The sequence below is a fragment of the Phyllobates terribilis genome, unplaced genomic scaffold (assembly GCF_046119375.1).
Source record: "Phyllobates terribilis strain yellow unplaced genomic scaffold, ASM4611937v1 Scaffold_280__1_contigs__length_2496652, whole genome shotgun sequence".
In the NCBI taxonomy this organism is placed as follows: domain Eukaryota; kingdom Metazoa; phylum Chordata; class Amphibia; order Anura; family Dendrobatidae; genus Phyllobates; species Phyllobates terribilis.
The window spans coordinates 1559739-1612722 of record NW_027363040.1 but is presented as its reverse complement, the minus strand read 5'-3'; the positions used below and the strand labels follow the sequence as shown (position 1 = coordinate 1612722).

General features: G+C 43.7%; 1 protein-coding gene across 1 annotated transcript; it reads left to right on the top strand.

Annotated features, from left to right (window-relative positions):
* Positions 1-8852: 8852 nt before the first annotated feature.
* Positions 8853-51561, top strand: LOC141220310 (uncharacterized). Its single transcript, XM_073666263.1, has 5 exons — positions 8853-9000; positions 11574-11646; positions 16914-16965; positions 18895-18985; positions 47139-51561. The coding sequence occupies exons 1-5, from the start codon at positions 8853-8855 to the stop codon at positions 47945-47947; spliced, it is 1173 nt and encodes a 390-aa protein (XP_073522364.1). The 3' UTR covers positions 47948-51561.
* The last annotated feature ends 1423 nt before the right edge of the window (positions 51562-52984 follow it).

Genomic DNA, 52984 nt, shown 5'->3' with positions numbered 1-52984 from the left:
CTGAAAATGACTCTGAAAGTTCCTGTGCCCTGCAGCCTCAGTCAGAACTCGCTACTCTCCATCAGGACACAGATCAGCACATAACTGAGCCTATGATAAAGGATGTATTTATGGCTGTAACACAGTATCGATCTGCGCTATCTTTTTTTGGGGGGGGTCCCCCATTTCAATAGCTAGTAAAGGCTAGGTATTCAGCTGGGGGCTGATATTAGTAGTCTGGGAAGCTCCGTGGGTATTACCCCCTTCCCAGGCTTCAAACATCTGCCCCAGCCGTCTGCTTAACCTCCGCTAGAGACTAAAATTATGGGGGATCCCACGCCAATTTTTTTTTAAATAAATCCTTTATTTTAACACTAAATGACATTTGAGGAGTTAATAAAGATGCAGTCCCTAAATTATTATTTATTTTTTAATTAATTTTTCCCAAAAATTTTGACGTGGGCTTTGCCATATTTTTGTATGCCAGCCAGGTACAGCATCCAGCTTCTATGAACCTGGCTGGACACAAAAATAGGGCGAAGCTCCACGTATTTTTTTTTAATTATTTCATGAAATTCATGAAATAATTAAGAAAAAAAGGGCTTCCCTATATTGTTGTGTCCGGCCAGGTACAACTAGGCAGCTGGGGGCTGGAATCTGCAGCGCAGGGAGACCCAAGCTTTCTGGGCCCCACCCGCTGCAAATTGCAGTCCGCAGCCGCCCCGGAAAATGGCGCGTTCATAGAAGCGCCATCTTCTGGCGCTGTACCCAACTCATCCAGGGCCCTGGTGCGGTGGCTCACTGGGTAATAAAGGGGTTAAGGCCAGCTTGGCATTATCAGCTGGCCCTAAGCCCGAAATTCATGAGGTCACGCCAATATTAGACATGACCACCATGAATTTCTAGTAAAGTATTTAAAAAAAACACAACACCCAGAATAAAGTCCTTTAATTGAAATAAACACACAATTCTTTATTGTTCTAAATTAAACTATACTTACCATCACGCCCATTCCAGCTGAAACCAACGATGCATTGGTTTCCGCTATCGGAATCGGCGATATCCGATACTTTTTGAGTATCGGTCCGATCCAATCCGATACGATATTTCCTGATATCGGAAGGTATCGCTCAACGCTAGTCATATCCTTTACTATCTAACCCACCACCCAGTGGACACACTTATCCTGTACTACATCCTACTACTGCAAGCCCCCAAAAATGTTTACCTTTCTTATTTTAGGTTGTTTGCTTGCCTCGTACACGGCTACAAGATGGACTGGTGCCTTCCTCCCTCCAGCTTACATGGATGCATTAATGTTTATTTGTTGAGTGTGTTTTTAGGGTTTCTGTTCCTATAATAAGCCACTCGGTTCTGCAACTAACAGTAGTCATATTGATTAAGTGGAAATATTACAAAGCTGATTTGAAAAGGGAAGCTGTGGGCGTGATACTCTACAAATCATTGGTATTTTACATAGTTACATAGTTTATAAGGCCGAAAAAAGACAAGTGTCCATCCAGTTCAGCCTATTTCTTGTGCACTGCAGCTATTCCGCAATGTTGATCCAGGGGAAGGCAACAAAAAAACCATGAGGTATAGGCCAATTTACATCACTGAGGAAAAATTCACTTCCCGACACCAATCTGGCAGTAAGATTAAATCCCTGGATTAATTAACTAAGCATAAAATGTAATTTTATTGTTCTCAAGAAAGGCGTCCAGGCCTCTCTTGAACTCTTTAAGTGAGTTGGACATCACCACTTCCTCTCCCAGAGAGTTCCAGAGTCTCACGGCTCTGACCGTAAAGAATCCCCTTCTATGCTGGTGCAGGAACCTCCTTTCCTCCAGACGCATAGTGTGCCCCCTCGTCTTTGTCACCATCCTTGGTATAAACAGGTCATGGGAGAGATCTCTGTACTGCCCCCTGATGTATTTATACATGTTTATGAGGTCTCCCCTAAGCCTTCTCTTTTCCAATGTAAATAGGCCTAATTTTGACAACCTCTCTGGGTATTCTAGTCCCTCCATTCCCTTTATTACCTTAGTCGCCCTCCTTTGTACCCTCTCTAGCTCCAATATGTCTTTCCAAAGCACCGGAGCCCAGAACTGTGCACAATATTCTAAGTGCGGCCTTACCAGCGCTTTATACAGAGGAAGAACAATGTTCTCATCATATGCCCCTATTCCTCTTCTGATGCATGCCATGACTCTATTTGCCTTCGCAGCTGCTGCCTGACACTGGGCACTCCAATTTAATTTGCTATTAACCAAGACGCCCAGGTCCTTCTCCATGTCAGATTTCCCCAACGGTTTCCCATTTAATAAGTATAAGCAGCATACACAGGTACCGGCAATTCAGCAGCGGTACCCGACAATTTAGAACAGACAGAATAGAGCTTCACACATAGATTAGATAGATAGAAACATGTCAGTCACATATATATGAAGTACAGTGACAGTGTTGGTTACTGTACTTGTCATTTAGTGTAAAGGATTTATTTAAAAAAATAATAGTGTTTTCGTGCACCGTCTCTTTAAGAAAGCCGGCCGGCAATTCAGCATCTGTACCCGACAATTTAGAATAGAAGGAATAGAGAATCATACATAGATTAGATAGATAGAAACATGTCAGTCACATATATATGAAGTACAGTGACAGTGTTGATTACTGTACTTGTCATTTAGTGTTAAAATAAAGGATTTATTTAAAAAAAAATTGGCGTGGGGTTCCCCTTAATTTTAGTCTCTAGCGGAGGTTAAGCAGACAGCTGGGGCAGATGTTTGAAGCCTGGGAAGGGGGTAATACCCACGGAGCTTCCCAGGCTACTAATATCAGCCCCCAGCTGAATACATAGCCTTTACTAGCTATTAAAATGGGGGACCCCCCCAAAAAAATGGCTAGCAAAGGCTAGGCAGACAGCTGGGGGCTGATATTAATAGCCCAGGAAGGGTGCCATGAATATTGGCCCCCTCCCAGGCTAGAAACAGCAGCCGTCAGCCGTCAGATTGAGGGTGTTCAATCTGTATATCCATTGGCACTCCTTCTGTAAGAGTAGCCTATCCCAATTTCCCCCTCGTGGGTTCTTTCTTATTACTTCTATTACACAGAAAGATAGAGATTTGGGGTCATTTTGATGGCACTCTCTTATATGGCGCGCTATGGGGGTATCTCTCTTGTGTTTTATGTCCCCCAGGTGTTCCCCAATACGTCTTCGCAGTTCTCTCTTTGTTTTACCAATGTAGCTGCGGGGGCATGAGCAAGTAGCCATATATATCACCCCCTCCGATTTACAGTTGGCAAAATCTCTCATATAAAAAATCTTTTTACTCATGGATCCCACGAATTGTTTACTGGGTACGACCCATGGGCAAAACTTGCAACTTCCACGTCTATAGGTCCCACAGACTTTTCGATCTAGCCATGTTCCCTGATGTGCTGGTTGTTTATACAAGGAGTGGACCAATCTGTCTCTAATCGATCGTCCCTTCCTATATGTAATCTTTGGATATGGGGGCACACATCCCTTAAGGTCTGGATCAGCCATTAGGATCCCCCAATGCCTTTTAAGGATATTATACACCTCATTGGATCTAGTGTCAAAAGTGCCTATGACTCTCATCGGTCCCCTCTCATCCTCCCCACCCCTAGGGTTTAGTAAAGTGTGTCTATTCTGGTTTTTTGCAAATGTAAAGGCACTATCCAGTACCCTTTCTGGGTAACCCCTTTCCATAAAGCGGGATTTTAACTCCTGCGATTGCATCAGGAAGTCTCTGTCGTCTGAGCAATTGCGTGTAATGCGCAAAAATTGCCCTTTGGGGATGCCCCTTCTTAGGGGGGGTGGGTGATAGCTTTCCCATTTGAGGAGGCTATTGGCCGCAGTGGGTTTCCTGTGGGTCCGAGTTGTGATGGATCCTTCCTTATTTTTACTGATGACTATATCCAGAAAAGTAATCTCGTGTCTTCTAATTTCTGATGTGAATTTCATCCCTATTTCATTCACATTTAGGCAATTCATAAAGTCACCAAATTCTTTTATAGACCCAGACCAAAAAATCAAAACGTCGTCAATAAAACGTGTCCACATCACTATATGTGGAAACCACCAGTTGTCCTCCTGCAGTACAATAGTCTCCTCCCACCAGCCCAGGAAGAGGTTTGCATACGAAGGGGCACAGGGATTCCCCATCGCTGTCCCCCTGAGCTGGTGGTAGGTCCTCCCATTGAACCCAAAATAGTTGTGACTAAGGATGAAAGACAAAAGATCCAGAACAAACTCGTTGTGTGGTTTCATCTGGGTGGATCTTGTACTTAAGAAGTGTTGTACACCTTTTATTCCAGCCCAATGGGGGATGTTGCTGTAAAGCGATTCAACATCTATAGACGCCAAGAGAGTGCCATCATCAATGTTAATACCCTCAAGTTTTTTCAGAAGGTCGGAGGTGTCCTTTATATGTGAGGGGAGAGAGGTTACGAAGGGATTCAGGATTTTATCGACATAAATCCCTAAGTTTTGTCCTATAGACCCCACCCCTGATACTATTGGTCGCCCCTTTAAGGGGGTCAGACCCTTATGTACCTTGGGTAGGGCATAGAAGGTGGATACTACAGGGTAATTCAGCAGTAAAAATTCAAATTCATTATTAGAAATCATCCTTTTTTCAAGATTAACTATCAGAAGGGATTTCAGTGTTTCCAAATATTGCGTAGTTGGGTCAAATTTCAATATCTCATATGTTTCAGTATCTTTCAAAATTGATTCACACATAGCCAGATAAAGGAGGTTGTCAAGAATGACCAAATTCCCCCCCTTATCTGATGGTTTTATAATCAGATGTTTATTCATTTCCAAATTATTAAGGGCTTCTAGTTCAAATTCTGTTAGGTTTGCTTTATAATTCATGGGATAGGGATTTTTCAAGTTGGATAATTCCTCCTCTATAACTTTGAAGAAAATATCCACACTATCCAGTTCCCCTTTTGGGGGTGTTCTGGTGCTCTTGTTTTTGAGCTCAGTAAATGGCCCTAGGCCCGGTGTTTGCTCATTTTCTTCCAACAAACCTGACAGTGTTTCTACTGCCCCTAATTCATTCTCTGAGATCCCCAATCTATAACACTGTTCTCTTTTTTCCTTTACAAAATGTTTGTGCCATTTTAATTTACGTCCAAAGAGTTGCATGTCTTTTACCCATGTGAAGGGATTAAAGGGGGTTGTGGGGACAAAGGTGAGGCCCTTCTGTAAAACATTAATTTCCTCATTAGACAGATTATAAGTGGTCAGATTAATAATCTGGCCCTTATTCAGTTGGTCCGGTTTCTCAATTGATAACCTCCCGGGGCTCTTTGTTCCAAAAAAGACCCCGATGAGGAAGAGGATGATGGTACCGGATCTGGATTTGCTGTGACATCCAATGTTGGAATAGCCTGCCTTAATGTTGCCAATGGTGTCACACTCATCTGTCTCCCCATATCTCTGTATTGACCCTGTCGCATATTTCCTCCCCCTCGTCCTCGCCATTTATTTTTTGAGGATCTACCTCTCTCTCCACCTCTAAACCTCCACCTATTCCTGAGGCCCGAACCTTCTTGATCTGAACTTTCTGCTTCAGATGATGATATATCAGTATTATTTATTGGTGAAATGGACACAAAATTATATGCCCTATTATCTTTAAATTCATTATAGTCTCTAAGGAACTGATTATGCTTCCTTTCCTTTATTATGGTCTGGAACCGCTCTACCGATGACTGGAGTAGTGCTTCCCTTTTACCAAAATCAGGATCTCCTTTCAATTTCAAAGTTCTCTCTATAAGTCCATTCAAGTGGGCTTTCGTACGCTCAAAGTTCTTTCTCTCCTCTTGGAGAAGGATGTGCATAAACCTCAACGAGGAAGCTATAGATTCTTTTTGCCAGGCCTCAAGTACGTGGGTATTCGCGAGGCGATTAGAGACAGATTGGTCCACTCCTTGTATAAACAACCAGCACATCAGGGAACATGGCTAGATCGAAAAGTCTGTGGGACCTATAGATGTGGAAGTTGCAAGTTTTGCCCATGGGTCGTACCCAGTAAACAATTCGTGGGATCCATGAGTAAAAAGATTTTTTATATGAAAGATTTTGCCAACTGTAAATCGGAGGGGGTGATATATATGGCTACTTACTCATGCCCCCGCAGCTACATTGGTAAAACAAAGAGAGAACTGCGAAGACGTATTGGGGAACACCTGGGGGACATAAAACACAAGAGAGATACCCCCATAGCGCGCCATATAAGAGAGTGCCATCAAAATGACCCCAAATCTCTATCTTTCTGTGTAATAGAAGTAATAAGAAAGAACCCACGAGGGGGAAATTGGGATAGGCTACTCTTACAGAAGGAGTGCCAATGGATATACAGATTGAACACCCTCACTCCGGTGGGACTCAATGAACAGCAGAATTTCTGCTGTTTTATTTGATTCTAAAACCCATGGTTTATCAACCTGCTTAATGGCCTGATTATTAAATTATATTTATCTAATATCAAAAATTAAATTATCTAATATATATATGACAGATATGATATTTCCCCTAGGAAAAATAACTGAGGGTATAACCTAATCCCCGGTAAGGGGTATAGGATAACCTATGTATTGAAGGACAACTTGCCACGTAGATTATTCATTAGGGGAAGCATTTTCATTGTTAAATGACCCTATAGACAACCACAATGTATATGGATCACATAAGCAAAATGAAACATAACATGCTTTATATGTGAAGCTTCAGGAGCGATTTGACACACACATCCTTAATGCCTGGACTCTGAAAGAGCTGCATTACGTGTCATGTATGGGTTAAATCATGGCAGCATGAACAACGCAGTGGCAGAAATACTTCCTGACAGGGAGATGACGTCAGCATCAGATTAGATGGGAGGTGACGACTTCAGGGCGACTTCAGGGCTCGGGAAGGGAGGTCATGCGCAGTAGGAACAGAGACCTCTAGTGTCTGAATCGCGACTAACACATGCACAGTGGAGATAGATTAAGGATACAAATTGGCCACAAACGGGACTTTCAGGCATGCGCAGTAGACATTGGGAACCTCTAGTGTCTGAATCACCATTAGAGCATGTGTAGTAGAGAGAGGAGACAGAGGAGTATAATGATTGTGAATGGGGCTCTGTCTCTGGATTGTGGAAGTGGATTCAATCAGATTTCACGTGGTGAACACATATAAGGAAGGGGATAGAGTGGCACAATGTAGCTGTCTGCAGGATGATCTTCTCCTGATGAACCACTAAACAACGGGGAAACGCGTCGAGGAGTTTGGAGGAATGATGGGGGCAACCCAAATACATATTTCAGATAAGTCCTATTTTTGATCATGTTATTGTCTTGAAAAAGTATTTTGGAATGGAGTATCAGCTTATCATATAAACTCAAACTGTGAGGGGGATTAGCACTGTTAACCTTGTGAATATCATACTGTAATATGTGTAAAGCATCTGATTAAGGACTCTATATATAGGGTTGAGCCCTTGACATGTATGTGGTATATTGATACAGTTTGGGAAATAATAGATATGTATTCATAAGTCCCACCTATAATAACCTTCTCCTGCTGTTTTTAAGATTAGTGACCTATTATGTATAGGCTGTTTTTGTTCAAGTTCACACCTATATATTATATATCAAGTAGTGAAAGATTATCGTCTTCAGTAAGAAGGTGTGAAAATAGGAAAAATTAATCATGATGAATGTATATTTCTGCCTGCACTAGGTCACTTTTTATAGGCACTTTACGGGCACTTTATGTATGTTATATTTGTCAAATATGACTATTAAAGATTATCTTTCATAATAAATAGATAAAAGGGCTTTTTGTGTTAGTTGGTAAAAGATATTCCCTTTATATATGGAATCAAGAATTTGTGATCTTATGAAGCTGAGATGACACATAATAAACCCATGGATTGGGGACTTCAAGCCCTCCCATTGTTTTGTTTCTTTGCAGTATTTCCAGTTTAATTCTCGGAGTCTGTTTGTCCCATATTCATTTTCTAAACTCCTGACTGACTTTAAAGAAATATCTCTGATTTATCCATATTGGGGAGTTGTGTAGAACATACAGCAACATTAGGAGCAGCTGAATAATTTTGATCAGATTAGCACAGCCCACAACCGACAACAGTAACTTGGACCAAGCCCCTAATTTACTTCTAAACTTTGTTAATATTGGGTCAAGGTTCAGCTTCTCATAATCATCTATTTTAGCCGTTATGTTAAAGCCTAAGTACTTAAACTCCGATACTATCTGTAGGCCCGAGTTAGTGTAGTGGGAATCATTCTCATTTGTATTATCTAACGGAAGTATAACTGATTTGCTCCAATTTATCCCTAGGCTCGAATTTTTTCCAAATGTTTCAATCGTTTTCATTGCTATAGGAAGGGACTCTGAAGCTTTAGCCAAGAACAGCAAAGTGTCATCGGCATGGAGAGAAACCTTCTAATTTCTATTCCCCCTATGGAACCCAATTATACCTGGATGCTCCCTAATAATCGCTGCCAGGGGCTCAATGGCCAATGCAATGAGCAGGGGAGATGGGGAGCATCCGTGCCATGTGCCCCTACTTTACCCAAAGGTCGAGGTGAGATGTCCAGTCACTCGTATTCTGGCCACAGGCCTACCATATAGTAATTTAACCCATGATATGATGCCAGTCCCTATACCAAATGTTTCCATTCCTGCCGAAAGATATTCCCATTCAATAGAGTCAAACACCTCAGCGGCATCTAGTGAGCATACAGCCCTATCCCTATCACCGTCCACCGGCAATTCAAGGTTAAGAAATAGTTTTCGAATATTGAAAGCTGTGGATCTAGCAGGCATGAAGCCTGACTGGTCAGTATGGATTACTGTAGATATTACTGTATTTAATCTAGAGGCCAGAACCTTCGCTATGATCTTAGTATCTGTTGACAGCAAAGATATTGGCTTGTATGAATCGGGAAGTAAAGGATCTTTACCTGGCTTAGGTATGACTATAATCACCGCCTCCTGCATTGAATGAGGCAGAGCTGCTTCCTTAATTGCATCCTGAAAGGTAGTCAGTATGTGAGGAAGTAGGATGTTTCCAAATTTCTTATATACACTGCTCAAAAAAATAAAGGGAACACTCAAATAACACATCCTAGATCTGAATAAATGAAATATTCTCATTGAATACTTTGTTCTGTACAAAGTTGAATGTGTTGACAACAAAATCACACTAAAATCATCAATGGAAATCAAATTTATTAACCAATGGAGGCCTGGATTTTGAGGCACCCCCAAAATTAAAGTGGAAAAACACACTACAGACTGATCCAACTTTGATGTAATGTCTTTAAAATAAGTCAAAATGAGGCTCAGTATTGTGTGTGTCCTCCACGTGCCTGTATGACCTACCTACAACGCCTGGGCATGCTCCTGATGAGGTTGCGGATGGTCTCCTGTGCGATCTCCTCCCAGACCTGGACTAAAGCATCCGCCAACTCCTGGACAGTCTGTGGTGCAACGTGACGTTGGTGGATGGAGCGAGACATGATGTGCCAGATGTGCTCAATTGGATTCAGGTCTGGGGAACGGGAGGGCCAGTCCATAGCTTCAATGCCTTCATCTTGCAGGAACTGCTGACACACTCCAGCCACATGAGGTCTGGCATTGTCATGCATTAGGAGGAACCCAGGGCCAACCGTACCAGCATATGGTCTCACATGGGTCTGAGGATCTCATCTCGGTACCTAATGGCAGTCAGGCTACCTCTGGCGAGGATATGGAGAGCTGTGCGGCCCTCCAAAGAAATGCCACCCCACACCATTACTGACCCACTGCCAAACCGGTCATGCTGAAGGATGTTGCAGGCAGCAGATCACTCTCCACGGCGTCTCCAGACTCTGTCACGTCTGTCACGTGCTCAGTGTGAACCTGCTTTCTTCTGTGAAGAGCACAGGGTGCCAGTGGCGACTTTACCAATCCTGGTGTTCTGTGGCAAATGCCAAGTGTCCTGCACGGCGTTGGGCTGTGAGCACAAACCCCATCTGTGGACTTCGGGTCCTCATACCACTCTCATGGAGTTGGTTTCTAACCGTTTGTGCAGACACATGCACATTTGTGGCCTGCTGGAGGTCATTTTGCAGGGCTCTGGTAGTGCTCCTCCTGTTCCTCCTTGCACAAAGGCGGAGGTAGCGGTCCTGCTGCTGGGTTGTTGCCCTCCTACGGCCCCCTCCACTTCTCCTGGTGTACTGGCCTGTCTCCTGGTAGCGTCTCCAGCCTCTGGACACTACGCTGACAGACACAGCAAACCTTCTTGCCACAGCTCGCATTGATGTGCCATCCTGGATGAGCTGCACTACCTGAGCAACTTCTGTGGGTTATAGAGTCCGTCTCATGCTACCACGAGTGTGAAAGCACAACCAACATTTAAAAGTGACCAAAACATCAGCCATAAAGCATTGGAATGAGATGTGGTCTGTGGTCCCTACCTGCAGAACCACTCCTTTATTGAGGGTGTCTTGATAATTGCCAATAATTTCCATCTATCGTCTATTCCATTTGCACAACAGCATGTGAAATTGATTGTCAATCAGTGATTCTTCCTAAGTGGACAGTTTGATTTCACAGAAGTTTGATTTACTTGGAGTTATATTCTGTTGTTTAAGTGTTCCCTTTATTTTTTTGAACAGTGTATTTCGGTAGGGAGCCTATCCATCCCAGGCGACTTATTATTTGCCATAGAAGCTACTGCCATTTGTAATTCCTCCAGCTGTAGAGGACTATTCAGATATTATCGATCCTTAACAGAAAATGTCAGCAGGTTAATCTCCTTCAGATAGGATGAAATTTGTTCTCTATTGAATTGCAATTTAGATTTGTATAGGTCTTTATAGAATTCTAATAAAGTATTTGAAATCTGGTCAGTCTGGTTTACTACCACGCCCTCCTTGGTTTTTTTTAAAAAAAACCTCCCCGTCTGGGCCCTTGTTATCACGGCCATTATGTGCTTCGCTTTTTCCCCCTCCTCAAAGAAGTGTGTCTGGTAGAACATGCTTTTATTTTTAGCTTCTTCCTTGAAATGTCAGGGAAGCGCTTCCTGCGCCTCCCCCCAAATCATCACATCCTCCCTTGTACCAGTTAATACAAATTTCTCTTCTGTAGATCTAACTCTATCCTGTAAAAACTCTCCAAACTGTTTGGTCTTAGTTTTAGATCTATTAATGGCCAGTATTAAGGCTCCTCTTAAACACGCCTTCATAGCGTTCCATAGTGAGCTTTGCGACACCAGTTTAATATCTATAATTTGAAGCCAGAAGGGATTCATTGCCCACAGTCAGAGATGTCTGCGGCCTGGGCAAGAGTCAGATGGTGGTCAGCAAGGGTGGGTGGTCTTATAGCACTCTGGGCAAATATTCCACCGTCTTTAGCAAGGGAGAAATATGTTCTGTACCCAAGATTAAACCAATGCATTACAATGTATTATGCGTGTATGTATCTATCCCAATATGGATGAACAATATTGGTGAAGTCACCCATGCATTAAGTCTGGAACTCCCGATACCTTATTCGTAAGTGAAGCAATGTTTTTCACAATGGCATTGTTATAAAGAGGAGGAACGTAAACTGCCACAAGTAGAATTTCTTTTGTAAATATTTTACAATGAATACCTAAAAATCTCCCTTCTCCATCTATCTTGGAATAAATCAGTTCAAAAGGGATAGTCCTATGTACTAGGATGCTAACCCCTCTAGGGTATGTATAAAAAGTGGAATGGAAGTTGTGGCTAATCCATGAATATTTCATACCTGCAACACTGTTTGTTCCAAAGTGCGTTTCCTGCAGACACACCACTGCAGGCAGGTGGTCCCGGATGTATACCATGACCGCCGCTCTCTTTAAGGAGTCTCCCAGACCTCTAACATTCCATGAAGGGAATTTTACTTTATCAGTCATTATATCTAATCATGTAGGTGATGAAGCTTGGTCTGAAAAAAATTACCCTTACTGAGCACCACATTTTTAATCTTGATTTCTTTTAGTGTTTCTTAAAGCCCTAAAGTTGCCATTTGAAATGACTTTAGTTTTGTGCCATGTCTGTGATCTGCTTTTTTTCATCAACATTAAACAACTGAATAAATATCCTCCGAGCCCGGTGATTCCATAATTTTTGCCAGGGGTTGTATATGGCGAGGAAGTTAACAGGCCAAAAATGGATAACAGATCAGGAACCTATGACATCAGAATTTATGGACAAAGTTAATTGGATAGTAAATATGGAAAAAGGTATATACCTAAAAAGAGACTCTATCTCTAAATTAGATAAGTTATGGATTGATGGCTCCGTTTTTGGGGTCTAGGGAATTGCAGAGATTCCGCATAGGTCTGTTTGACTCCACGTTTTATGTGACACCTTAGACTTCCCTAAGAATAAACAAGTATTTTCATATTATTTTCATAAACTATAAAAAGCTAAAATGTTATTGTGACCCAGCATACTGCTATCTACACCTGGAGAAGAATATCCTTATTTTGCAGAACCAAGAAACATAAACACTACATGTGAAATGTTTGTTACTGTTGAGGGGTAGCAACTGCGTTCCTCTGAAAATGTGATAAAAATCAATAAAAAACATTTGATTTAAAAAAATGATGCTGTTGGCTTCCTAGATCCCTGATATCTTATTGGATGAATCTACCTTCTCTCCCTTCTGTGCTGCTGAATGTGCTCATATGGTCCCTACAAGACCAGGTCCCGTCTTTCTGGCCAAACTTCACTTTTATGATCGACAACATTAAATGTGCAGTGAGGCCAAGTGTGAATTTCTGTACAATAACAAGAGTTTCCCTTTTATCCTGACTTCTTAGTTTCTTTTGAAACCGACTAACTTCAAACAGGATTGTGATAAACTATACAGAAAACATTACTCCTGTGCCATGATATATCTCTAAGCTGTGCGTGGCTGATGGCTGTAATATACATTTATTCACGCCTGCAGGAGATGTGGTGGCTCCAGCCCTGGTTTCATGGATTCACTCCACGTCATAAATTCCATTATGTTTTCCATCCTAAGGAATTCAGATTACTGCACAATCTCTCCTGAAATGGGGGCGCTAATACTTTCTATACTCTTCTGGTCGGGACTGCACTATTGTAAAAAGTTCTCTTTGAATGTCTAATATTTCTGACAGAAAATATTGTCCCTTACGATAGTTTAGATTGCCAAGAGCCACCGAGCCCCAGACTCTAATTACCCCAGAAAGGTTTCACCACTAGTTACTCACTACTTACTGATGGAGACTGCGGAGTTTGATCATTTCAGTAGATGTGTTATTGTCTATACTCACAGTTTTTGACTACAGTAGTTAACGCTCAAAATCCTCTGATTTAACCTCTTCCCGCAGCCAGTTTTGTGTTCCTAATCATTTTTCAAATCTGACATGTGTCACTTTATATGGTGATAACTTTGGAATTCTTCACAAAGGATAATAGGAAACAAATGGACCTTACAGATTATTTTCCAACTTTTCTTGAATCTGACAATACCCTATATACGGTTGTACACTACTGTCTGGGCACTTGGCAGGTTAAGAAGGGAAGGAGCAACATTTAGGTATTTGAATGCAGATCTTGCTGGAATAGTTTACAGACACAATGTATTGGGGGCAGTGTTCATGGTCACTTGGCAGCTGAAAAGATGGATACCACGAACAGGGTTGGCGCTACATACTCCATTTCTCATCAGTGCAAGACATATGAAAGTCCGCATAGAGTTTGCTCAAAAACACATGAAGGACTCCCAGACTATAAGAAATAATATTCTCTGGTGTGATGAGATGTAGATAGAACTTTTGGTGATAAGTCTTGATAAGAGGTATGTGTGGAGAAAACCAGGCACTGCTCATCACCTGCCCAATACAATCCCAACAGTGTAACATGGTGGTGGCAGCATCATGCTATGGGGGTATTTATGCAGGGACAGGATGACTGGTTGCAATTGAAGGAAACATGAATGCGGCCAAGTACGGAGATATCCTGGATGAAAACCTCTTGCAGAGTGCTCTGGACCTCAGACTTGGCCAAAGCTTCATCTTCCAACAAGACAATGACCCTAAGGACACAGCTAAAATAACAAAGGAGTGGCTTCAGAACAACTCTGTGACCATTCTTGACTGGCCCAGCCAGAACCCTGACCTAAACCCATTTGAGCATCTCTGGAGAGACCTGAAAATGGCTGTCCACCAACGTTCACCATCCAACCTGATGGAACTGGAGAGGATCTGCAAGGAAGAATGGCAGAGGATCCCCAAATCCAGGTGTGAAAAACTTGTTGCATCATTCCCAAGAAGACTCATGGCTGTACTAGCTCAAAAGGGGGCTTCTACTCAATACTGAGCAAAGGGTCTGAAGACTTGTGACCATGTGATATTTCAGTTTTTGTTTTTTAATAAATTTGCAAAAATTTCTACATTTCTATTTTTTTTTCAGTCAAGATGGGGTGCAGAGTGGACTTTAATGAGAAAAAAAATGAACTTTTTAGAATTTACCAAATGGCTGCAATGAAACAAAGAGTGAAAAATTTAAAGGGGTCTGAATACTTTCCGTACCCACTGTATATTAAATACACAACAAAATAATTTTCATTTTAATTTTCTCTCATCAAAGCCCAGATGAAATGTGCGTTGGGAGCTGAAATGAAAGTACACCTCATACACACGCGGCTCCGCTCCGTACACCTCGTACACGTGCGGCTCCGCTCCGTACACCTCGTACACACGCGGCTCCGCTCCGTACACCTCGTACACACGTGGCTCCGCTCCGTACACCTCGTACACGTGCGGCTCCGCTCCGTACACCTCGTACACGTTCGGCTCCGATCCGTACACCTCGTACACGCGCGGCTCCGCTCCGTACACCTCGTACATGCGCGGCTCCGCTCTGTACACCGCGTACACGCGCGGCTCCGCTCCGTACACCGCGTACACGCGCGGCTCCGCTCCGTACACCTCGTACACGCGCCGCTCCGCTCCGTACACCTCGTACACGCGCGGCTCCGCTCCGTACACCTCTTACACGCGCGGCTCCGCTCCGTACACCTCTTACACGCACGGCTCCGCTCCGTACACCTCGTACACGCACGGCTCCGCTCCGTACACCTCGTACACATGGGTCTGCTCCGTACACCTCGTACACGCGCGGCTCCGCTCCGTACACCTCGTACACACGGGTCTGCTCCGTACACCTCGTACACACGCGGCTCCGCTCCGTACACCTCGTACACGCGCGGCTCCGCTCCGTACACTTCGTACACGCGCGGCTCCGCTCCGTACACCTCGTACACATGCGGCTCCGCTCCGTACACCTCGTACACATAGGTCTGCTCCGTACACCTCGTACACGCGCGGCTCCGCTCCGTACACCTCGTACACACGGGTCTGCTCCGTACACCTCGTACACATGCGGCTCCGCTCCGTACACCTCGTACATGCGCGGCTCCGCTCCGTACACCTCGTACATGCGCGGCTCCGCTCCGTACACCGCGTACACGCGCGGCTCCGCTCTGTACACCGCGTACACGCGCGGCTCCGCTCCGTACACGCGCGGCTCCGCTCCGTACACCTCGTACACGCGCCGCTCCGCTCCGTACACCTCGTACACGCGCGGCTCCGCTCCGTACACCTCTTACACGCGCGGCTCCGCTCCGTACACCTCTTACACGCGCGGCTCCGCTCCGTACACCTCGTACACGCGCGGCTCCGCTCCGTACACCTCGTACACGCGCGGCTCCTCTCCGTACACCTCGTACACGCGCGGCTTCGCTCCGTACACCTCGTACACGCACGGCTCCGCTCCGTACACCTCGTACACGCACGGCTTCGCTCCGTACACCTCGTACACGCACGGCTCCGCTCCGTACACCTCGTACACGCACGGCTCCGCTCCGTACACCTCGTACACGCACGGCTCCGCTCCGTACACCTCGTACACATGGGTCTGCTCCGTACACCTCGTACACGCGCGGCTCCGCTCCGTACACCTCGTACACACGGGTCTGCTCCGTACACCTCGTACACACGCGGCTCCGCTCCGTACACCTCGTACACGCGCGGCTCCGCTCCGTACACCTCGTACACGCGTGGCTCCGCTCCGTACACCTCGTTCACATGCGGCTCCGCTCCGTACACCTCGTACACACGCGGCTCCGCTCCGTACACCTCGTACACACGCGGCTCTGCTCCGTACACCTCGTACACACGCGGCTCTGCTCCGTACACCTCGTACACGCGCGGCTCCGCTCCGTATCCCTCGTACACGCGCGGCTCCGCTCCGTACACCTCGTACACACGCGGCTCTGCTCCGTATACCTCGTACACACGCGGCTCTGCTCCGTACACCTCGTACACACGCGGCTCTGCTCCGTACACCTCGTACACACGCGGCTCTGCTCCGTACACACACGGCTCCGCTCCGTACACCTCGTACACACGCGGCTCTGCTCCGTACACCTCGTACACACGCGGCTCCGCTCCGTACACCTCGTACACACGCGGCTCTCCTCCGTACACCTCGTACACACGCGGCTCTGCTCCGTACACCTCGTACACACGCGGCTCTGCTCCGTACACCTCGTACACGCGCGGCTCTGCTCCGTACACCTCGTACACACGCGGCTCCGCTCCGTACACCTCGTACACACGCGGCTCTGCTCCGTACACCTCGTACACACACGGCTCTGCTCTGTACACCTCGTACACACACGGCTCTGCTACATCCACACTGTAAACCCCTCCTGACCCCACACATAAACTTCAGCTCATCCAGCACCATGACAACCAGCACAGCAGAGTCCTGCATCCACTGAGGCCCCTGATCATGTGACCCCTGACTCCTCCCCTCCTGTGACCTCATCACAGCTCCTGTGTGCACAGAGCAGCCATATATGTGGTGGCGGCTCTGCAGGTGGAGGTATGTGGAGACCCCCATTACTGGGCGCAGGGGGCATTAACCCCTTCAGCACCGAGACTCTTTTGGGGTCTCTGTGTGGTGTGAACAGTGAGGTAACAGCTGTGGACAGAATGCGGCTTCGCTGGTTCCCGTCCACATTAGATCCATTCAGACGACTGCAGGATGAAGGACAGAAGCCCAGAGAAGTCCTCACACAACGCCATTATTCCTCTCCTAGCTCCAGCACAGTAATGTAGATACTGGTGATTTCTCTCCATTACTGGATCGAGTATCGGGGGAGTTCTAGACCGCGCCCCGTATGTCTTGTGTCTGCTATGCAGCCAGTATACAGGGAGGGCCATTTATATGGATACACCTAAATTAAATGGGAATGGTTGGTGATATCAACTTCCTGTTTGTGGCACATTAGTATATGGGAGGGGGAAAGCTTTTCCAGATGGGTGGTGACCATGGCGGCAATTTTGAAGTCAGCAATTTTGGATCCAACTTTATTTTTTTAAATGGGAAGAGGGTCATGTGACTCATCAAACATTGAGAATTTCATAAGAAAAACAATGGTGTGCTTGGTTTTAACGTAACTTTATTCTTTCATGAGTTATTTACAAGTTTATGACCACTTATAAAATTCCTAATATCCTATCTCAGAAAATACAGGGACTTAGCACTTATCATAGATAGTCCCTCATATCATGTCCCAAATGCAAAAACAGTCTGATATCACAGTATATATTTGTGATATCAGACTGTTTTTGCATTTGGGACATGATATGAGGGACTATCTATGATTCACCAATGATATGTGTTATTTCTTTGATATCTATGAGATGTGACATAATGCATTACCAATGATAAATGCTATTCCTTACTAAATGATATTGAGATTGTTTTAATGCATTTAGAATTGGTCATTTGTTTTGCTTGTATGTGTTACAGTCTCTATCACATTCTGGCTCTGACAATTTAGAACGACATAGAGCAGGATGCACATGTGATACCGGTCTGTGGGCATTACTTCTGGGGATTAGTCTCATATATAACAGAACCTGCTTTATTAGCTTTGGTTATTTAGTATATGCTGGTTTGTGTATGAATGTAATAAACTAGCTATCTTGAGACAAATCTTACCTTCTAAAAATTCCCAGGGCTATTATTATTGTCGCAATATATAGACTTGGGTCTCCTTAAATGCATATCTATGATGAATTGTCGGCTTCTTAATCTGTACGTTCACTTTTCTCTATCTTTTATTCACGATTGTGGTTTTTTAAATATAAAGATAGATATTTACCAGGGATATTAGGGACACCGACGTTGAGCGGGGGCGCCACGGAGCAAAAATTAGGGTGCCAACCTCCGCTGTCAGGAAGGGAGAGAATTTAGGGACAAAATAGGGACAGATAGAGCCCGTAATCCTTCCTGACTGATGTGTGACTTATCCCTGTTCCCTGACATTTTGTCTTGTTTTTGTGTTTGTTGTTGTGGTGACTATTGAGTCCTTTTTAGCATATTCGAATAAAAGTTATATCTTAGGGGTCTAATCTCCTGTTGGTTGTCTACAGGTGATGCAGGTAGACAAGCAGGCGGGCACGGCTGATAGACAAACAGACGGGCACAGCAGATACACAGGCTGGCGGGCACTGGAACCTGAGGGCTGAGGAGAGTGTTAGCACGCAAACAACAACCTTGCACCGGCACCTCCATTTTCGAGGAGGTGCCTAATATAGAAGCAGTCCTCCGGGCCATTGGCTGGGGACTCTTTAGGACGGCAAGAACAGTGTCCGGGGAACTGCGCGTGCTGCGCACACCCCGGGCAGATGCAGCAGGGGAGCCGGAAGACGCCGGGACCGAGGCTGTGAGGGGATCGGCGTCTCTGCCCGGCAGGAGGCAAAGACTCCGACTCTACAGTGACTTTTACAATATTTGTTTCAGGGTGAAGATCTGACCCATATTAATACCACAGAGACATATGTGAGGGGAGATGAGCAGTGTAAAGAGGAGATTCCTACATATGACTACCCAGGTGAGTACTGACCACTAAATGCAGAGAAGTCACAGATTCATCTCAGATAATAGTGTAGAAAACCGCAACACTGGTGGAATAGGTGCGCAAGTAGGGTCCAAAGCCATTCAAAAAGCAAATGAAACTTGGCACTCAAACAGGCATAATTTTAATGTATTTAATTGCAGTCCAACACAGGTACAATTGTTTTGGTCCTCAAGACCTTCATCAGTGTGTGCTGCAGCATAAAGAAATAAAAGTAAAAACTACATATATCAGACAAAAGCATAAAAAGTACTAGAAACAAACTGTCATAAGGTATTTCTGAAATTCATAATTATCTGAAAATCAAAAACATTGCAATAGAGTGCACATAATGGCTGTATAATAAGTGTGACCTACCAGACTGCTAGGAATATAGTTAAAGGTGAAAGCAGGAAGTACACAGTGTCTCAGTGGATAGACAGGATCTAGGGAGACAAACAGCCATAAGAACACCAGCCTCATAGGGATTATCCAATAGGTACCAGCAGATATACAGTGGGTACGGAAAGTATTCAGACCCCTTTAAATTTTTCACTCTTTGTTTCATTGCAGCCATTTGGTAAATTCTAAAAAGTTCATTTTTTCTCATTAAAGTACACTCTGCACCCCATCTTGACTGAAAAAAAACAGAAATGTAAAATTTTTTGCAAATTTATTAAAAAAGAAAAACTGAAATATCACATGGTCATAAGTATTCAGACCCTTTGCTCAGTATTGAGTAGAAGCACCCTTTTGGGCTAGTACAGCCATAAGTCTTCTTGGGAATGATGCAACAAGTTTTTCACACCTGGATTTGGGTATCTTCTGCCATTCTTCCTTACAGATCCTCTCCAGTTCCGTCAGGTTGGAGGGTGAACGTTGGTGGACAGCCATTTTCAGGTCTCTCCAGAGATGCTCAATTGGGTTTAGGTCAGGGCTCTGGCTGGGCCAGTCAAGAATGGTCACAGAGTTGTTCTGAAGCCACTTCTTTGTTATTTTAGCTGTGTGCTTAGGGTCATTGTCTTGTTGGAAGGTGAACCTTTGGCCAAACCTGAGGTGCAGAGCACTCTGGAAGAGGTTTTCATCCAGGATATGTCTGTACTTGGCCGCATTCATGTTTCCTTCAATTGCAACCAGTCATCCTGTGCCTGCAGCTGAAAAACATCCCCACAGCAAGATTCTGCCACCACCATATTGCACTGTTGGGATTGTATTGGGCAGGTGATGAGCAGTGCCTGGTTTTCTCCACACATACCGCTTAGAATTATCACCAAAAAATTCTATCTTTGTCTCATCAGACCAGAGAATCTTATTTCTCATAGTCATAGGTTTTGAGCAAACTCTATGCGGGCTTTCATATGTCTTGCACTGAGGAGAGGCTTCCGTCGGGCCACTCTGCCATAATGGCCCGACTGGTGGAGGGCTGCAGTGATAGTTGACTTTGTGGCACTTTCTCCCATCTCCCCACTGCATCTCTGGAGCTCAGTCACAGTGATCTTGGGGTTCTTCTTTACCTCTCTCACCAAGGCTCTTCTCCCACGATTGCTCAGTTTGGCTGGACGGCCAGGTCTAGGGAGACTTCTGGTGGTCCCAAACGTCTTCCATTTAAGGTTCCTAAGAGCACAGTGGCCTCCATAATCCTTGAGTAATGCAGAAATTCTTTTATAACCTTGGCCAGATCTGTGCCTTGCCAAAATTCTGTCTCTGAGCTCCTTGGGCAGTTCCTTTGAGCTCATGATTCTCATTTGGTCCGACATGCACTGTGAGCTGTGAGGTCTTATATAGACAGGTGTGTGCCTTTCCAAATCAAGCCCTATCAGTTTAATTAAATACAGCTGGACTCCAATGAAGGAGTAGAACCATCTCAAGCAGGATCACAAGGAAATGGACAGCATGTGACTTAAATATGAGTGTCTGAGCAAAGGGTCTCAATACTTATGACCGTGTATTTCAGATTTTCTTTTTTAATAAATTTGCAAAAAATTCTACATTTGTTTTTTTTCAGTCAAGATGGGTGGCAGAGTGTACTTTAATGAGAAAAAAATGAACTTTTTAGAATTTACCAAATGGCTGCAATGAAACAAAGAGTGAAAAATTTAAAGGGGTCTGAATACTTTCCGTACCCACTGTATGTAGAAACATACCCAGTAGTGAGAGCAGGAAGTATGACAGGCGTGGAATGTGGTATTCCCCGCTGGTTCCTAAGGTCGCCATGTCAAGGGAGGAGAAAGCCTAGTATATGTGGTCAGAGGGCGGGACCTAATGTCCTAGGAGACCAGTCAGGGTGAACCGCTAGTGTAACGTTCCAAGAAGTGGACTGAAGTGATAGGAGGCGGTGTCTGGATAGCAGTGATGTCACCGGAAATGACGACATGTCTAGCGCCGCTATCGATTGCCTGAAGGCTTAGGAGGAGGCGTGGCTGGAGAAACTGAGGGCAAGCGTTTGTTCCACTGTGCAGGATGTGCATGTCAGAGACTGTGTCATGCGTTGCAACAGCAACGGTGTTCTGAGTGGGTGGAGTGCGTTCCAGAACAGGGGAGTTTGCATTTCACTGTGTGATGAGGGATGGAGGTCGTGCAGGACAAAAAAATAATAAGCCTGGAAATGTGAAAGGAGGTGAACATGTGTAAGTGGATCAGCCTGTGGGCAGTGGAGGATGATGATCAGTGATTAAATTAAGGAGAAGCCGTTCTGCAACATAAAGAATGCAAAATTAGTACCATGATAATGAAAGAAAATCCCTTAAATGACATGCAAATACTGTATCTCAAAACACATATAAGTACACTCCAACAGTGAAAAACTCAAGGCTAACAACAACAATGTGGTACAACTTGTGCAGCTCTCTCTAAAATTATCACAGGAATGACAATAAAACATAATCCCTATTGAGCCCCCTGGGGGTAAAGGTTTGAAGTTCATGGATCCAAAAGGCCTCCCTTACTTCAGTAGGCGTACACGTTCACCTCCTCGTGTAGGGGGAAGCACCTGTTCAATGACCTGGAACTTGAGTTGAGATTGGTTATGGCCTAATGTAACGAAATTCTTACATCTAATTGTGGACTTATGCTTGTGGTTGTGTCGTCTCACCAATGTATGCCAGACCACAAGGGCATTTAATGAGGTATACTATGAAGTTGGTGTAACAGGTAAAATACCCTGTGACCGGGTATTGTTTACCGGTATGGGGATGGTAAATTTGTGTTCCCATGTAGGACGTTGTTGCATTGGTGGCACTGCAAGCAGTGGAAGGTCCCCCTTAGGAATTTGTAAAACACGTTGTTTGACCCATGTATGTGTGAGGCCCACGTCGACATGAACTAGTGAATTCTTGAGATTGGGTGCCCATTTGAAACACGGAAAAAATTATTATTGGAACTCTGGAATGTGGGGATAAGCGGATTGTAGAATGTTCCAATGTTTCCGGATGGTTTTGTGCAAAATGTATGCAAACGGATGGTAAGTGTGGACAAACCGAATCCGGTTCATGGATTTAAGAAGGGTGTGGGCTGAAGGTGTGTTATGTTGGTGTAGGATTTCAGGGGGGATAGCCCCTTTCCTCAAATTTGTGGCACATTTCTGGTAGCCTCTGTGAGTGTAATTGATCATTGCTCACTATCCTATTTACACGCTGGAGCTGGGATTTTGGAATTGACCTTTTCATTTGTAAAGAGTGATTACTCGTAAAGTGTAAGAGACCGTTTTGATCGGTAGGTTTTGTGTATGTCAGTGATTAGTAATCCTTGTTAGTCCTTGAGGAACATGGTATCCAGGAAACTGAGTTGATGAGATCTGTGAGTCATGGTAAAGCGCAGGTCTGTCAAGGAGGAGTTCAAAAGGTCATAGAACTCATTTAGAGATTCCTGTGGACACCCCCCATATGCAAAAAATGTCATCGGTGTAACGTTTCCATGCGATGGAGTGAGTATGGAAGAATAGATTGGAGTAAACTATTTGGGCTTCGAAGGCGGCCATATAACAGTTTGCATAAGGGGGGGCCATGTCAGAGCCCATTGCTGTCCCTTTAGTCTGTAGGAAGTAAGTATCTTGGAACAAGAAATAATTTTTGTTAAGAACTAAGGTCAGGAGTTCAATGCAAAGTTCAATGATCTGTCTGTGACTCAAGCAACAGACTGTGTACAGCATGTATACCTTTGGAGTGTGGAGTGCCCGTATAGAGGCTGTTGATATCAAAAGAAACCAAGATGTATTTAGTGGGGGACACATTTTAGGTCAGTGATAAAACTGAGAAAAGCTCCTGTATCTAGTAAAAAGGAGGGACTTTTTTTTTAATTAAAGGTGTCAATATTTTGCCTATGAAAATTGCTAAAGGTGAAAGAAGCAAATCTGTTGAGGTTACTATAGGACGACCGCGAGGATGGTCAAGGCTTTTGTGAATTTTGAGGAGTACATAAAAGGCAAGTGTGAAGGGATGTTGCTTAGTGAGAAAATCACGTGCCTTACTATCAATCACTCCTCTGGAGAGAAAATGTTCCATCACAGATGCTTTTGCAGTCCTGACTTGATGTATTTGAGTCATGGGGTAGTCGTTGGTATGTGGAGTTATCGCTAAGTTGTCTACTGACTTCCAGGAGATAATCCCCTTTATACATCACTACTATGGCGCCCCCTTTGTCTGCCCGTTTGATGATAAGATTGCTCTCTTCCTGAAGGCTTCTGAGGACCTGACTGTTAAGGGGAGTAATATTGAAATGGTAATGAAGCAGCCCTTTATCTACCTTGGAACTTAAGTCCTGAAAGGCACTATCAACCAATGAAGGTCTCGAGCGTGTATGAGCCATGTGGAGGTCTGTATGAACTTTTGGGGCGTAGGCAGAGACTGGCAGCCGTGATGAAGGTATTAATATCAGAGAGGGTAGAGGGAATAGAAAAGGTATTGCCTAGTGTGTCCTAAGGCGTAGTGAGAGATAAAAACATTGTAACTCCATATCAAGATTTAATATGTTGTACTTGTTAGTGACAAAAAAATAACCCCATTTGTAGTACAGAAAGTTGTGCAATACTCAAAGTCCTAGAGGAGATATTTACCACCAACTGTGCTGTGCCTGGGAGCAGATAACTCGGATGAAGTCCACGTTTCCGCTTGTGTTGGCCACCTCTTCTGGTCTTCTGCATCGGTAATATCTTTTTCATTGACCTAAAAAATGAGCAGAAGTGATAAAAAGGTCCCTCCTGTCCGTGTCCGAACTGGAGGTAGAAGAATCTGTAGTGGATTTGGCAAATCTGGGAGGATCATTTCTTGAGGTGTATCTGTCTTGCCATCTATAAACCCATTCTTGCTCATAATCTTTGGTATCTCTCGCAAACTTATTCCTTTTCTTGCTCTCCGTATCTCTTTGACGCTGGTCAATGCTCGTCTTGATTTTGTTTTGTAGAGTGCGGAGTTTTGTTGTAGAGATAGTAGCAGCAAGTTGAGTCTCAATATTTTTTTACCTGTTCCTTGATAGATAGAATAGCCTTCTGTAAGTAGTCAACTGTTAGGGTCATAAGATTGAAAGAGCATTTATTAAGTATATGTTCAAATTTCAAACCGTACTCAGACTAATCGCTATACAGGGTTGGACGAATTGGGACCCTCAATCCCCTTGGGATCCTTTATACTCTCAAGTATTCCGTCAATGTGGCACAATGCAACTCGATGCTGGGGAGGTGGCTAAATTCTCGCTTCAAGTTCCATCCTCGCATCTCCAGCGGGGGGACTTTTAAGAAATCACATGATAGGTTAGATTGTGCAATGATATTGGATGTTTCCCCAGCATTATACGAGAACGTAGAAGAGGACATGACACTTCAGCATGCTTACGTACTGGAGTAGATAATAGTGTAGAAAACTGCAGCACTGGTGGAATAGGGTCCAAAACCATTGAAAAGGCAAATGAAACTTGGCGCTCAAACAGGCATAATTTTAAAGTATTTAACTAGTCCAACACAGGTACAAACGTTTCGGTCCTTAAGACCTTCATCAGTGTGTACTGCAGCTTAAACACAAAAAAATAAAAACTACATATATCAGACTAAAGCATAAAAAGTACTAGAAACAAACTGTCATAAGGTATTTCTGAAATTCATAATCATCTGAAAATCCAAAACATTACAATAGAGTGCACATAATAGCTGTTGTGAGGCAGTGACTGGGATCGTATACGAGGGACGCTATATATCCCCCAGAATGTGTACAGAGACCTATTAAAACCATTGGAGTGCATTGCAGTCATAGACACAGCTGCAATGCAGGAATGGAGGTGAGCATTGACCTGGTCAGGTTATCTGGTTAAGGCAGATTAAGTAAAACCCGGCAGGGCCTTCATTTCTTAGAGGAGGCTACAGGAAGGCAGTGGGGCGGCCTCCTCCCTCCAACCCAGGTTTTCCAGTGGCTCTTGCCATAGGTCCTTTAAAAACCCTACATTAAGGATTAGTGTTGTTCAGTGTTGGAACCTGCTAGGAGCATAGCAGGAAAGCTCGGTGGACCTGTGAGTAGCTGAACCCATGCCTGGGAAGGCTCTGCACCCGTCAGGCTCTGAGCCCGTTGTTATGGACTTGTGTTTACCCGGCTGCGAACCGGAGGACTTTTCTGTTTACCCGTGAGTCTGCTGAATAAAAGCTGCTTATGTTGGACTTGCTTGGGTCACTGCCTCAGTTACTGCACTGTGTGAACACCGCCGCCTTACACTGTATAATAAGTATCTCAACTCAAGTTCCAGGTCATTGAACTGGTGCTTCCCCCTACACGCGGAGGTGACCTTGTACGCCTACTGAAGATAAGGGAGGCCTTTTGGATCCATGAACTTCAAACTCTTACCCCCAGTGGGCTCAATATGGATTATAATTTATTGTCATTCCTGTGATGGAAGAACTGCATAAGATGTACCACATTGTTCTTGTTAACCATGAGTTTTTCACTGTTGGAGTGTACATATATGTGTTTTGAGATACAGTATTTGCATGTCATTTAAGGGAGATTAATTTTCTTTCATTATCCTGGTATTTATTTTGTATTCTTTATGTTGCAGAACGGCTTCTCCTTATTTTAATCACTGATCATCATCCTCCACGGCTCACAGGCTGATCCACTTACACCTGTTCGCCTCCTGTGATATTTCCAGGCTTATTATTCCTTTGCCCTACAGTCCTGCACGGCCTCCATCCCTCATCCCACAGTGGAACGCAAACTCCCCTGTTCTGGAACGCACTCCACCCACTCAGAACACAGTCTTCCTACTGTTGGAACGCATTACACAGCCAAATCCGACAATACACTATATACGGTTGTACACTACTGTCTGGGCACATGGCAGGTTAAGAAAGGAAGATGCGCCATTTAGTTATTAGGAATGCAGATTTTGTTGGAGTAGTTTGCAGACACAATGTATTGGGGCACGGTTCATGGTCACCTGGCAGCTCAAAAGATGGCCACCACAAACAAACTTGGTGCTATATACCCCATTTTCCAGATCCCAGGGATTGCCTTGCTCATCACCCTTTAACTTCTTCACGACATTGGACTTATCCATACATCCAGGTCGGTAAGATCTTACCGACCTTGGATGTATAGATATGCCCATGCGATTTTGCGTGCACAGGAGCTGTGCCGCACTATTGCCGCCGGGTGTCATAGTAACATAGTTTTTAAGGTTGAAGGAAGACTAAGTCCATCTAGTTCACCCCATAGCCTAACATGTTGATCCAGAGGAAGGCAAAAAAAAACCATGTGGCAAACACTAAGCTCCACATTGGGGAAAAAATTCCTTCCTGACTCTATACGACAATCAGACTAGTTCCCTGGATCAACGCCCTATCAAGGAATCTAGTATATATAACCTGTAATATTATACTTTTCAAGAAAGGCATCCATGCCCTTCTTAAATTTTAGTAGTGAATCACTCAGTACAACATCATGTGGCAGAGAGTTCCATAGTCTCACTGCTCTTACAGTAAAGAATCCGCGTCTGTGATTATGATTAAACCTTCTTTCCTCCAGACGTAGAAGATGCCCCGTTGTCCCCGTCTCAGTACTTTGCAGCAGCTGCCTGACACTGGCCACCAAACGTGAGCTTGTCGTCCACCAATACACCCAGGTCTTTTTCAGTGACCGTTTTGCTCAGTATTTTACAATTAAGCATATAATTATACATTTTATTTCCTCTGCCCAAGTGCATTACCTTACATTTATCCCCATTAAAGTTCATTTGCCATTTATCAGCCCAAGCTTCTAGTTTACATAGATCCTCCTGTAATATAAAATTGTCCTCCTCTGTATTGATTACCCTGCAGAGTTTAGTGTCATCTGCAAATATTGAAATACTACTCTGTATGCCCCCTACAAGGTCATTAATAAATATGTTAAAAAGAAGCGGGCCCAATACTGACCCCTGTGGTACCCCACTGTTAACTGAGACCCAGTCTGAGTGTGTTCCATTAATAACCATCCTTTGTTTCCCATCAGTGAGACAGTTCTTAACCCACATACATATATTTTCCCCTATCCCCATTGTTCTCATTTTATGTATCAACCTTTTGTGTGGAACCGTATCAAAAGCTTTTGAAAAGTCCATATACACAACATCCACTATATTTCCTCGGTCCAGTCCAGAACTTGCCTCCTCATAAAAGCTGATCAGATTAGTCTGACAGGAACGGTCCCTCGTAAACCCATGTTGATATTGGGTCATGAGGTTATTCTTCTTCAGATACTCTAGTATAGCATCTCTTAGGAAACCCTCCAGGATTTTACCCACAGTAGAGGTTAAGCTTACTGGCCTATAATTTCCAAGTTCAGTTTTTGTCCCCTTTTTGAATATTGGCACCACATTTGCTATACGCCAGTCCTATGGTACAGACCCTGTTATTATGGAATCTTTAAAGATTAAAAATAATGGTCTATCTATGACGTTACTTAATTCCTGCAGTACTCGCGGGTGTATCCCATCCGGGCCTGGGGATTTGTCAACTTTAGTGATTTTTAGACACCGCCATCAGGGGCGTACATAGGAATCATGCGGCCCCATAGCAGAAGTTCTAATTGGGCCCCCCCCCCCCCCCCAAAAAAAAAGGAAATAATTGTCGGGGTCACAGAAGAGCAGATCTCACAACTTTGCAGCCTTTACATAGTAATTTTCCTCCTGCTGAAGTCCTAGATTCCTTTTTCATTGCCCCATAAAGTGTGACGCCAACAATGCCAACAAAAGTGTCCCCAAACACAGTATGATACCCCCATGGTGAATTCCTCCACATTCACAGTATAATGACCCTATTGTACCCCACCTCAACTCCCAAGGCAAAGTATGGTGACCCCAACACAGTATGATCCCCCAACTGTGACCCCCTCACAGCCCTCCATGCAGTATAATGGGCCTACATACAATATAATGGCCCCACACCTCTCCACACTCCAGAGAGTATAATGCACTCGCCATGGTCCTCCATACATTATAAGGCACTCACCATGGTCCTTCACACAGTATAATGCACTCGCCATGATCCTCTATACAGTATAATGCACTCACCATGGTCCTCCACTCAGTATAATGCACTCACCATGGTCCTCCACATAGTATAAGACACTCACCATGGTCCTCCACACAGTATAAGACACTCACCATGGTCCTCCACACAGTATAATGCACTCGCCATGGTCCTCCACACAGTATAATACACTCGCCATGGTCCTCCACACAGTATAAGACACTCGCCATGGTCCTCCACACAGTATAAGACACTCGCCATGGTCCTCCACACAGTATAATGCACTCGCCATGGTCCTCCACGCAGTATAATGCACTCGCCATGGTCCTCCACGCAGTATAATGAACTCCCCATGGTCCTCCACGCAGTATAATGAACTCCCCATGGTCTTCCACGCAGTATAATGCTCTCCCCATGGTCCTCCACACTGTATAATGCACTCGCTACGGTCCTCCACACGGTATAAGACACTCGTCATGGTCCTCCACACGGTATAAGACACTCGTCATGGTCCTCCACACGGTATAAGACACTCGTCATGGTCCTCCACACGGTATAAGACACTCGTCATGGTCCTCCACGTGGTATAATGCACTCGCCATGGTCCTCCACGCGGTATAATGCACTCGCCATGGTCCTCCACGCTTTATAATGCACTCGCCATGGTCCTCCACGCGGTATAATGCACTCGCCATGGTCCTCCACGCGGTATAATGCACTTTCCATGGTCCTCCACGCGGTATAATGCACTCGCCATGGTCCTCCACGCGGTATAATGCACTCGCCCTGGTCCTTCACGCGGTATAATGCACTCGCCCTGGTCCTCCACGCGGTATAATGCACTCGCCCTGGTCCTCCACGTGGTATAATGCACTCGCCCTGGTCCTCCACGTGGTATAATGCACTCGCCATGGTCCTCCACGCGGTATAATGCACTCGCCATGGTCCTCCACGCGGTATAATGCACTCGCCATGGTCATCAACGCGGAGGAGGCCGACTCCAGATTTTCGTGGGCCCCGGGCGAAAGAGTCTCAGTGGGCCTTTTAATACATACATCATTCATGATGCACAGATACGGCGGAGAAATATAGGTATAGTACACAGGGCCCCCCTCATCCTTCATATATGCAGACATGCACACGCATACATTACGCAGACACGCACGCACACAGTACGCAGACACGCGCACACACATTACGCAGACATGCGCACACACACACAGTACGCAGACATGCACACACACAGTACGCAGACATGCACGCACACACAGTACGCATACATGCACACACACGGTACGCTGACATGCACACACACACGGTACGCTGACATGCGCGCGCGCACACAGTACGCAGGCATGCGCGCGCACACAGTACGCAGGCATGCGCGCGCACACAGTACGCAGACATGCGCGCACACACAGTACGCTGACATGCGCGCTCACGGTACGCTGACATGCGCGCTCACTGTACGCTGACTTGCGCGCACACGGTACGCAGACATGCGCGCGCACACGGTACGCAGACATGCGCGCGCACACGGTACGCAGACATGCGCGCGCACACGGTACGCAGACATGCGCGCGCACACGGTACGCAGACATGCGCGCGCACACGGTACGCAGACATGCGCGCGCACACGGTACGCAGACATGCGCGCTTGCACACGGTAAGCAGACAAGCACATACACAAACAGATACACAGATAACTACACATACAGACATACGTACATATTTGAACACATTCTTAAAAACACATAAAACAGACTTAAATATATATATATATATATATATATATATATATATATATATATATATATATATATATATATATATATATATATACACAGTCATACACACTGACATACACACAAGACACATTAGAAATATACTTAATATGGGGATTGGTGAATCTGGCGACAAGCCTGTGTCCAGTCCAGCTGTGCAGGGCCGCCGGCTTGTCTGATGGCCATCACAGGCCCTGGACCATCAGAGGGGTCCACTCGCCGTTGGGGCCCACACCGCTTCCCCAACATCTCCGCAGGGAGGACCTCCGGCGGTGTTTGATTGCCGGCACTTCATCAGGGCCCCCCTCCTGCTCCACCGGCGCTGCTTAATTGATGGCACCTCATCAGGGCCCCCCTTGGGGCCTTCCTTCATCAGGGCCTCCCTTCATCAGGACCCCTTCTTCATCGGGGCCCCCCTCCTACACCCCCCTCAACTCAAGATTCTCTATTAATATATATATATATTTACCAATAACAATAAAAGAAAATTTGTGCAATTTTAAAATTCCAATGAATGTGTGGTCTTTATATGGTCTTGATGTAAAGCGTTCTCATTTATTATCGGAGATAAAGACAAAAAGCCGGCACCTGTGTATTTCAATTACCTTGCGCTGCTGATACTGCCTGTGAGCGGCAGCACGTGACCCCCGGCTGCAGCCGGCGCTGACATCCGCTGATGTCACGACAAGTTGCGGCTGCAGCCAGGGGTCCCTCTTCCGCGTTCCACCGGTGGCTGCTGGGTTGTGGGCGGGGTTATTCCCCTGCGTCACACCCGGCTTCCACCACGCGCTCTCCCTGTCCTCATTCACAGGGAAAGCGTGCGGTGGATGCTGGGTGTGATGCAGGGGAATAACTCCGCCCACAACCCAGCAGCCACCGCGGGGACCCCAGCGCTGAGTCACGCCTCACTTGTCGTGACGTCAGCGTGGGGTCACGTGCTGACTTTGAGCGGCCACCTGCTCACAGGCAGTATCAGCAGCGCGAGGTAATTAAAAGGAAGGTTGCATTTATCATTAAAACACACTGTCATTTTTTTAAAAGTACCGAGCAACCCCTTTAAGCAGCAATGTTACAAAAGCAGCCAGGACACCTCATCCCACACAAGTCGGGTGCATATCTCAATGGAAACAGTGAGCAATCGTCTGTGTCAGTAAGAGGATAGATAGCACTCACTGACTGTAAAAATACCAGTCTTTATTTCATCACTTTAAAACCTAAGAGCGGGGGAGTATGTGGAACATATCGTGGATGACGGCTGTTTCGCGCTTCCTTGCGCTTCTACTTGTCTCAAGATAAATGCTATCTATCTTCTTACTGACACGTTCTAATTAGTGATGAGCGAGCATGCTCATTACTCGAGATGAGCGAGCATGCTCATTACTCGAGATTTACGAGCATGCTCGAGCGAGCACCTAGTATCTTCAGCATTCTCAGAGTAATGTTAACCACTTCGCGCCAGAGCCTGTTTTTACCTTCGTGACCAGGCCAATTTTTTCAATTCTGCCCACTGCCAGTTTATGAAGTAATTACCCTGGAACGCTTCAACGTATTCCCCTGATTCTGAGAGTGTTTTTTCGTGACATATTGTACTTCATGATAGTGGTAAAATTTCTTCGATATCACTTGCGTTTATTTGTGAAAAAATCGGAAATTTGGCGAAAATTTTGAAAATTTTGCAATTTTCAAACTTTGAATTTTCATGCCCTTAAATCAGAGAGATATGTCACACAAAATAGTTAATAAATAACATTTCCCACATGTCTACTTTACATCAGCACAATTTTGGAACCCAAATTTTTTTTTGTTAGGGAGCTATAAGGGTTAAAAGCTGACCAGAGATTTCTCATTTTTCCAACAAAATTTACAAAAACATTTTTTTAGGGACCACATCATATTTGAAGTCACTTTGAGGGGTCTTTATGACAGAAAATACCCAAAAGTGACACCATTCTAAAAACTGCACCCCTCAAGGTGCTCAAAACCACATTCAAGAACTTTATTAACCCTTCAGGTGCCTCACAGGAATTTTTGGAATGTGGAAGAAAAAAATTAACATTTAACTTTTTTCACAAAAATGTTACTTTAGACCCAATTTTTTTATTTTCACAGGGGTAACATGAAAAAATGGACCCCAAATTTTTTTGTGCAATTTCTCTTGAGCGTGCTGATACCCCATATGTGAGGGAAAACCACTATTTGGGCGCACGGCAGGGTTCGGAAGGGAAGGAGCGCCATTAGACTTTTTGAATGTAAAATTTGTCTGAATAATTAGCGGACGCCATTTTGCGTTTGGAGAGCTCCTGATGTGCCTAAACAGTGGAAACCCCCCACAAGTGACACCATTTTGGAAACTAGACCCCTTAGGGAACTTATCTAGATGTGTGGTGAGCACCTTGAACCCCCAGGTGCTTCACAGAAGTTTATAATATTGAGCTGTAAAAATAAAATTTTCACATTTTTCCCACAAAACCGTTTTTCATCCCTTAATTTTGCATTATCATAAGGGTAATAGGATAAATTGCACCATGAAATTTGTTATGCAATTTCTCCTGAACACGCTGATACCCCATATGTGGAGGCAAATTACTGTTTGGGCACATGGCAGGGTTTGAAAGGGAAGGAGCGCCATTTGACTTTTTGAATGTAAAATTTGTTTGAATAATTAGCGGACGCCATGTCACATTTGGGGAGCCCCTAATGTGCCTAAACAGTGGAAACCCCCCACAAGTGCCACCATTTTGGAAACTAGACCCCTTAGGGAACTTATCTAGATGTGTGGTGAGCACCTTGCACCCCCCAGCTGCTTCACAGAAGTTTATAATATTGAGCCGTAAAAATAAAATTTTCACATTTTTCCCATAAAAAATGTTTTTCATTCCCTAATTTTGCATTATCATAAGGGTAACAGGATAAATTGCACCATGAAATTTGTTGTACAATTTCTCCTGAGTACGCCGATACCCCATATGTGGGGGAAAACCACTGCTTTGGTGTACGGCAGGGTTCGGAAGAGAAAGAAGCGCTATGTTGGCTGGGATAGGCAGCAGACACCATGTCACATTTGAAGAGTCGCTGACATGCCAAAACAGCAGAAACCCCCACAAGTGACCCCATTTTGTAAACTACACCTCTCAAGGAATTCATCTAGGGAAGTAGTGAGCATTTTTTAATTTTTAAATTTATACCATTGGGCAGTGAAAAAAGCATAATTATATTTTTACCACAAAAAAATGTTTTACCCTCAGATTTTACATTTTCACACAGGGCAATGGGTAAAAATGGTGCCGAAATGTGTCACACAATTTCTTCTAAAAGTGTCAATACCCCATATGTGGCTGTATCATACCACTTAGCCATACGGTGAGATTTGAGGGGGAAGGAGCGCTATTTGACAATTGGAGAACAAATTATTGTAGAATAGGCATTTGGATTTGGGAGCACAAAATTTTCTGAATTTCTTTTGGGGGGCAAGGACCATTTTGCTTTTCCAGAGCCTTTCTGCTACCAGTAACTTGGAAGTCCCTTATATTTTTAACAGATGATGGACCTGAGTGGGGACTAGCTTTTTTTGAGGACTGAGTTGAAGCTTTTATTGGGAACATTTTACGTAACATTTATCCGGCGCTCTAGGCTGAGCACTTACATCGGGGTTTCCATCTAATTTTCCAAGTGATGTAATTCAGATGAAACCCCTGCAGGATCCATTCACTGTAATGAGGCAGCAGAGTTACTCTGGACTCCGTCTGGCCTCTGTTTAGTGGTGTCCTTTTTTTCAGAAGTGCACAAAACTGTGGCCAACCGCACTTTTATGCACGCCTAAAACAAATGACACCGTGGGATCCCAGGCTAGACGGCATCCACAGTGGCCTATATCTGCCTCATTACAGGGAATCTTCTATCATGGGTTGTGGTATTTCAGAGATTTACACGGAAACTCTGGTGTAAGTGCTCAGCGCAGAGCACAGGATAAATGTGAGCAGAGCCTTACTGGGATCTTTGGGAGACATAATAAACAAATCAGTAGCAGGTGAATAATATTTGTTTTATTTATTTTTTATGCCGTTCCTAGTGTGATATAACTGATTAGATTACTTTATTCTTCGGGTCGGTGCGATTACAGAGATACCAGATTTATATCGGGTTTTTATGACTGACAGCTGTCACACACTAAAATACGCTTTTTTTGCAAAATCTAGTTTTTGCATCACCATATTTTGAGAGCTATAATTTTTCCATATTTCGGCCGATAGAGTCATGTGACGGCTTGTTTTTTGCGGGACGAGTTGAAATTTTTATTGGAACCATTTTTGGGCACGTGACATTTTTTGATCGCTTTCTATTCCGTTTTTTGGGAGGTAAAGTTAACAAAAACAAACACTTCAGGAATTGTTTTTTGAGTTTTTTTTTATGCCGTTCTGCGTGTGGTAAAAGTGACCAGGCAGCGTTATTCTTCGGGTCAGTACGTTTACAGCGATACTACACTTACTGTATTTTTTTCATGTTTTGGCGCTTTTACACAATAAAACAATTTTATAGAAAAAAAAATATTTTTTTTGCATTGCTTTATTCTGAGCGCTATAACTTTTTTATTTTTTGGCTAATGGAGCTGTATGGCGGCTTTTTTTTGCGGAACAAGATGACGTTTTCAGTGGTACCATTTTTATTTCTATTCTGCTTTTTGATCGCATTTTTTTCCACTTTTTGTTTGGCGATATGATGAAAAAGCATATTTTTTTGCTTCGTTTTTTATTTATTTTTATTACGGTGTGCACAGAAGGAGTTAATTAGTGTGACAGTTTTATAGCTCGGGTTGTTTCGGACGCGGCGATACCAAATATGTGTACTTTTTTTGGTTTTGTAATAATTTACGGATTTATTGGTTTAATATTTTATTTATTTATTTTTATTTATTTTGTGATTTTTTTTTTTAATAGTTTAAAAACTTTTTTTTTACTTTTTTTTACATTTTTACTTAGTCCCTGTATGGGACATTAATTTTTATTTTTCTGATCACTGATCTCATGTAATGTAATACACATATATTACATTATATGAGATCTTCACTGACTGTTTCAGTCAGAGTCTGCTGTCTGACTTCAGCTACATACAGGCTGAAGTCAGACAGGAAGGACACCATATATGGCAGAGCTGGAGGCGGTCATGTGACCTCCAGCTGCCATAGCAACCCCAGGTCCTCAAACGAAACGGAGGTCTTCGGAGGTAAGTAAGACGACCCCCTCTCTTCCTGCTGTCTCCTATATGCCGCGATCACTATAGATCACAGCATATAGAAGACAGCAAAGGGTTAACATCACTGGGACCTGATCTAATCAGGTCCCGATGATGTACCCTGTCAGAGCTAACGCTCTGCACCGGAATCGCAGTGCTTGCAGGACCCTGGGGGTCCTGAGCACTGCGAGACCACCCACCGTTTTTAAACGTCGGCACTGCACAGAGCCCGGCAAGTGCCGACGTTTATCTACAGTGGGCGGTCGGGAACCGGTTAAAATCACTCCCGTGTGCATGATTTGCCACTGTTTGACAGCTTTAATACATGTGAAGAATGCTTAAGAAGCAGCCATTTCTCACATGTATTAAAGCTGTCAAACAGTTGCAAATCATGCACACAGGAGTGATTTTAACATAACACCGAGCACGCTGAAGATACTCGGTGCTAGCTGAAAGGGTTAACAGAACATACTCGCTCATCACTAGTTCTAATTTATTAATTTGTCACCAGTGAGAGAAACTATATTATCTTTTCCGTGGTATCACCTATATTCATTGATAATGAACACGTCCACTAGAGGGCGTCTCCTACTAGTTTGACGTTTCACTGCCAATAGTTCCCATATAATGAGGGACTAACCACATTACTGGTAGCAGAGAGGTTCTGGAAAAGTGAAAATGGCTCCTCGTCCCCCAAAAGAAATTCAGCAAATTCTACTCTCCCTAATGCAAATGCTGCCCTCCCTTCTGAGCACCACAGTGTGCCCAAACCGCAGTTAGCGTCCATATGTTTGGCATTTCTGTAGCGATGAGAGTCGGCCTAATTAACTGGTGCATGTCTCCAGAAGCATGAGCTGGGCACTATGTACAGGCACTACTATGTACTGGGTACTACAACGGCAGTTTGCAATTTTCACTCAGCAACATCCACTGCTGCTTGTTTCTGGAAAACACCCATGGAGTCAAAGTCTTCACTACACCTGTAGATAAATTCCCAAAGGGATATATTTTCCAAAATGGGATCACTTGACGGGGGATTCTGTTCTTCTAGCACTTAGGGGCTTTGTATATGGAATCCTTTGCTCTAGGAGGCGAATAGTGTTCCGTCCTTCCCGAGTCTCGCCGGGTGGCTAAGCAGTACTGTACAGCCACATATGGGGTATTTCTACATTGAGCAGAAATTGTGCGATTAATTTTGGTGCCATTTTTATCCATTTCCCAGTGTGAAAATGTAAAATCAAGGGCTAAAGCAAAATTTTAGTGGGAAAAATATTATTTTTTCTTCACTGCCCAATAGTATAAAATTCTGTGACCCCCCCGCCCCCGTGGTGTCAATATGATCACTGCACCCCTAGATTGATTTATTGAGAGGTTTAGTTTGTAAAATGGGGTCTCTTATGGGGGAGGTTCTGTTGTTCTGGCACCTCAGGGGCTCTGCCAATGTGATATGGCACCCTCAAACTAGTCCAGCAAAATCTGAACTTCAATATGGCACTTTTTCCCTTCTGAGCTTTGCACTGTGCCTCAAAAGTAGTTTTCTTCCACATATGGGGTATCGGCGTACTCATGAGAAATTACACAACAAATTTTGGGGTCCATTTTCTCCTGCTATCCTTGTGAAAATGAAAAAAATTGGGGCTAAAACAACATTTTTGTGGGAAAAATATATTTTTTTCGTTTTCACAGATCAACGTTGTAAAATTTTGTGAAGCACCTGTGGTTTCAATGTGCTCACCACACATCTAGATAAGTTCCCTGAGGGGTCAGGTTTCCAAAAAGAGGTCACTTGTGGGAGTTTTTCACTGTTTAGGCAAATCAGGGGCTCTCCAAATGCAACATGACACTCGCAGACCTAAAAGATCTTGAAATTACTGTTGCAGAAGGTCCTTCAGCTGCTCAGCTCCTGCAGCCTCCGGTTTCTGTGATTGGGGAGGATGCGGTGTCAGCTTTCTCCTCCATCACAGGAAGCTGCCTCTGGACTATAAGACGCACACACTTTTTAACAAGTTTTTTTTGTTAAAAAATGCATTTTATAGTCCAAATAATAAGGCAGATAAATTCCTTAAGGGATCTAGTTTCCAAAATTGGTTCACTTGTGGAGGTTTTCCTCTGTTCAGGCACATCAGGAGTTCTACAAACATGACATGACACCTGCAGACCATTCCATCAAAGAAACGTCATTCCTTCCTTTCTGAGCCGTGTCGTACGCCCAAAGAGTAGTTGTCCCCCACATATGGGGTATCTGCATACTCAGGGGAAATTGCACAATAAATTGTGTGGTGCAATTTTTCTTGTTACCCTTTTGAAGAAGCAAAATGTGGGGCAAATAAACATTTTTGTGGGAAAAATTAGATTTTCTATATTTTCACTGCTCAACATTATAAACTTCTGTGAAGAACATGGGGTTCAAGGTGCTCACCATACTTCTAGATAAGTTCCTTGAGGGGTCTAGGTTCCAAAATGGTGTCACTTGTGGGGTGTTTCCACTGTTTAGGCACATCAGGGGCTCTCCAATCGCGACATGGCGTCCGCTAATTATTCCAGCAAATTTTACATTTAAAAAGTCAAATGGCGATCCTTTTCTTCTGAGCCCTGCCATGCTCCCAAAAAGTTGTTTTCCCCTACATGGGATATCAGCATGCTTAAGAGAAAATGCACATCAAATTTTGGGGTCCATTTTCTCCTGTTGTGAAACTAAAAATTTCCTTCCACATTCCATTAATTCCTGTGAAACACCTGGAGGGTTACTAAACTTCTTGAATGTCGTTTTGAGCACCTTGAGGGATGCAGTTTTTAGAATGGTGTCACTTTTGGGTATTTTCTGTCATATGCATATTGACAAATTACCGAGATGGTAAAAAAAAACCTGTTTGAGGGGTGTATAAAAAAGTCTTATTACTGCTTTACTAAAATGTGGTAAAGAAGTAAATTAAAACTACACTAGTTTGTCTGTGCCCTTACTGTGATATTAAGTCTCTAGAAACTGTATAGTATTACGATACATCTGATATCATGAGCTCATTATATTCATTATAGTTTTCCTCTGTCTGCAGTTTATAGATTAATTGATCAGATTATTTACTAGGACATACACAGGTTCCCTAGTGCTACCAAAAATATATACATAGCCACCCCAACAAGTTTCGCCATGTCTGGCTTCCTCAGGGGGCTGGGGCTATTAGTGGCTGGACAGAGCCAGCGCCACCCAGAGCTTCTTCCGACGTCTCTTCCATCACCAGCGTTGCCTGTTGAATGAATAAACGGTAATTACTTACCGGTAATTTGATTTTCCTGAAACCCATGATAGCACCATACGAGAGTGTAGGATCCGCCCCTATTACCGGACAGGAAGCCATGAGCACAAAATAAAAAGGCAACTCCCACTTCCTCCTTCAATGTGTTTTCCAGGAGTCAAGTAAGAGTCACCCAATTCATCATCATTTTTATTTATACATTCACTCATGCACATTCTTCATTGTGAGAAGAGAAGACTAAGAACCATCAACCAAAAGCCAGAGGGAGGGAAAATTAGGGTGCTGTCATGGGTTTCAGGAAAATCAAATTACCGGTAAGTGATTATCGTTTTTCCCTTCCCCCATAACAGCACCATACGAGAGATGAAAGCAACGGAGCCCTTCAATAGGGAGGGAGCACCCATGTAGGATCTTACACCTGAAGAAAGATCCCCGAAATATCCTAGTTCAACAGATTGTGATTTTTTTAGATATTATTCAATCTTCCTTCTTGAAGCACTATCCACATAATCTCTATCGATTTGGAGCTTAAACCAAAAGCACCAACAAGAGTAAAAAGGATTTTTACAACACTCTTTCCTCTTTATCTCCCAGAGAAAGGTCTATATTTAGAGACCTCACTTATATACATGGTTGAATATCTTTCACAGATTTGATTAGATATTCTGTTTTCATTAAATCAACTAACCAACAACTGAAATATATAAGAACTGGTACTAAGACTCAGCGTGTAATAGAAGCAGAAGTTAATCGATTCAGGGAACCTGGCAACCTTAACCAGGCTTTGACTAGGGTTTCTACTTTAATTTTGTTGGCATTTTCAATTGAAGGTCCCACTTAAGGCCAAGATCTGGGCCCTAAACCTTTTCTAGGGTCAATGATCTCATAATTATTCAAAACTACCCAACTCTATGCTACCAAGAGTAGATAGAGCATGCCAGATTGCCAAAATGGGGATCTCAAAAATAGCAGCAGAAATATTTAGTACTTTATATCCCTTAAGGTGTAACGTTAAGTCCCCCCAGGAAATGTATTTAAGCCGAACGGACACTTTTATAGTTTGAGATTTCCATCCTGGGGAGTTTCTGGCTACCACAATCTAGCCAAGTACCAAGAGCTAATACAACTAGAAAGGGTAAGATACAGATCTGAGCTATTCCAAAAGAAAAGTCACAATCCACCGTTCATTCAGGAATAGTGTTGAGCTATACCTTCCGATATCGGGAAATATCGGATCGGATTGGATCGGACCGATACCCAAAAAATATCGGATATCGCCGATTCCGATACCGGAAACCAATGCAAGTCAATGGGACACAAATATCGGAATGCCATCCCAGCGTGAGAGAATTCTCCTGATTGTTTAAAAGCCGGCGGGCGGTGAAAAGCCTCCGGCTTTTAAACAATCACACAGCCCCATACTTCTTCCCCGCAGCCTCCCATCCCGATCCTCCGCTCCCCCCGCCGCTTCCCATCCCGATCCTAAGTTAGGACCGGGTGGGGAGCGCAGCACCAAGGAGCGGGGAGCGAAGGACCCGGGCGGGGAAACCAGCAGTGAAAAGACTATACCGCCGGCTTTCCCGTTCTGTGCTGCGCTCCCCGCTCCCTGATGTATGTGGTATAATGTATGATTGGTGTGTGCGCGGTGTCTGCGGGTGTCTGCGTGCAGGCAGACATAGGCCGATGTGACACTACTACTCCCATCGGCCTATGTCTGTCCCCCGTCCACTCGTGCCAGCAGGATCAGCTTGATGGGAGCAGTAGTTCCCATCAGCCTTATCCTGCTATTTAAATTGCCCTACTGTGTCCTTTAAACTGCCCCATATGTTATTTTGGCCCCCATAGGTTTATATTTTTGGCCCTATACATGTTTTATTTTTTTAGGCCCCCATATTTTTTTGTTTTTGATCCCCAATAAATTTTAAATACATTTCATTGGTGGCCAGTGGTTACCTAAAATAAATTAGTTTATACATTACCTGTCCCCACCGATCGCCACATAAAATAAAGTAAAAAATAAAAAAATACACCTATACTCACCTAGACACCTAATTCCCCAAAGCCATCAATCTCCTGTAATAAAATAATAAACCACAATTTTATCCTTACCCCTCTGTAGTAGTCCAAATCGAGTGTCCCACGATGATCTCCAGTTTAGAGCAGCCACATAAAATGTGACCGCTCTAAACCGCTGCCGCCGCTACAGTGACGGGGCCGTAAAGCAGCCCCGTCATTGCATAAGCGGGTTCGCCGGAGTTCAGGTAGCGCTGCTCCAGTGAGCTCCTTTACGGCCACGCTGACCGTGAGAAATTCCCACGGTACAGCAGGGCCGTAAAGGAGGTCACCGGAGCTGCACTGACTGAATGCACTCCGGTGACCTCAGTCAGGGGCTCACGCTGCCGGGAGCAGACGTGTTCCCGGCAGTGTGAGCATACAGCAGCAATGACAGCTGTCACATCTCCAGATGTGACAGCTGTGCATGGGAGATCAGCGCAGGAACGTGGACAGGTAACTATTTTATTTTTCTAGTAAACTAAGAATTAAATAAAATTGTGTGTTTTATTTCAAATAAATTATTTTTTTTCTGGGTGTAGTGTGTGTATTTTCTTTTTAACACTTTGTAGGTTAGTAATGATGGGGGTGTGTTATAGACTCCCATCATTACTAACCTGGGCTTCATGGCAGCTGGCGCTGACATGAACCCCACCACTATTACCCCCTGCCACCGCACCAGGGCAGCGTGGAAAAGCGAGGCTAAGCGCCAGATTTGGCGCACAAATAGGATGTGCCAAATCTGGGACGGCTGAGGGCTGATATTATAGCCTGGGAGGGGGCCTATAACCATGGCCCCTTTCTAGGCTATTAATATCAGGTCGCAGCTGTCCGCCTAGCCTTTGCTAGCTATTAAAATAAGGGGACCCCACGTCATTATTTTTTGGGTCCCCCATTTTAATAGCTAGTAAAGGCTAGGTATTCAGCTGGGGGCTGATATTAGTAGCCTGGGAAGCTCCGTGGGTATTACCCCCTTCCCAGGCTAAATGACACTTGAGGGGTTAATAAAGATGCAGTCCCTAAATTATTATTTCTTTTTTAATTAATTTTTCCCAAAAATTTTGACATGGGCTTCGCCATATTTTTGTATACCAGCCAGGTACAGCATCCAGGTAAGGATAAAATTTTGGTTTATTCTTTTATATTTTATTACAGGTGATCGATGGCTTCGGGGAATTAGGTGTCTAGGTGAGTATAGGTGTATTTTTTTATTTTTTACTTTATTTTATGTGGCGATCGGCAGGGACAGGTAATGTATAAACTAATTTATTTTAGGTAACCACTGGCCACCAATGAAATGTATTTAAAATTTATTGGGGACCAAAAACAAGCAAAAAAATAAAACATGTATAGGGCCAAAAATATAAACCTATGGGGGCCAAAATAACATATGGGGCAGTTTAAAGGACACAGTAGGGCAATTTAAATAGCAGGATCAGGCTGATGGGAACTACTGCTCCCATCAAGCTGATCCTGCTGGCACGAGTGGACGGGAGACAGACATAGGCCGATGGGAGTAATAGTGTCACATCGACCTATGTCTGCCTGCACGCAGACACCCGCAGACATTGCGCAGACACCGCGAACACACCAATCATACATCATACCACATACATCAGGGAGCGAGGAACGCAGCACAGAACGGGAAAGCCGGCGGTATAGTCTTTTCACTGCCGGCTTCCCCGCCCGGGTCCTTCACTCCCCGCTCCTTGGTGCTGCGCTCCCCGCCCGGTCCTAACTTAGGATCGGGATGGGAGGCTGCGGGGAAGCAGTATGGGGCTGTGTGATTGTTTAAAAGCCGGCGGCTTTTTACCGCCCGCCGGCTTTTAAACAATCAGGAGAATTCTCCCACGCTGGGATGGCATTCTGATGACAGGCTGGATCGCAGCTGAGCGCTGCCATCCAGCTTGTCATCCTGCAGAGTGCAGGCATTATGGGAACTTCCGATTCCGGTATCCGATATTCTAAAAGTATCGGAACTCCGATACCGCGAATATCGGTCGATACCCGATATTTCAGTATCGGAATGCTCAACACTATTCAGGAATGATCGTATTTACACTATTCCCCTATAATAGCATTAATTCTGCAACTTTATAATCCAACCATGTAGATTGTTAGATGAAAATAGTTCAAATGAAAAATAGATTAGTTTTCAAGCAAAGAAACTACGTAAACTGAGTGATAACCATCTCCTCTGATACACTTTTTTTTTTTCCAAAGCAACTCATTCTGAAAGAGATCTAGATCTCTTATGGTATTGGTCAAATCTCAGATGGTCTTAAGCTAAGGTATTAGCATCCCGTCCCATTAAACATGTACCTTAAGTACGTATCATCCTGTGCTTGAGTAATAATCAGAACAGTCTTACCTCAGTGTGAAGGCATTCGTCTTAACTAGCAAAGATGCTTCTCCTTCACCACAGGAGTCTCACCGATACAAGGACATTTTAACTCATCCACTAATTCCTCCTTTTATAGGTTTATTGCAGCGCTGCCGTCTTATCACTCCAAGAGCGCACTGACTGGATATTTAACCAACTCGCCACTTAGTTGAGTCTACCAGTTTATGACTTTAATCGCAAGAATACATAGTGTAATATGGTTCCATTGACTTAATTTCCAATTTGTCCATCTGCACTTCTAACTGGGAGGATACACTGGTCTTGAAATAATTTTACCAGATCCTGCATAATCATGTCTGTCGGGCAACTCCATTAGGAAGATGGACTGGGATATTTACTGGTTCGTCAGTCCCATACCAGCGAGTCCAACTCATACCTCCCTTAGTAGGGCAGGCCGTTAGTGCTGCCCGACTCAGTACAATCAAGTTTATCTTTCCATTCCGAATCAGGAGGGTAGATTGAGGCAATTTTTGGATTATCAACCATAGTTACCATTGAGTCCAGCTCGCACTTCCCTTAGGAAGGCTGTTCGGTATAGTGCTGCCTTACTTGGCACAATCAAGTTTATCTTACCATTCCATACCAGGAGGGTAGATTGGGGCAATTGGTAGTCTATCAACCAACTCATACCTCCCTTAGGAGGTCAGACCGGTATAGTGCTGCCCTCTTGGCACAATCAAGTTTCTTATCACTGTAAGCCAGAAGGGTAGATTGGGGCAAATGTTTTATTTTCAGCCCCCCACCGGTGACTAAAACTCGCAGCTCCTCCTACCATTTCCTATCAGGGGGATATGGGGTATAGAGAGTTTAATCACTTGAGGTCCAAAAGGTCATTCGAAGTGGTTTCTTTTAAGCTTAGCGTAGCCATGTTCCTCTTGCACCTTCAACCAGGAGGGGATGGGGGGAACTGAGCTGCTGATGTTTATCAGCCAGTTCATCTAAAGAGATGGAGGCCTCTCATATGATGAGAGGTTGAAAAAGTTGAGCTTGTTTAGCTTAGAAAAATAACTCCTCAGAGGGGGATCTCATTTACATCTATAAATATATGTGTGGTCAGTACAAAGGACTAGCACATGACTTATTCCCTCCAAAGACCATACTAAGGACCAGGGGCACTCATTACGGGTGGAAGAAAGGCGATTCCAGCACCTAAAATATGAAAGGGTCCTTTACTGTCAGACTGTGGAATGCCAACCACAAGAGGTAGTAAGGGCAGACACTAACAGCTTTCAAAAAAGAAAAGGCTGGATGATTTCCTCGATACACATAACATTGTGGGTTACAGTTAAATTAGATAAAATATTACACCTATAGTAGTACATTTGATCCAGGGTTCTAGGACTGATCGCCTTTTCTTGGGGTCAAGAGGGAATTTTTTTTTTCCCCCTTGATGCAAATTGCTGAATGTGTCCTGGGTTTTGCCTTCTTCTAGATCAACAGTTTTTAGGTATAGGGATTTTAGTAAAACCATTATTAGAAATACAAAAAAATAAAACTAATTAAAAATTATAAACTGGTTCATTATAATTGTAATAGTGAAGTTATAATAAAAACGGTAATAATACATTTGTGAGGCCTAGTTCCAGTAAGTTAGTGTCAGAGTACAATTGGGGGAGAAAGGTTGAACTTGATGGACCTAGGTCTTTATTCAATCTATGTTACATTACTAATGATCCCAGATTGTGAAGATCAACTGGACTTAAATTGGTATTATTCTTTTAGCACCCCCATTCACACCTTTACCAAGAAGACCACTGGGACATAGATGTTAAATGCAGACTAGTTCAATATTCTATCCAAGTATGAGGGATTGACTGGACCTGTTACTCAGCAGCTATCCTTTGGACTGTATTTAATAGAATCACCCCAGACCGAGGGCATCGTCCAGAGACCTTCCTTACCAATATCGGTAATATTGCTAGTAAAGGGTAGTGAAGTTTTGAGACCTTAGTGAAACAGATCTACAAGCCCCAAGTTGTCTGGCTAACCAGGCAACCCCCCGTAAGGCAGACAGCTGAGGAAAATCCTAGACCTAATGTGGCAGGTTTTTCCGCAACTGTGAAGCGGTCTGAAAAAAACCTTCAGACAGGCCAACATGAGTCATAAACCTACACCTGAATTGGCATGAGGCCTAGCCGTGAGGCTCAATATGCAAGCCATGAGGCCTGGCCGTGAGGCTCAATATGCAAGCCATGAGGCCTGGCCGTGAGGCTCAATATGCAAGCCATGAGGCCTAGCCATGAGGCTCAATATGCAAGCCATGAGGCCTAACCGTGAGGCTCAATATGCAAGCCATGAGGCTTAGCCGTGAGGCTCAATACGCAAGCCGTGAGGCTCCATGCGCAAGCCATGAGGACTAGCCATGAGACTCGTTACGCAAGCCATGAGGCCTAGCCGTGGGGTTCAATATGCAAGCCATGAGGCATAGCCGTGAGACTCCATACGCAAGCCATGAGGCTCAATACGCAAGCCATGAGGCCTAGCCGTGAGGCTCAATACGCAAGCCATGAGGCCTAGCCGTGAGGCTCAATATGCAAGCCATGAGGCCTAGCTGTGATGCTCAATATGCAAGCCATGAGGCCTAGCCATGAGGCTCAATATGCAAGCCATGAGGCTCAATACGCAAGCCATGAGGCCTATCCGTGAGGCTCAATACACAAGCCATGAGTCCTAGCCGTGAGGCTCAATGCACAAGTCACGAGGCCTAGCCATGAGGCCTAGCCGTGAGGCTCAATACACAAGCCATGAGGCCTAGCAGTGAGGCTTTATACACAAGCCATGAGGCCTAGGCCAAACAAACGTAGGTAGGTACGGAATCATTAAATTTAGTTTCTTCCAGACTGATGTTATCATTTCAGCGCCCAACTGGGCCCCTGCTCATTGCTACTCACTAGAGGTAGCTATAGAACTCAGCATGGTGTTCCATGATTCACTGGTGTTCCATGATTTATGGCTGCTCCAGCCGTGAGCTCCAGGCTTCTACATCCTTGAGGACAGGAAACACATTGAAGGAGGAAGTGGGAGTTGCCTTTTTATTTTGTGCTCAGGGCTTCCTGTCCGGTAATAGGGGCAGATCCTACTCTCTCTCGTATGGTGCTCTCATGGGGGAAGGGAAAAAGGTGGCTCCTGGTGACAGAAGCAGATGTCACAGTAGGAGATCCCAGAGGAGATAGGACCCACCATTTGCAGAAGCCCTTATATGACACAATGGCAGAAAACCAGAGCAGGAGAAATACCCATAAAGTGACTCCATTTTGGAAATTATAACTCTCAGTGAATTAATCTATAGAAGTAGTGACTATTTTGATTCCACAGGCACTTTCCTGAAATTAACACACAGTGGATGTTGTAGATTGAAAATTGCAAATATGCTATTTTATTACTCAACACATAGTGTCCAGATTGTGCTCCAGGAGACACACACCATAAATTAAGTGGGTTCTGCCACTATAGTAATGCCAAATACATGGATGCTATGTGGTTTGGGCACACTGCAAGGCTCAGAAGTGAGGGGGAGATTTGACTTTGGGAGATCGGATATTGCTGGATTGGTTTATGGAAGCCATGTTGCTTTTCAAGAGCCTTTGAGCCACTAATAATGTCGAAACCTCTGTTTTTTCAGATGATGGACCTGAATGAGGACTTGTTTTTTTGTGAGATTAATAGAAGTTTTTCTTGGTATTATTTTTGCCTACATAACATTGTTTGGTGGCTTTTTATTCCATATTTGGGAGGCAGAAGTAACAAACAATTGAACACCACACTTTACTGGTTCATGCTATGAGGTTTTCTATTAGACTGTGAACTGTCATTGTCTTGGTGAATAATTCAATTTTTTTTCATAACTTGCCATTTTTACGGACTATTTAAGTAGAAATGTTCAAAAATATATAATTACAAGGATTTTTTATTAAAAAATAATAATTGGTTTTATTATTGGCAGATGTCTGTACCAGGAGATCAGAGGGACACCTAACATCTTCAATTTTTAAATCAGTTGATCTTGAGATCCCACAGGATACAATTGAAGTGAATGCCATTACTCCAGATATACCATCATCCCTTCACAGCAAAGATCTGTCATCTGATCATTTGAAACAGGTCCTGTCTTCTGATTCATTACCGACTACTAAGGAAAATCAAAGTCACAAAATAAGCATTAAAAAACAAACTGCTCCTAAAGCAAAGAAGCCATTTTCACGTTCAGAATATAGAAATAGTTTTCCCCTCAAAAAGTCTTTTCTTAAACATGAAAAAATTCACACAGCAGAGAATAGATTTTCTTGCTTCAAGTGTGGGAGATGTTTTAATCAGAAATCAGATTTTGTTAGGCACCTGAGAACTCACACAGGGGAGAAGCCATTTTCATGTTCAGAATGTGGAAGCTGCTTTACAGTGAAATCAAGTCTTATTGCACATCAGAGAACTCACACAGGGGAGAAGCCATTTTCATGTTCAGAATGTGGAAACTGCTTTACAGTGAAATCAAGTCTTATTGCACATCAGAGAACTCACACAGGGGAGAAGCCATTTTCATGTTCAGAATGTGGGAAATGTTTTATAAAGAAATCAAATCTGATCAGCCATCAGAGAACTCACTTAGGGGAGAAGCCATTTTCATGTTCCGAATGTGGGAACTGCTTTAAAGAGAAATCAAAGCTTATTACACATCAGAGTACTCACACAGGGTTGAAAGCCATTTTCATGTTCAGAATGTGGGAAATGTTTTATAAAGAAATCAAATCTTATTAGACATCAGAGAATTCACACAGGGGAGAAGCCATTTTTGTGTTCAGAATGTGGGAAATGTTTTGTACAGGAATCAAATCTTATTAGACATCAGAGAATTCACACAGGGGAGAAGCCTTTTTCATGTTCAGAATGTGGGAACTTTTTTACATTGCAATCAACGCTTATCGAACATCAGAGAACTCACACAGGGGAGAAGCCATTTTCATGTTCAGAATGTGGGAAATATTTTGCAAAGAAATCAAATCTTATCAAACATCAGAGAACTCACACAGGGGAGAAGCCATTTTCATGTTCAAAATGTGGGAAATGTTTTAACCAGAAAGCGCATCTTGATAGCCACCAGAGAACCCACACAGAGGAGAATGCCGCAGCTAAACCCAACTAGTCTCTGTACAGACTAGAAAGGCCCTAGCTGCACAACTAAAAACGCCACGGACCTAACTCTCTATTAGGCCATTGAGGAGTTTCTCGTACCTCCGGAGGAACCAGAGGGGAGGCCACAACACACTGTCAACCAGGGAAAAGGAAAGTATGAAGTAAAATACGAAAACCCTGAGTGAGAAACTAAAACACATTCATATAGGGCAAAGAAGGCAAGCTAATGAGAGCCACAAATAAAAGGAACAAGTATAATCTCCCAGAAACCTAACATTGTTAGAATGAAAATGTACTAGGAGGGAAAGCAAACTGACCGGGAGGATAGTTTCACCTTTGTGGTGAAACTTATACAATTCATCCTCACCAACTGTAAATGTAAACCTGTCCATTTATAATGACCACGGACAAGATAAAGATTCCCAACTCACATCAGGACCACAAGATCCCAGGTACTTTCAGCTGCATCACAACTAATGTAGTGTACTTAATTATATGTACCAAAGGTCCAACTGGGGGTCTGTATGTAGGGGAGATGGGGCAAAAACTTAGAACAAGGATGAATTCTCATCGCCACACAATAAAAGAAAAAAAGAATAGATCTACCTGTAGCCAAACATTTTTGTATCCCTGATCACAGCATCATGGACATGAAATTACTTGTATTAAAAGGTAACTTCAAATCTCAGAGAGACAGAGTTATGACAACCTTTTACACACTCGGAGCAGGAATGAATGTGTCACTTGGATTTATGTCTTTTTACTAGTGATGAGCGAATACATTCGGCACTATTCTTTACTCTCACGAATAGTACACAATTCAGGCTCTTCGACGAGTCATTAGCTATTCACCTCGGTATATTCGAGTGACCCGCCCAGCATGTTTGGCGCTTTATTTGCAGCCAATGAACATGCTGGGCTTGCTTGCCAATCACAGTAATGCCGTTGCCATCTTTGTTGTGGCATTACTGTGATTGGCTGGCCTTACAGCATCATAGGGGGATATTTAAGCCCTGCCGGCGCTATCTTGCGCATTTTACATGCGGACTCAACGTAGTGTGAGCATAGGGAGAGTGAAAGCAGCGTATAGGGAGTGTCTTTTAAGAGCTATTTAGAGTGAAGATTAGTTCTCTGTTAGGTTGAGATAGCGCAGAGTGAGATTTAATACGAGGGAGAGGAAAAGGGAGGCAGGGTGTTAGCATTGCAAGTACATGCTGCAGATCTCTGCTAGGTTGCATTGTGTATAGTCAGAAGCATATAAACCGAAGAACATGGCGGTATAGATAAACCATAGTTCATATGTGGGCACTCCCAATAAAGTACAACCTACAAAAAGAGTGGAGTGACAGAGCCCCAAAAAGAGTCAGGTCACCATCATAATGTTTTATTGTGTATCCAAAATCTAAAAAGAAGGTCCCACGGACACTCCTAAATAGAGCACAACCAATAAAAATAGTATGTCATGGGTGAAAACTACAAAAAGGACAGAGAGACAACCATGTGAGTCTACAAATATGGGTACATGAAAAGAAGTGACAATATTATCAATCCAAGTATCAATTATTCCAGTTACCAAGTAAATGGACAACGTAACTTACAATTAATTACATTAAATGTCCTATGTTAATCCATTCCTGGACACTTCAACATGAATAAACAACCAAAATATCCAGACCAATATATACTAAACGTCTGGACAATGAAGAGATACCAGCTGCTTATAAAAGATATAGATTTTATTTCATCAAATTGATAAAACCAATTAACAAGACAGGGCAACAACCTCTATAAAGGAGCGACACATACATGAGCTGGGAGGGAAAATTAACCCCCAAAAAAGGCCAAAAAATTGAACATCACTAGTAAACAAGAAATTAATTAATATAATGCCATATTCATACAATGTATTTGTTAGTAAGTGGCATGAATCATACACATGATGGTAACATAACTTAATTTAAATCAATACTGAAGAGACTATCCTAATGAAAAAATACAGCCTAAAATGCCAAAGTTTAAGGTGCCAGTGCTTCAGTGACTCTGATGGTCATACAGATAATAGATAGGTATGTCATGATGTAAAACAGGCCAATGAATACAGGTAAACTGCAGACTGTGATATTTCAGTTTTTCTTTTTTAATAAATTTGCAAAAATTTCTACATTTCTGTTTTCTTTCAGTCAAGATGGGGAGCAGAGTGGACTTTAATGAGAAAAAAATGAACTTTTTAGAATTTACCAAATGACTGCAATGAAACAAAGAGTGAAAAATTTAAAGGGGTCTGAATACTTTCCGTACCCAGTGTATATATTAGTATAAAATAACCCCTATACATTTAAAACCCATATCTAACATAGTGATACAATAATTCACATAGACGACTATATTGTCACTGTAGTCTTCTATCCCACACGTATAGGGTCATCCGCGAGGATAGACGTTCAACTGCCTTGCTCGTACAGTTGAGCTGGTCCCCCAGCCACTGGAAACGCACATCCCGCCACGACCCATCAACCCAGGCAAAAGCTTTCCTAAGGATGAATAAAAACAATTAAAAACACCAATACATCTACAATAAAACCATAAGATATTAAAAGAAACCCCCATCTACCCATTAGCCTCTATTATAGGAAGGTACTGAACCCAAAGCTTTCATTAAGTCCTGCCGGTGCTAGGGTACCCCGTCGATAGATCCACTTACTCTCCAATTGTGCTAAAATCCTCCCCAGGTCCCCTCCTCTTGCTCCCATGGTGACTTGATCAATATCTATGATGCAGAATTCTCTTGGGCTGCATTGATGGTGATGTAAAAAATGGCGTGGTAAAGTTTTGAGTGCTAGGGTCTTCCACCGTTTTGGCTTTGATAATGTCCCTAACTTGCTCTCTTACTCAAATTTTTAATTCTTTAGTAGTAAGTCGACATATATCTTTTTACAAGGACATTGGGCATAATAAATTACGCCCTTCGAGGTACAATTTAAATGTGCCCTTATTTCAAATGTTTTGGAGCCACCAAAACTATCAAACTTCTTTGCCTTCTTCAAATAACCACACGCCTTACAAAGCCCGCACGGAAAAAAAACATTAATCTCTTTCCTGTTATCCTGTTTATCTCTACATCTCTCCGGATCATAGTGACTGTGAACCAACAGATCTTTTAAGTTTGGACTTTGCTTCTCCACCATTGAGGGTGCTGGGGGGAGGATTTGACGGAGGATCGGATCTGTTAATAGAACTTACTAGTGCTTCTGTAAAATTAATCTCACTTCAGGCCACTGATTGTTATATACCAAAATAAATCGTACCTCCTCTGATTTGTTGATGTTTTTTTTTATTGCCATAAATTAATTGATCTCTTGGGGTTCGTGCTGCTATCCTGTAACCCCGTCTGATTGACCTACAGCTATATCCCCTCTTCAAACCGATTATCCAGTTCTATCGCTTGTTCCTCAAATGTTTTCTCATTAGAGAATATCCTTTTGGCCCTAAGGAACTGACCTATTGGAATTCCTCTTATAGTGGAGGGTGGGTGTGCCAATTCTACGTGTAACAACGAGTTTGTCGCAGTTGATTTCCTAAATATGTCAGTAGTTATAATACCATTCTCAGATACCCCGATTTTTAAATCCAAGAAGTCCAGACTTCTTCCGAATTTATATGTTAGCCGAATATTCAAATTGTTATCATTCAGCTTGGTCATAAGCCTCTCCAAATCTCTGGCTGTAGCCTCCCACACAAACCATATATCATCAATGTATCTGATCCTTCCCTGGACGATGTCCATCTCAACAGGTGGTATCCGCCTGGAATATATCCCGCTCCCACGAACCCAAAAAAGGTTGGCGTAGGAGGGGGCACAGGAGGCCCCCATATTGGAGCCCTGTTGTTGTAAGTAGATGTTCTTTTTGAAAATAAACACATGTCGAAGGACAAATTCCAGGAGGACCACGAGCAGCTCGGCAGGGACAGCTTGAGACCACTTGACGTCAGATACCACGAAACCACCCTAATACCATCTTCATGTTTGATGGACGTATAAAGTGTCTCTACATCTGCAGTGACCATGACTATATGGTCACCGAGGCAGAGGTGATCCAATCTTTGCAGGGCGGCCATGGTATCTTGTAGAAGGGCAGGCCAGAGACCAAGAGCTTCAAGTAGTGATCAATTACACTAGATATAATTTCACACAAACTGCTGTTACCGGCAACAATTGGCCTACCTGGTGGATCAATCGGATTTTTGTGATGTTTTGGAATTAAGTCAAAGGTGGCCAAACGGGGCTATAGTTTGCGCACCGTATCCAACAGTTCTTTTGGGATCACACCCTGTTTGAATGCCTCTTCGAGGATAGACACCAATTCATCCTGGAAAGAGGATAGGGGGTTATAAGAAAGTTTTTTTATAGCAATGGGGGGTATTCAGAAGTTTATATGCCTGCTTTTTGTAAAGGCTGACTGGCCAGACAACGAGGTTTCCCCATTTATCCGCAGGTTTAAAAATAACATCTTTCAATTTTAGTAAATATTTTAGCTCCATTTTTTCCATTTTACTTGGGTTAGATTTCCAAGGCGTGCATTGGGAAAGATTTTCAATGTCCAAAGTGACCAACTTAGTGAATACCTCAATGGCAGGACATAGGCTGAGGGCTGGAAATTTCTT

What these genes read in the sequence shown, in the direction of transcription:
- LOC141220310 (XM_073666263.1), top strand. Translation starts at nt 8,853, where the DNA reads ATGAAGCCTGACTGGTCAGTATGGATTACTGTAGATATTACTGTATTT. An exon ending in TGGCGGCTCTGCAGGTGGAG is followed by an intron (nt 16,966 to 18,894) that starts GTATGTGGAGAC and finishes TATTTGTTTCAG; the next exon opens with GGTGAAGATCTGACCCATAT. An exon ending in TCCTACATATGACTACCCAG is followed by an intron (nt 18,986 to 47,138) that starts GTGAGTACTGAC and finishes TATTATTGGCAG; the next exon opens with ATGTCTGTACCAGGAGATCA.